The 72089-nt window shown below is 37.1% G+C and overlaps 2 protein-coding genes, 1 long non-coding RNA gene and 1 pseudogene across 3 annotated transcripts; 3 read left to right on the top strand and 1 right to left on the bottom strand.

Annotated features, from left to right (window-relative positions):
* Positions 1-29746: 29746 nt before the first annotated feature.
* LOC147944064 (uncharacterized) lies at positions 29747-33471 on the bottom strand. Its single transcript, XM_087512443.1, has 8 exons — positions 33262-33471; positions 32963-33132; positions 32314-32894; positions 32161-32229; positions 31924-31946; positions 31363-31783; positions 30515-30766; positions 29747-30336 (listed from the first exon to the last, which is right to left on the bottom strand). Exons 1-8 carry the CDS (start codon positions 33469-33471, stop codon positions 29747-29749), a joined length of 2316 nt encoding a protein of 771 aa, XP_087368569.1.
* Positions 33472-39646: 6175 nt separating this feature from the next.
* Positions 39647-41866, top strand: LOC104789299 (uncharacterized). The gene is made up of 3 exons (XR_015558523.1): positions 39647-40208; positions 40296-41167; positions 41835-41866. It is a non-coding gene; the product is annotated as an uncharacterized LOC104789299 (long non-coding RNA).
* Positions 41867-42243: 377 nt separating this feature from the next.
* On the top strand, positions 42244-44266 carry LOC147944063 (uncharacterized). The gene is made up of 4 exons (XM_087512442.1): positions 42244-42922; positions 43034-43086; positions 43245-43256; positions 43370-44266. The coding sequence occupies exons 1-4, from the start codon at positions 42244-42246 to the stop codon at positions 44264-44266; spliced, it is 1641 nt and encodes a 546-aa protein (XP_087368568.1).
* Positions 44267-46418: 2152 nt separating this feature from the next.
* Positions 46419-47066, top strand: LOC147944062 (secreted RxLR effector protein 161 pseudogene; annotated as a pseudogene).
* Positions 47067-72089: the final 25023 nt, after the last annotated feature.

Here is a 72089-nt window from a genome sequence, read left to right as displayed (position 1 = left end):
GAAATCTCAGTCTTTGTGACTGAGACTATGGACAAATCACAAAAAAATCTCAGTCTTTGTGACTGAGATTGGGGACAAATCACAAAGAAGTCGCAGTCTTTGTGACTCAGACTAGGGACAAATCACAAAGAAATCTCAGTCTTTGTGACTGAGATTAGGGACAAATCACAAAGAAGTCTCAGTTTTTGTGACTGAGACTAGGGACAAATCACAAAGAAGTCTCAGTCTTTGTGACTGAGACTAGAGACAAATCAAAAAAAAAATCTCATTTTTTGTGACTGAGACTAGGGACAAATCACAAAGAAGTCTGAATTTTTGTGACTGGGATTAGGAACAAATCACAAAGAAATCTCAGTCTTTGTGACTGAGATTAGGGACAAATCACAAAGAAATCTAAGTCTTTGTGACTGGGATTAGGGACAAATCACAAAGAAATCTCAGTCTTTGTGAATGAGACAAGGGACAAATCACAAAGAAATCTCAGTCTTTGTGACTGAGACTAGGGACAACTCACAAAGAAATCTCAGTCTTTGTGACTGAGACTAGAGACAAATCATAAAGAAATCTCAGTCTTTGTCACTGAGATTAGGGACAAATCACAAAGAAATCTCAGAGTTTGTGACTGAGATTAGGGACAAATCACAAAGAAATCTCAGTTTTTGTGACTGAGATTAGGGACAAATCACAACAAAATCTTAGTCTTTGTGACTGAGATTAAGGACAAATCACAAAGAAATCTCAGTTTTTGTGACTGAGACTAGGGACAAATCATAAAAAAATCTTAGTTTTTGTGACTGAGATTAGGGACAAATCACAAAGAAATCTCAGTCTTTGTGACTGAGATTAGGGACAAATCACAAAGAAATCTCAGTCTTTATGACTAAGATTAGGGACAAATCACAAAAAAATCTCAGTTTTTGTGACTGGGACTAGGGGCAAATCACAAAGAAGTCTCAGTTTTTGTGACTGGGATTAGGAACAAATCACAAAAAAATCTCAGTCTTTATGACTGAGATTAGGGACAAATCACAAAGAAATCTCAGTCTTTGTCACTGGGATTAGGGACAAATCACAAAGAAATCTCAGTCTTTGTGACTGAGACTAGGGATAAATCACAAAGAAATCTCAGTCTTTGTGACTGAGACTAGGGACAAATCACAAAGAAATCTCAGTCTTTGTGACTGAGACTAGAGACAAATCACAAAGAAATCTCAGTCTTTGTGACTAAGATTAGGGACAAATCACAAAGAAATCTCAGTCTTTGTGACTGAGATTAGGGACAAATCACAAAGAAATCTCAGTATTTGTGACTGAGATTAGGGACAAATCACAACAAAATCTTAGTCTTTGTGACTGAGATTAGGGACAAATCACAAAGAAATCTCAGTTTTTGTGACTGAGACTAGGGACAAATCACAAAAAAATCTTAGTTTTTGTGACTGAGATAAGAGACAAATCACAAAGAAATCTCAGTCTTTGTGACTGAGATTAGGGACAAATCACAAAGAAATCTTAGTCTTTATGACTAAGATTAGGGATAAATCACAAAGAAATCTCAGTCTTTGTGACTGAGATTAGTGACAAATCACAAAGAAATCTCAGTCTTTCTGACAGAGATTAGAGACAAATCACAAAGAAATCTTAGTCTTTGTGACTGAGATTAGGGACAAATCACTAAGAAATCTCAGTCTTTTTGACTGAGATTAGGGACAAATCACAAAGAAATCTCAGTTTTTGTGACTGAGACTAGGGACAAATCACAAAGACATCTCAGTCTTTGTGACTGAGATTAGGGATAAATCACCAAGAAATCTCAATCTTTGTGACTGAGATTAGGGATAAATCACAACGAAATCTCAGTCTTTGTGACTGAGATTAGGGACAAATCACAAAGAAATCTCAGTTTTTGTGACTGAGATTAGGTACAAATCACAAGGAAATATCAGTCTTTGTGACTGAGATTAGGGACAAATCACAAAGAAATCTAAGTCTTTGTGACTGGGATTAGGGACAAATCACAAAGAAATCTCAGTCTTTGTGAATGAGACAAGGGACAAATCACAAAGAAATCTCAGTCTTTGTGACTGAGACTAGGGACAACTCACAAAGAAATCTCCGTCTTTGTGACTGAGACTAGAGACAAATCATAAAGAAATCTCAGTCTTTGTCACTGAGATTAGGGACAAATCACAAAGAAATCTCAGAGTTTGTGACTGAGATTAGGGACAAATCACAAAGAAATCTCAGTTTTTGTGACTGAGATTAGGGACAAATCACAACAAAATCTTAGTCTTTGTGACTGAGATTAAGGACAAATCACAAAGAAATCTCAGTTTTTGTGACTGAGACTAGGGACAAATCATAAAAAAATCTTAGTTTTTGTGACTGAGATTAGGGACAAATCACAAAGAAATCTCAGTCTTTGTGACTGAGATTAGGGACAAATCACAAAGAAATCTCAGTCTTTATGACTAAGATTAGGGACAAATCACAAAAAAATCTCAGTTTTTGTGACTGGGACTAGGGGCAAATCACAAAGAAGTCTCAGTTTTTGTGACTGGGATTAGGAACAAATCACAAAAAAATCTCAGTCTTTATGACTGAGATTAGGGACAAATCACAAAGAAATCTCAGTCTTTGTCACTGGGATTAGGGACAAATCACAAAGAAATCTCAGTCTTTGTGACTGAGACTAGGGATAAATCACAAAGAAATCTCAGTCTTTGTGACTGAGACTAGGGACAAATCACAAAGAAATCTCAGTCTTTGTGACTGAGACTAGAGACAAATCACAAAGAAATCTCAGTCTTTGTGACTAAGATTAGGGACAAATCACAAAGAAATCTCAGTCTTTGTGACTGAGATTAGGGACAAATCACAAAGAAATCTCAGTATTTGTGACTGAGATTAGGGACAAATCACAACAAAATCTTAGTCTTTGTGACTGAGATTAGGGACAAATCACAAAGAAATCTCAGTTTTTGTGACTGAGACTAGGGACAAATCACAAAAAAATCTTAGTTTTTGTGACTGAGATAAGAGACAAATCACAAAGAAATCTCAGTCTTTGTGACTGAGATTAGGGACAAATCACAAAGAAATCTTAGTCTTTATGACTAAGATTAGGGATAAATCACAAAGAAATCTCAGTCTTTGTGACTGAGATTAGTGACAAATCACAAAGAAATCTCAGTCTTTCTGACAGAGATTAGAGACAAATCACAAAGAAATCTTAGTCTTTGTGACTGAGATTAGGGACAAATCACTAAGAAATCTCAGTCTTTTTGACTGAGATTAGGGACAAATCACAAAGAAATCTCAGTTTTTGTGACTGAGACTAGGGACAAATCACAAAGACATCTCAGTCTTTGTGACTGAGATTAGGGATAAATCACCAAGAAATCTCAATCTTTGTGACTGAGATTAGGGATAAATCACAACGAAATCTCAGTCTTTGTGACTGAGATTAGGGACAAATCACAAAGAAATCTCAGTTTTTGTGACTGAGATTAGGTACAAATCACAAGGAAATATCAGTCTTTGTGACTGAGATTAGGGACAAATCACAAAGAAATCTAAGTCTTTGTGACTGGGATTAGGGACAAATCACAAAGAAATCTCAGTCTTTGTGAATGAGACAAGGGACAAATCACAAAGAAATCTCAGTCTTTGTGACTGAGACTAGGGACAACTCACAAAGAAATCTCAGTCTTTGTGACTGAGACTAGAGACAAATCATAAAGAAATCTCAGTCTTTGTCACTGAGATTAGGGACAAATCACAAAGAAATCTCAGAGTTTGTGACTGAGATTAGGGACAAATCACAAAGAAATCTCAGTTTTTGTGACTGAGATTAGGGACAAATCACAACAAAATCTTAGTCTTTGTGACTGAGATTAAGGACAAATCACAAAGAAATCTCAGTTTTTGTGACTGAGACTAGGGACAAATCATAAAAAAATCTTAGTTTTTGTGACTGAGATTAGGGACAAATCACAAAGAAATCTCAGTCTTTGTGACTGAGATTAGGGACAAATCACAAAGAAATCTCAGTCTTTATGACTAAGATTAGGGACAAATCACAAAAAAATCTCAGTTTTTGTGACTGGGACTAGGGGCAAATCACAAAGAAGTCTCAGTTTTTGTGACTGGGATTAGGAACAAATCACAAAAAAATCTCAGTCTTTATGACTGAGATTAGGGACAAATCACAAAGAAATCTCAGTCTTTGTCACTGGGATTAGGGACAAATCACAAAGAAATCTCAGTCTTTGTGACTGAGACTAGGGATAAATCACAAAGAAATCTCAGTCTTTGTGACTGAGACTAGGGACAAATCACAAAGAAATCTCAGTCTTTGTGACTGAGACTAGAGACAAATCACAAAGAAATCTCAGTCTTTGTGACTAAGATTAGGGACAAATCACAAAGAAATCTCAGTCTTTGTGACTGAGATTAGGGACAAATCACAAAGAAATCTCAGTATTTGTGACTGAGATTAGGGACAAATCACAACAAAATCTTAGTCTTTGTGACTGAGATTAGGGACAAATCACAAAGAAATCTCAGTTTTTGTGACTGAGACTAGGGACAAATCACAAAAAAATCTTAGTTTTTGTGACTGAGATAAGAGACAAATCACAAAGAAATCTCAGTCTTTGTGACTGAGATTAGGGACAAATCACAAAGAAATCTTAGTCTTTATGACTAAGATTAGGGATAAATCACAAAGAAATCTCAGTCTTTGTGACTGAGATTAGTGACAAATCACAAAGAAATCTCAGTCTTTCTGACAGAGATTAGAGACAAATCACAAAGAAATCTTAGTCTTTGTGACTGAGATTAGGGACAAATCACTAAGAAATCTCAGTCTTTTTGACTGAGATTAGGGACAAATCACAAAGAAATCTCAGTTTTTGTGACTGAGACTAGGGACAAATCACAAAGACATCTCAGTCTTTGTGACTGAGATTAGGGATAAATCACCAAGAAATCTCAATCTTTGTGACTGAGATTAGGGATAAATCACAACTAAATCTCAGTCTTTGTGACTGAGATTAGGGACAAATCACAAAGAAATCTCAGTTTTTGTGACTGAGATTAGGTACAAATCACAAGGAAATATCAGTCTTTGTGACTGAGATTAGGGACAAATCACAAAGAAATCTCAGTCTTTGTGACTGAGATTAGGGACAAATCACAAAGAAATCTCAGTTTTTGTGATTGACATTAGGGACAAATCACAAAGAAATCTCAGTCTTTATGACTGAGATTAGGGACAAATCACAAAGAAATTTCAGTCTTTGTGACTGAGATTAAAGACAAATCACAAAGAAATCTCAGTCTTTGTGACTGTGACTGAGATTAGGGACAAATCACAAAGAAAACTCAGTCTTTGTGACTGAGATTAGGGACAAATCACAAAGAAATCTCAGTTTTTGTGACCGAGGTTGGGGACAAATCACAAAAAAATCTCAGTCTTTGTGACTGAGACTAGGGACAAATCACAAGGAAATCTCAGTCTTAGTGACTGAGATTAGGGACAAATCACAAAGAAATCTCAGTTTTTGTGACCGAGATTAGGGGCAAATCCCAAAGAATTCTCTGTCTTTTTGACTGAGATTAGGGACAAATCACAAAGAAATTTCAGTCTTTGTGACTGAGATTAAAGACAAATCACAAAGAAATCTCAGTCTTTGTGACTGTGACTGAGATTAGGGACAAATCACAAAGAAATCTCAGTTTTTGTAACTGAGACTAGGGACAAATCACAAAAAAATCTTAGTTTTTGTGACTGAGATTAGGGACAAATCACAAAGAAATCACAGTCTTTGTGACTGAGATTAGGGACAAATCACAAAGAAATCTCAGTCTTTGTGACTGAGACTAGGGACAAATCACAAAAAAAATCTCAGTCTTTGTGACTGAGATTAGGGACAAATCACAAAGTAGTCTCTGTCTTTGGGACTGAGACTAGGGACAAATCAAAAAAAAATCTCAGTCTTTGTGACTGAGACTAGGGACAAATCACAAAAAAATCTCAGTTTTTTTGACTGAGATTGGGGACAAATCACAAAGAAATCTCAGTCTTTGTGACTGAGACTAGGGACAAATCACAAAGAAGTCTCAGTCTTTGTGACTGAGACTCGGGACAAATCACAAAGAAATCTCAGTCTTTGTGACTGAGACTAGGGACAAATCACAAAAAAAATCTCAGTCTTTGTGACTGAGATTAGGGACAAATCACAAAGAAGTCTTAGTCTTTGGGACTGAGACTAGGGACAAATCAAAAAAAAATCTCAGTCTTTGTGACTGAGACTAGGGACAAATCACAAAAAAATCTTAGTTTTTTTGACTGAGATTGGGGACAAATCACAAAGAAATCTCAGTCTTTGTGACTGAGACTAGGGACAAATCACAAAGAAGTCTTAGTCTTTGTGACTGAGACTCGGGACAAATTACAAAGAAATCTCAGTCTTTGTGACAGAGACTAGGGACAAATCACAAAAAAAATCTCAGTCTTTGTGACTGAGATTAGGGACAAATCACAAAGAAGTCTTAGTCTTTGTGACTGAGACTAGGGACAAATCAAAAAAAATCTCAGTCTTTGTGACTAAGATTGGAGACAAATCACAAAAAAATCTCAGTCTTTGTGACTGAGATTGGGGACAAATCACAAAGAAATCTCAGTCTTTGTGACTGAGACTAGGGACAAATCACAAGAAGTCTCAGTCTTTGTGACTGAGACTATGGACAAATCACAAAAAAATCTCAGTCTTTGTGACTGAGATTGGGGACAAATCACAAAGAAGTCGCAGTCTTTGTGACTCAGACTAGGGACAAATCACAAAGAAATCTCAGTCTTTGTGACTGAGATTAGGGACAAATCACAAAGAAGTCTCAGTTTTTGTGACTGAGACTAGGGACAAATCACAAAGAAGTCTCAGTCTTTGTGACTGAGACTAGAGACAAATCAAAAAAAAAATCTCATTTTTTGTGAGTGAGACTAGGGACAAATCACAAAGAAGTCTGAATTTTTGTGACTGGGATTAGGAACAAATCACAAAGAAATCTCAGTCTTTGTGACTGAGATTAGGGACAAATCACAAAGAAATCTAAGTCTTTGTGACTGGGATTAGGGACAAATCACAAAGAAATCTCAGTCTTTGTGAATGAGACAAGGGACAAATCACAAAGAAATCTCAGTCTTTGTGACTGAGACTAGGGACAACTCACAAAGAAATCTCAGTCTTTGTGACTGAGACTAGAGACAAATCATAAAGAAATCTCAGTCTTTGTGACTGAGATTAGGGACAAATCACAAAGAAATCTCAGTGTTTGTGACTGAGATTAGGGACAAATCACAAAGAAATCTCAGTTTTTGTGACTGAGATTAGGGACAAATCACAACAAAATCTTAGTCTTTGTGACTGAGATTAAGGACAAATCACAAAGAAATCTCAGTTTTTGTGACTGAGACTAGGGACAAATCATAAAAAAAATCTTAGTTTTTGTGACTGAGATTAGGGACAAATCACAAAGAAATCTCAGTCTTTATGACTGAGATTAGGGACAAATCACAAAGAAATCTCAGTCTTTATGACTAAGATTAGGGACAAATCACAAAAAAATCTCAGTTTTTGTGACTGGGACTAGGGACAAATCACAAAGAAGTCTCAGTTTTTGTGACTGGGATTAGGAACAAATCACAAAGAAATCTCAGTCTTTATGACTGAGATTAGGGACAAATCACAAAGAAATCTCAGTCCTTGTGACTGGGATTAGGGACAAATCACAAAGAAATCTCAGTCTTTGTGACTGAGACTAGGGACAAATCACAAAGAAATCTCAGTCTTTGTGACTGAGACTAGGGACAAATCACAAAGAAATCTCAGTCTTTGTGACTGAGACTAGAGACAAATCACAAAGAAATCTCAGTCTTTGTGACTAAGATTAGGGACAAATCACAAAGAAATCTCAGTCTTTGTGACTGAGATTAGGGACAAATCACAAAGAAATCTCAGTTTTTGTGACTGAGATTAGGGACAAATCACAACAAAATCTTAGTCTTTGTGACTGAGATTAGGGACAAATCAAAAAGAAATCTCAGTTTTTGTGACTGAGACTAGGGACAAATCACAAAAAAATCTTAGTTTTTGTGACTGAGATAAGGGACAAATCACAAAGAAATCTCGGTCTTTGTGACTGAGATTAGGGACAAATCACAAACAAATCTTAGTCTTTATGACTAAGATTAGGGATAAATCACAAAGAAATCTCAGTCTTTGTGACTGAGATTAGTGACAAATCACAAAGAAATCTCATTCTTTCTGACAGAGATTAGGGACAAATCACAAAGAAATCTTAGTCTTTGTGACTGAGATACGGGACAAATCACAAAGAAATCTCAGTCTTTTTGACTGAGATTAGGGACAAATCACAAAGAAATCTCAGTTTTTGTGACTGAGACTAGGGACAAATCACAAAGAAGTCTGAGTTTTTGTGACTGGGATTAGGAACAAATCACAAAGAAATCTCAGTCTTTGTGACTGGGATTAGGGACAAATCACAACGAAATCTCAGTCTTTGTGACTGAGACTAGGGACAAATCACAAAGAAATCTCAGTCTTTGTGACTAAGACTAGGGACAAATCACAAGGAAATATCAGTCTTTGTGACTGAGATTAGGGACAAATCACAAAGAAATCTCAGTCTTTGTGACTGAGATTAGGGACAAATCACAAAGAAATCTCAGTTTTTGTGATTGACATTAGGGACAAATCACAAAGAAATCTCAGTCTTTATGACTGAGATTAGGGACAAATCACAAAGAAATTTCAGTCTTTGTGACTGAGATTAAAGACAAATCACAAAGAAATCTCAGTCTTTGTGACTGTGACTGAGATTAGGGACAAATCACAAAGAAAACTCAGTCTTTGTGACTGAGATTAGGGACAAATCACAATGAAATCTCAGTTTTTGTGACCGAGGTTAGGGACAAATCACAAAAAAATCTCAGTCTTTGTGACTGAGACTAGGGACAAATCACAAGGAAATCTCGGTCTTAGTGACTGAGATTAGGGACAAATCACAAAGAAATCTCAGTCTTTGTGACCGAGATTAGGGGCAAATCCCAAAGAATTCTCTGTCTTTTTGACTGAGATTAAGGACAAATCACAAAGAAATCTCAATCTTTGTGACTGAGATTAGCGACAAATCACAAAGAAATCTCAGTTTTTGTGACTGAGATTAGGGATAAATCACAAAGAAAACTTAGTCTTAGTGATTGAGATTAGAGACAAATCACAAAGAAATTTCAGTTTTTGTGACTGAAATTAAGGACAAATCACAAAGAAATCTAAGTTTTTGTGACTGAGATTAGGGACAAATCACAACAAAATCTTAGTCTTTGTGACTGAGATTAGGGACAAATCACAAAGAAATCTCAGTTTTTGTGACTGAGACTAGGGACAAATCACAAAAAAATCTTAGTTTTTGTGACTGAGATTAGGGACAAATCACAAAGAAATCACAGTCTTTGTGAATGAGACAAGGGACAAATCACAAAGAAATCTCAGTCTTTGTGACTGAGACTAGGGACAACTCACAAAGAAATCTCAGTCTTTGTGACTGAGACTAGAGACAAATCATAAAGAAATCTCAGTCTTTGTGACTGAGATTAGGGACAAATCACAAAGAAATCTCAGTGTTTGTGACTGAGATTAGGGACAAATCACAAAGAAATCTCAGTTTTTGTGACTGAGATTAGGGACAAATCACAACAAAATCTTAGTCTTTGTGACTGAGATTAAGGACAAATCACAAAGAAATCTCAGTTTTTGTGACTGAGACTAGGGACAAATCATAAAAAAAATCTTAGTTTTTGTGACTGAGATTAGGGACAAATCACAAAGAAATCTCAGTCTTTATGACTGAGATTAGGGACAAATCACAAAGAAATCTCAGTCTTTATGACTAAGATTAGGGACAAATCACAAAAAAATCTCAGTTTTTGTGACTGGGACTAGGGACAAATCACAAAGAAGTCTCAGTTTTTGTGACTGGGATTAGGAACAAATCACAAAGAAATCTCAGTCTTTATGACTGAGATTAGGGACAAATCACAAAGAAATCTCAGTCCTTGTGACTGGGATTAGGGACAAATCACAAAGAAATCTCAGTCTTTGTGACTGAGACTAGGGACAAATCACAAAGAAATCTCAGTCTTTGTGACTGAGACTAGGGACAAATCACAAAGAAATCTCAGTCTTTGTGACTGAGACTAGAGACAAATCACAAAGAAATCTCAGTCTTTGTGACTAAGATTAGGGACAAATCACAAAGAAATCTCAATCTTTGTGACTGAGATTAGGGACAAATCACAAAGAAATCTCAGTTTTTGTGACTGAGATTAGGGACAAATCACAACAAAATCTTAGTCTTTGTGACTGAGATTAGGGACAAATCAAAAAGAAATCTCAGTTTTTGTGACTGAGACTAGGGACAAATCACAAAAAAATCTTAGTTTTTGTGACTGAGATAAGGGACAAATCACAAAGAAATCTCGGTCTTTGTGACTGAGATTAGGGACAAATCACAAACAAATCTTAGTCTTTATGACTAAGATTAGGGATAAATCACAAAGAAATCTCAGTCTTTGTGACTGAGATTAGTGACAAATCACAAAGAAATCTCATTCTTTCTGACAGAGATTAGGGACAAATCACAAAGAAATCTTAGTCTTTGTGACTGAGATACGGGACAAATCACAAAGAAATCTCAGTCTTTTTGACTGAGATTAGGGACAAATCACAAAGAAATCTCAGTTTTTGTGACTGAGACTAGGGACAAATCACAAAGAAGTCTGAGTTTTTGTGACTGGGATTAGGAACAAATCACAAAGAAATCTCAGTCTTTGTGACTGGGATTAGGGACAAATCACAACGAAATCTCAGTCTTTGTGACTGAGACTAGGGACAAATCACAAAGAAATCTCAGTCTTTGTGACTAAGACTAGGGATAAATCACAAGGAAATATCAGTCTTTGTGACTGAGATTAGGGACAAATCACAAAGAAATCTCAGTCTTTGTGACTGAGATTAGGGACAAATCACAAAGAAATCTCAGTTTTTGTGATTGACATTAGGGACAAATCACAAAGAAATCTCAGTCTTTATGACTGAGATTAGGGACAAATCACAAAGAAATTTCAGTCTTTGTGACTGAGATTAAAGACAAATCACAAAGAAATCTCAGTCTTTGTGACTGTGACTGAGATTAGGGACAAATCACAAAGAAAACTCAGTCTTTGTGACTGAGATTAGGGACAAATCACAATGAAATCTCAGTTTTTGTGACCGAGGTTAGGGACAAATCACAAAAAAATCTCAGTCTTTGTGACTGAGACTAGGGACAAATCACAAGGAAATCTCGGTCTTAGTGACTGAGATTAGGGACAAATCACAAAGAAATCTCAGTCTTTGTGACCGAGATTAGGGGCAAATCCCAAAGAATTCTCTGTCTTTTTGACTGAGATTAAGGACAAATCACAAAGAAATCTCAATCTTTGTGACTGAGATTAGCGACAAATCACAAAGAAATCTCAGTTTTTGTGACTGAGATTAGGGATAAATCACAAAGAAAACTTAGTCTTAGTGATTGAGATTAGAGACAAATCACAAAGAAATTTCAGTTTTTGTGACTGAAATTAAGGACAAATCACAAAGAAATCTAAGTTTTTGTGACTGAGATTAGGGACAAATCACAACAAAATCTTAGTCTTTGTGACTGAGATTAGGGACAAATCACAAAGAAATCTCAGTTTTTGTGACTGAGACTAGGGACAAATCACAAAAAAATCTTAGTTTTTGTGACTGAGATTAGGGACAAATCACAAAGAAATCACAGTCTTTGTGACTGGGATTAGGGACAAATCACAAAGAAATCACAGTCTTTGTGACTGAGACTAGGGACAAATCACAAAAAAAATCTCAGTCTTTGTGACTGAGATTAGGGACAAATCACAAAGTAGTCTCTTTCTTTGGGACTGAGACTAGGGACAAATCAAAAAAAAATCTCAGTCTTTGTGACTGAGACTAGGGACAAATCACAAAAAAATCTCAGTTTTTTTGACTGAGATTGGGGACAAATCACAAAGAAATCTCAGTCTTTGTGACTGAGACTAGGGACAAATCACAAAGAAGTCTCAGTCTTTGTGACTGAGACTCGGGACAAATCACAAAGAAATCTCAGTCTTTGTGACTGAGACTAGGGACAAATCACAAAAAAAATCTCAGTCTTTGTGACTGAGATTAGGGACAAATCACAAAGAAGTCTTAGTCTTTGTGACTGAGACTAGGGACAAATCAAAAAAAATCTCAGTCTTTGTGACTAAGATTGGAGACAAATCACAAAAAAATCTCAGTCTTTGTGACTGAGATTGGGGACAAATCACAAAGAAATCTCAGTCTTTGTGACTGAGACTAGGGACAAATCACAAGAAGTCTCAGTCTTTGTGACTGAGGCTATGGACAAATCACAAAAAAATCTCAGACTTTGTGACTGAGATAGGGGACAAATCACAAAGAAGTCGCAGTCTTTGTGACTCAGACTAGGGACAAATCACAAAAAATCTCAGTCTTTGTGACTGAGATTGGGGACAAATCACAAAGAAATCTCAGTCTTTGTGACTGAGATTAGGGACAAATCACAAAGAAGTCTCAGTCTTTGTGACTGAGACTAGGGACAAATCACAAAGAAGTCTCAATCTTTGTGACTGAGACTAGAGACAAATCACAAAAAAAATCTCAGTTTTTGTGACTGAGACTAGGGACAAATCACAAAGAAGTCTGAGTTTTTGTGACTGGGATTAGGAACAAATCACAAAGAAATCTCAGTCTTTGTGACTGAGATTAGGGACAAATCACAAAGAAATCTAAGTCTTTGTGACTGGGATTAGGGACAAATCACAAAGAAATCTCAGTCTTTGTGACTGAGACTAGGGACAAATCACAAAGAAATCTGAGTCTTTGTGACTGAGACTAGGGACAAATCACAAAGAAGTCTCAGTCTTTGTGACTGATACTAGGGACAAATCACAAAGAAATCTCAGTCTTTGTGACTGAGACTAGGGACAAATCACAAAAAAAATCTCAGTCTTTGTGACTGAGATTAGGGACAAATCACAAAGTAGTCTCTGTCTTTGGGACTGAGACTAGGGACAAATAAAAAAAAAAATCTCAGTCTTTGTGACTGAGACTAGGGACAAATCACAAAAAAATCTCAGTTTTTTTGACTGAGATTGGGGACAAATCACAAAGAAATCTCAGTCTTTGTGACTGAGACTAGGGACAAATCACAAAGAAGTCTTAGTCTTTGTGACTGAGACTCGGGACAAATCACAAAGAAATCTCAGTCTTTGTGACAGAGACTAGGGACAAATCACAAAAAAAATCTCAGTCTTTGTGACTGAGATTAGGGACAAATCACAAAGAAATCTCAGTTTTTGTGATTGACATTAGGGACAAATCACAAAGAAATCTTAGTCTTTATGACTGAGATTAGGGACAAATCACAAAGAAATTTCAGTCTTTGTGACTGAGATTAAAGACAAATCACAAAGAAATCTCAGTCTTTGTGACTGAGACTAGAGACAAATCACAAAAAAAATCTCAGTTTTTGTGACTGAGACTAGGGACAAATCACAAAGAAGTCTGAGTTTTTGTGACTGGGATTAGGAACAAATCACAAAGAAATCTCAGTCTTTGTGACTGAGATTAGGGACAAATCACAAAGAAATCTAAGTCTTTGTGACTGGGATTAGGGACAAATCACAAAGAAATCTCAGTCTTTGTGACTGAGACTAGGGACAAATCACAAAGAAATCTGAGTCTTTGTGACTGAGACTAGGGACAAATCACAAAGAAGTCTCAGTCTTTGTGACTGAGACTAGGGACAAATCACAAAGAAATCTCAGTCTTTGTGACTGAGACTAGGGACAAATCACAAAAAAAATCTCAGTCTTTGTGACTGAGATTAGGGACAAATCACAAAGTAGTCTCTGTCTTTGGGACTGAGACTAGGGACAAATCAAAAAAAAATCTCAGTCTTTGTGACTGAGACTAGGGACAAATCACAAAGAAATCTCAGTCTTTGTGACTGAGATTAGGGTTAAATCACAAAAAAAATCTCAGTCTTTGTGACTAAGATTAGGGACAAATCACACAAAAAATTATCAGTCTTTGTGACTGGGATTAGGGACAAATCACAAAGAAATTTCAGTCTTTGTGACTGAGACTAGGGACAAATCACAAAGAAATCTCAGTCTTTGTGACTGAGAGTAGGGACAAATCACAAAGAAAATCTCAGTCTTTGTGACTGAGACTAGGGACAATTCACAAAGAAGTCTCAGTCTTTGTGACTGAGACTAGGGACAAATCACAAAGAAGTCTCCTAGGGACAAATCACAAAAAAATCTCAGTCTTTGTGACTGAGATTGGGGACAAATCACAAAGAAATCTCAGTCTTTGTGACTGAAATTAGGGACAAATCACAAAGAAGTCTCAGTCTTTGTGACTGAGACTAGGGACAAATCACAAAGAAGTCTCAGTCTTTGTGACTGAGACTAGGGACAAATCAAAAAAAATCTCAGTCTTTGTGACTAAGATTGGAGACAAATCACAAAAAAATCTCAGTCTTTGTGACTGAGATTGGGGACAAATCACAAAGAAATCTCAGTCTTTGTGACTGAGACTAGGGACAAATCACAAGAAGTCTCAGTCTTTGTGACTAAGGCTATGGACAAATCACAAAAAAATCTCAGACTTTGTGACTGAGATAGGGGACAAATCACAAAGAAGTCGCAGTCTTTGTGACTCAGACTAGGGACAAATCACAAAAAATCTCAGTCTTTGTGACTGAGATTGGGGACAAATCACAAAGAAATCTCAGTCTTTGTGACTGAGATTAGGGACAAATCACAAAGAAGTCTCAGTCTTTGTGACTGAGACTAGGGACAAATCACAAAGAAGTCTCAATCTTTGTGACTGAGACTAGAGACAAATCACAAAAAAAATCTCAGTTTTTGTGACTGAGACTAGGGACAAATCACAAAGAAGTCTGAGTTTTTGTGACTGGGATTAGGAACAAATCACAAAGAAATCTCAGTCTTTGTGACTGAGATTAGGGACAAATCACAAAGAAATCTAAGTCTTTGTGACTGGGATTAGGGACAAATCACAAAGAAATCTCAGTCTTTGTGACTGAGACTAGGGACAAATCACAAAGAAATCTGAGTCTTTGTGACTGAGACTAGGGACAAATCACAAAGAAGTCTCAGTCTTTGTGACTGATACTAGGGACAAATCACAAAGAAATCTCAGTCTTTGTGACTGAGACTAGGGACAAATCACAAAAAAAATCTCAGTCTTTGTGACTGAGATTAGGGACAAATCACAAAGTAGTCTCTGTCTTTGGGACTGAGACTAGGGACAAATAAAAAAAAAAATCTCAGTCTTTGTGACTGAGACTAGGGACAAATCACAAAAAAATCTCAGTTTTTTTGACTGAGATTGGGGACAAATCACAAAGAAATCTCAGTCTTTGTGACTGAGACTAGGGACAAATCACAAAGAAGTCTTAGTCTTTGTGACTGAGACTCGGGACAAATCACAAAGAAATCTCAGTCTTTGTGACAGAGACTAGGGACAAATCACAAAAAAAATCTCAGTCTTTGTGACTGAGATTAGGGACAAATCACAAAGAAATCTCAGTTTTTGTGATTGACATTAGGGACAAATCACAAAGAAATCTTAGTCTTTATGACTGAGATTAGGGACAAATCACAAAGAAATTTCAGTCTTTGTGACTGAGATTAAAGACAAATCACAAAGAAATCTCAGTCTTTGTGACTGAGACTAGAGACAAATCACAAAAAAAATCTCAGTTTTTGTGACTGAGACTAGGGACAAATCACAAAGAAGTCTGAGTTTTTGTGACTGGGATTAGGAACAAATCACAAAGAAATCTCAGTCTTTGTGACTGAGATTAGGGACAAATCACAAAGAAATCTAAGTCTTTGTGACTGGGATTAGGGACAAATCACAAAGAAATCTCAGTCTTTGTGACTGAGACTAGGGACAAATCACAAAGAAATCTGAGTCTTTGTGACTGAGACTAGGGACAAATCACAAAGAAGTCTCAGTCTTTGTGACTGAGACTAGGGACAAATCACAAAGAAATCTCAGTCTTTGTGACTGAGACTAGGGACAAATCACAAAAAAAATCTCAGTCTTTGTGACTGAGATTAGGGACAAATCACAAAGTAGTCTCTGTCTTTGGGACTGAGACTAGGGACAAATCAAAAAAAAATCTCAGTCTTTGTGACTGAGACTAGGGACAAATCACAAAGAAATCTCAGTCTTTGTGACTGAGATTAGGGTTAAATCACAAAAAAAATCTCAGTCTTTGTGACTAAGATTAGGGACAAATCACACAAAAAATTATCAGTCTTTGTGACTGGGATTAGGGACAAATCACAAAGAAATTTCAGTCTTTGTGACTGAGACTAGGGACAAATCACAAAGAAATCTCAGTCTTTGTGACTGAGAGTAGGGACAAATCACAAAGAAAATCTCAGTCTTTGTGACTGAGACTAGGGACAATTCACAAAGAAGTCTCAGTCTTTGTGACTGAGACTAGGGACAAATCACAAAGAAGTCTCCTAGGGACAAATCACAAAAAAATCTCAGTCTTTGTGACTGAGATTGGGGACAAATCACAAAGAAATCTCAGTCTTTGTGACTGAAATTAGGGACAAATCACAAAGAAGTCTCAGTCTTTGTGACTGAGACTAGGGACAAATCACAAAGAAGTCTCAGTCTTTGTGACTGAGACTAGGGACAAATCACAAAGAAATCTCAGTGTTTGTGACTGAGACTAGGGACAAATCACAAAAAAAATCTCAGTCTTTGTGACTGAGATTAGGGACAAATCACAAAGTAGTCTCTGTCTTTGGGACTGAGACTAGGGACAAATCACAAAGAAATCTCAGTTTTTGTGACTGAGACTAGGGACAAATCACAAAAAAATCTTAGTTTTTGTGACTGAGATAAGGGACAAATCACAAAGAAATCTCGGTCTTTGTGACTGAGATTAGGGACAAATCACAAACAAATCTTAGTCTTTATGACTAAGATTAGGGATAAATCACAAAGAAATCTCAGTCTTTGTGACTGAGATTAGTGACAAATCACAAAGAAATCTCAGTCTTTCTGACAGAGATTAGGGACAAATCACAAAGAAATCTTAGTCTTTGTGACTGAGATACGGGACAAATCACAAAGAAATCTCAGTCTTTTTGACTGAGATTAGGGACAAATCACAAAGAAATCTCAGTTTTTGTGACTGAGACTAGGGACAAATCACAAAGAAGTCTGAGTTTTTGTGACTGGGATTAGGAACAAATCACAAAGAAATCTCAGTCTTTGTGACTGGGATTAGGGACAAATCACAAAGAAATCTCAGTCTTTGTGACTGAAACTAGGGACAAATCACAAAAAAATCTCAGTCTTTGTGTCTGTGACTAGGGACAAATCACAAAGAAATCTCAGTCTTTGTGACTGGGATTAGGAACAAATCACAAAGAAATTTCAGTCTTTGTGACTGAGACTAGGGACAAATCACAAAAAAATCTCAGTCTTTGTGACTGGGACTAGGGACAAATCACAAAGAAATCTCAGTCTTTGTGACTGGGATTAGGAACAAATCACAAAGAAATCTCAGTCTTTGTGACTGAGACTAGGGACAAATCACAAAAAAAATCTCAGTCTTTGTGACTGGGATTAGGGACAAATCACAAAGAAATCTCAGTCTTTGTGACTGAGACTAGGGACAAATCACAAAGAAATCTCAGTCTTTGTGACTGAGACTAGGGACAAATCACAAAGAAATCTCAGTCTTTGTGACTGAGACTAGAGACAAATAACAAAGAAATCTCAGTCTTTGTGACTGAGATTAGGGACAAATCACAAAGAAATCTCAGTTTTTGTGATTGAGATTAGGGACAAATCACAAAGAAATCTCAGTCTTTGTGACTGAGATTAGGGACAAATCACAAAGAAATCTCAGTTTTTGTGACTAAGACTAGGGACAAATCACAAAGAAATTTCAGTCTTTTGTGACTGAGATTAAAGACAAATCACAAAGAAATCTCAGTCTTTGTGACTGAGATTAGGGACAAATCACAAAGAAAACTCAGTCTTTGTGACCGAGATTAGGGGCAAATCCCAAAGAATTCTCTGTCTTTTTGACTGAGATTAAGGACAAATCACAAAGAAATCTCAATCTTTGTGACTTAGATTAGCGACAAATGACAAAGAAATCTCAGTTTTTGTGACTGAGATTAGGGACAAATCACAAAGAAATCTCAGTCTTAGTGATTGAGATTAGAGACAAATCACAAAGAAATTTCAGTCTTTGTGACTGAGATTAAGGACAAATCACAAAGAAATCTCAGTCTTTGTGACTGAGATTAGGGACAAATCACAAAGAAATCTAAGTTTTTGTGACTGAGATTAGGGACAAATCACAACAAAATCTTAGTCTTTGTGAATGAGATTAGGGACAAATCACAAAAAAATCTTAGTTTTTGTGAATGAGATTAGGGACAAATCACAAAGAAATCACAGTCTTTGTGACTGAGATTAGGGACAAATCACAAAGAAATCTCAGTCTTTATGACTAAGATTAGGGATAAATCACAAAGAAATCTCAGTCTTTGTGACTGAGATTAGTGACAAATCACAAAGAAATCTCAGTCTTTCTGACTGAGATTAGGGACAAATCACAAAGAAATCTTAGTCTTTGTTACTGAGATTAGGGACAAATCACAAAGAAATTTCAGTCTTTTTGACTGAGATTAGGGACAAATCACAAAGAAATCTCAGTTTTTGTGACTGAGACTAGGGACAAATCACAAAGACATCTTAGTCTTTGTGACTGAGATTAGGGACAAATCACCAAGAAATCTCAATCTTTGTGACTGAGATTAGGGATAAATCACAACGAAATCTCAGTCTTTGTGACTGAGATTAGGGACAAATCACAAAGAAATCTCAGTTTTTGTGACTGAGATTAGGAACAAATCACAAGGAAATCTCAGTCTTTGTGACTGAGATTAGGGACAAATTACAAAGAAATCTCAGTCTTTGTGACTGAGATTAGGGACAAATGACAAAGAATTCGCAGTCTTTGTGACTGAGATTAGGGACAAATCACAAAGAAATCTCAGTCTTTGTGACTGAGATTAGGGACAAATCACAAAGAAATCTCAGTTTTTGGGACTGAGATTAGGGACAAATCACAAAGAAATCTCAGTTTTTGTGACTGAGACTAGGGACAAATCACAAAAAATCTTAGTTTTTGTGACTGAGATTAGGGACAAATAACAAAGAAATCTCAGTCTTTGTGCCTGTGATTAGGGACAAATCACAAAGAAATCTCAGTTTTTGTGATTGAGATTAGGGACAAATCACAAAGAAATCTCAGTCTTTGTGACTGAGATTAGGGACAAATCACAAAGAAATCTCAGTTTTTGTGACTGAGACTAGGGACAAATCACAAAGAAATTTCAGTCTTTTGTGACTGAGATTAAAGACAAATCACAAAGAAATCTCAGTTTTTGTGACTGAGATTAGGAACAAATCACAAGGAAATCTCAGTCTTTGTGACTGAGATTAGGGACAAATTACAAAGAAATCTCAGTCTTTGTGACTGAGATTAGGGACAAATGACAAAGAATTCGCAGTCTTTGTGACTGAGATTAAGGACAAATCACAAAGAAATCTCAGTCTTTGTGACTGAGATTAGGGACAAATCACAAAGAAATCTCAGTTTTTGGGACTGAGATTAGGGACAAATCACAAAGAAATCTCAGTTTTTGTGACTGAGACTAGGGACAAATCACAAAAAAGATCTTAGTTTTTGTGACTGAGATTAGGGACAAATAACAAAGAAATCTCAGTCTTTGTGACTGAGATTAGGGACAAATCACAAAGAAATCTCAGTTTTTGTGATTGAGATTAGGGACAAATCACAAAGAAATCTCAGTCTTTGTGACTGAGATTAGGGACAAATCACAAAGAAATCTCAGTTTTTGTGACTAAGACTAGGGACAAATCACAAAGAAATTTCAGTCTTTTGTGACTGAGATTAAAGACAAATCACAAAGAAATCTCAGTCTTTGTGACTGAGATTAGGGACAAATCACAAAGAAAACTCAGTCTTTGTGACCGAGATTAGGGGCAAATCCCAAAGAATTCTCTGTCTTTTTGACTGAGATTAAGGACAAATCACAAAGAAATCTCAATCTTTGTGACTTAGATTAGCGACAAATGACAAAGAAATCTCAGTTTTTGTGACTGAGATTAGGGACAAATCACAAAGAAATCTCAGTCTTAGTGATTGAGATTAGAGACAAATCACAAAGAAATTTCAGTCTTTGTGACTGAGATTAAGGACAAATCACAAAGAAATCTCAGTCTTTGTGACTGAGATTAGGGACAAATCACAAAGAAATCTAAGTTTTTGTGACTGAGATTAGGGACAAATCACAACAAAATCTTAGTCTTTGTGACTGAGATTAGGGACAAATCACAAAAAAATCTTAGTTTTTGTGAATGAGATTAGGGACAAATCACAAAGAAATCACAGTCTTTGTGACTGAGATTAGGGACAAATCACAAAGAAATCTCAGTCTTTATGACTAAGATTAGGGATAAATCACAAAGAAATCTCAGTCTTTGTGACTGAGATTAGTGACAAATCACAAAGAAATCTCAGTCTTTCTGACTGAGATTAGGGACAAATCACAAAGAAATCTTAGTCTTTGTTACTGAGATTAGGGACAAATCACAAAGAAATTTCAGTCTTTTTGACTGAGATTAGGGACAAATCACAAAGAAATCTCAGTTTTTGTGACTGAGACTAGGGACAAATCACAAAGACATCTTAGTCTTTGTGACTGAGATTAGGGACAAATCACCAAGAAATCTCAATCTTTGTGACTGAGATTAGGGATAAATCACAACGAAATCTCAGTCTTTGTGACTGAGATTAGGGACAAATCACAAAGAAATCTCAGTTTTTGTGACTGAGATTAGGAACAAATCACAAGGAAATCTCAGTCTTTGTGACTGAGATTAGGGACAAATTACAAAGAAATCTCAGTCTTTGTGACTGAGATTAGGGACAAATGACAAAGAATTCGCAGTCTTTGTGACTGAGATTAGGGACAAATCACAAAGAAATCTCAGTCTTTGTGACTGAGATTAGGGACAAATCACAAAGAAATCTCAGTTTTTGGGACTGAGATTAGGGACAAATCACAAAGAAATCTCAGTTTTTGTGACTGAGACTAGGGACAAATCACAAAAAATCTTAGTTTTTGTGACTGAGATTAGGGACAAATAACAAAGAAATCTCAGTCTTTGTGCCTGTGATTAGGGACAAATCACAAAGAAATCTCAGTTTTTGTGATTGAGATTAGGGACAAATCACAAAGAAATCTCAGTCTTTGTGACTGAGATTAGGGACAAATCACAAAGAAATCTCAGTTTTTGTGACTGAGACTAGGGACAAATCACAAAGAAATTTCAGTCTTTTGTGACTGAGATTAAAGACAAATCACAAAGAAATCTCAGTTTTTGTGACTGAGATTAGGAACAAATCACAAGGAAATCTCAGTCTTTGTGACTGAGATTAGGGACAAATTACAAAGAAATCTCAGTCTTTGTGACTGAGATTAGGGACAAATGACAAAGAATTCGCAGTCTTTGTGACTGAGATTAAGGACAAATCACAAAGAAATCTCAGTCTTTGTGACTGAGATTAGGGACAAATCACAAAGAAATCTCAGTTTTTGGGACTGAGATTAGGGACAAATCACAAAGAAATCTCAGTTTTTGTGACTGAGACTAGGGACAAATCACAAAAAATCTTAGTTTTTGTGACTGAGATTAGGGACAAATAACAAAGAAATCTCAGTCTTTGTGACTGAGATTAGGGACAAATCACAAAGAAATCTCAGTTTTTGTGATTGAGATTAGGGACAAATCACAAAGAAATCTCAGTCTTTGTGACTGAGATTAGGGACAAATCACAAAGAAATCTCAGTTTTTGTGACTGAGACTAGGGACAAATCACAAAGAAATTTCAGTCTTTTGTGACTGAGATTAAAGACAAATCACAAAGAAATCTCAGTCTTTGTGACTGAGATTAGGGATAAATCACAAAGAAAACTCAGTCTTTGTGACTGAGATTAGGGACAAATCACAAAGAAATCTCAGTTTTTGTGACCGAGATTAGGGACAAATCACAACAAAATCTCAGTCTTTGTGACTAAGATTAGGGACAAATCACAAAGAAATCTCAGTTTTTGTGACTGAGACGAGGGACAAATCACAAAAAAAATCTTAGTTTTTGTGACTGAGATTAGGGACAAATCACAAAGAAATCTCAGTCTTTGTGACTGAGATTAGGGACAAATCACAAAGAAATCTCAGTTTTTGTGAATGAGACTAGAGACAAATCACAAAGACATCTCAGTCTTTGTGACTGAGATTAGGGATAAATCACAACAAAATCACAGTCTTTGTGACTGAGATTAGGGACAAATCACAAATAAATCTCAGTCTTTTTGACTGAGATTAGGGACAAATCACAAAGAAATCTCAGTTTTTGTGACTGAGACTAGGGACAATTCACAAAGACATCTTAGTCTTTGTGACTGAGATTAGGGACAAATCACCAAGAAATCTCAATCTTTGTGACTGAGATTAGGGATAAATCACAACAAAATCTCAGTCTTTGTGACTGAGATTAGGGACAAATCACAAAGAAATCTCAGTTTTTGTGAATGAGATTACGGACAAATCACAAGGAAATCTCAGTCTTTGTGACTGAGATTAGGGACAAATTACAAAGAAATCTCAGTCTTTGTGACTGAGATTAGGGACAAATGACAAAGAATTCGCAGTCTTTGTGACTGAGATTAAGGACAAATCACAAAGATTTTAAAAAGAAATCCACTGTTATTCAACTGATGATTTTAAAAAGTACTTTAAAATCCACTGTTATTCAAAACAGTCTGGGGATTTGGATTTTAATAAATTTTAGAGATTCTTGAGGATTTGAGAAGATTTGTTTAGTTAAAAATACAGAAATCCAAATCTCATGGTTTTAGGTGGGATTTGAAAGAATTCTACTATAAATCATATGAACTTCCCTAAAATCTATCAAAATTCCAAACTTCTTAAATCCCATCAAATCCTCCAAAATTATTGTTTCAATACACCCCCCTTAGTCTTTTTGATGTCTGAGACTATGGACAAATCACAAAGAAATCTCAGTCTTTGTGACTGAGACTAGGGACAAATCACAAATCATAAAGAAATCTCAGTCTTTGTGACTGAGATTAGGGACAAATAGATAAAACAATGTTTTTAGACTAATTGATTTAATTTAAACTAATCTTAAGTCTAAAAATGAAATGAGAAAACTATATAAAAAGTGGTAAATAATCAAAAAGTGTAATTCTGGTGAAAAATTATAAGGAAAAATGATTGTCTAGGGTTTTCAAAATACCATGTTAAGATTATTGAGTCACATATATTTAAATAGCCATTATAATTTTTAATTAGGAGAAAAAAATTTTGTTTTTAAAAAGTTTAAATTGGTGAATAGATTTAAAATTGTTTGTGAAATGTTATTTATTATAAAGATTATATTGTGGTAATTGATTTTTAATATATTTAAATAGTTATCGGATTGTTTTAAATCGGAGAATAAGCTTTGCGTTTCAACTCTCTGGTTCTCTTAGAAGAGGTTGCAACCTGGCCATATATTGGTTGTTTATGTCAGTATTGTTTGTCAATGTGATAATCATAGATGGTATATTTTTTTAGATACACATTGGTTTCAAATCAACATGTGAGATAGTGCCTAGCTACAAGGCTACAACAAAAAACTACAACTCGATTTTACAACATTAAATTATATTTATTGTTCTGACATACATGAGGAAAGCAGATCCGCTGCAGAGGATAATCCTCCTTATATTTAAAGTCATGAAACAGAGGTTCTAGAAAACAAGTTGGTATGGAGGAGATCTGAGTATGTGTAATTCAAGTTGCTCTCTTAATCTACTTTTGTGAATGTGTAGGTGTATAGGTAATGTGTATAGAACATAATTTGACTTAAATAAATATATTAATTGACATCAAAAGTAACATTAATTGGACTGCACATCAATATTGAAGTATACTAAAATTATCTAAAATAAATAGAAAACATTGTGTTCGATTGTAAAAAAGAAATGATCTCCATCATTATACGTACTCTCGTTTATATTTCTATCATCATTAATATCATACTAGATACTAACTCGCGGTATACCGCGGGCTGAACATTTTCATTTATGTAAATTTGTAATAATTTATTTTATTATTATATTATTTATATTCATTTGTGATTATAAATTCAGTTTGCTTATATTATTTTTGTATTTTAAATTTGTTTATTGAAAATCTTTGTCAATAAAACACTGGAGTTGTAACGATGAATAAAATTATTTAAACATTTGTCAATAAAATAAAACGACATCCTTGTTATAGTTCTAAAATAAGTAAAAAAAATTGTCACATTGACAGATTTGTAATCTAGGATTTATAGCCAACTGCCTAGAGATGTTCGGTAAGTTTCCGTTTAATTCGAATCATATAGTATCTTTATATAATTCTATAAACCCTATTTGTAAAGGATATATATAGTAACATGATGTGTAAATGACTTAATCTCTGGTAGAACACTACATAACTGATGACTTAAATATAAGTTCATTTTTATAGTGTTAATATTGATAATTTTTATTTTGGATATCAATAATAATATGTGTAATTAGCAATAATATGACTTTTCAACCTTTCAAAAAATAAAACACAGATCAACATTTAAATGAAAACAAAAAATAAGAAAAACCAATAATGGAATGAATGAAATGTGAGTGACTAATTTTTATAATAATAATATTAATATTTTTATTTTATCATAGTAATAATAATATGTGTAAATATAAATCTATGATTTTCAACATTTCAACATTACTCTTTATACTATATGGTAAATAGATATGATAATATATGAGATCAGAAATCTAAGCTGTTGCACAAAACTGATATATTTTTTATTTGGTCAATGTATCCAACTTAATTTGATTGAGTATCCATGTAACCCACGATTTTCTGATTAATTAGATAATTAAATAATTATTAATTATTAATTATCTTTAATATCCTCAATGATTTTAACCAGTATTAAATATTTCTAATGGCATTTGAATGTAATTTTTTACACTTTTTAAGGTTAGTTTTTTTTTTGTACTTCTCAATTAATATAGTAGGATTTTACAAATATTTTGTATGATGATTAGTATCACATTAGTTTTAAAGCAAAAAATAGCCTAAAGTTATGTACCCAAGCATCATGAATTCTATGTGTTCAAGAGGGTATGTAAATGAGAAACAAATCAAAGAACTAAGGGTTTGAAATCCCTAAACTTATTTTTTAAGGTAACAAAATTATAAATATATTCACAAATTAAATTTATGAAATCAAAAACTCAAGTATCTTACGATGATATAAATTATAATAACAAAAAAACAAAACTACTATTAAAAATATCAAGAACTTATGAAACTTGATTTCCAACAACATATATTATATTATGAAATCAGAAAAAAACACAAAAATATAATTAAAACAAAATAAAAAAATAATCCCACGCGTAGCGCAGATACTATCATAATTGTTTATTAATAACTAAAGTTGTTTGCGGATAACTTCATAAATTGTGTGTCATCGAAAAAGTATTTTCGTCTCTATACGTATATGTTGTGGCAGACGAAATTATTTCTAGAAAAAAATATTGTTCATGACATTTTCTTTAATAAATTATATATAGAAAGGAGATGTTGGTCAGGTTGTTAAAGCTTCTGCTTGCTATGTAGACGGGTGAGAGTTTGAGTCCAGTCGGTGACATAATTTAAAAGAATATAATTTTGGTTCGACCAAAACCACCTCGTTTTAGAAGATGTGGTGCGATGTCAGCCATTCGAGTAAGCATAGTAAACAGCTGACTAATCTCCTTCAAGGTCAATTTGGATTTTGATATCTTTAGTGAAGTTGATGTATGTTATTTGAATTTTCTGGTTGTTCGGATTGAAATAAATTATGTTTTTTTTAGTGTAGGCATTTTTTCGTGGAAGCTCAATTAGTCCAATGGTTGACCAATTGTTAATTAATGCTTCTATACCAAGTTTGAGATTTGAGTTCCAGATAATAATAGGACTGATTAACAATTATGCAGATTAATGAAGATTTACATAAGATTGCTAGCGATGCATAATTAGAACAGTTTGTCGTGATTCCACGTCTAATTGAAAATGTAATCATGAGAATGGAGAAAGAAATATTATCGATCATGAATCTAATAGACGTGGGAAAAACTGTTCATAGTAGAATCCAACAGTTTTTAGGAAGCAAAAAAAGAAAAAGATCTTTAGTTTTGATCAGTTTAGGTTGGAAAATGGTATTTTTTTTTTGGTAATGATTGGAAAATGGTATAGGATATAGTTGTCCCTGCATTTATTTACATTGTGATTTGGTCAAATTGTGATTCCCATTTTCTACAATTTGGATTTTGGAACCTATCCATGTGAGGAGACAGATAGGAGAGTTTGGAGAGATATTTGAAGAGACTTGCCAGAACAAAACAGAGGAACTGAAAAATGAATGGCAGAAAGCGTTGACTGATGTAGCTAACCTCGAAGGGTTTCCATGTGCGTTCTGGTAAAACCATCTTGACAATTGACCATCCATACTTATTGTTCTTGTTTTTCTTTTTTTCTTCTGTATTGATCTTTCTCTTATTGCTAGGGACAATGAAGCTAACATGATTGAAGTAATTGCTAAGGAACTGGAAACTCTATCTCAGGATTTTGATGATTTTGTCGGGATGGAAGATCATATTGCAAAGATGAGTTCAATGTTGGACCTGGATTCTAAGGAAGTGAGGACGGTTGGGATATGGGGCCTCCCAGGAATGGGCAAGACTACCATTGCAAGACCTCTATTTAGTCGAATCTCTCCCTCCTTCTGACTAAGGTTTTATGTAGACAAGGATTTTGTATCTAAGAGCATGGAAATTTATAGTGGCGCCAATCTGGACGACTACGAGATGAAGTTACATCTACAAGAATATTTCCTATCTGAAATTGTGGGGCAGGACATCAAGATAAAACATTTAGGTGCATTGGGAGAGAGGCTATGTGACATTAGAGTTCTTATCATTATTGATGATGATGATCCTATGGTGCTAGATGCCTTGGTTGGTCAAACTAATTAGTTTGGAAGTGGGAGCAGAATAATTATGGTTTCGACAAGTAAACAGCTTTTAATGAGCCGTGAGATGGATTGTATTTACGAGGTTGGTCTCCCATCTGAGGAACTTTCTCTTAAGATTATATGTCGATATGCTTTCAAGAATGATTCTCCACCTGATGGTTTGATGAATCTTGCTTCTGAAGTTGCATTCCTTGCCGGTAATCTTCCTTTGGGTCTCAAAGTTTTGGGTTCATATTTACGGGGTAGGGAGAAAGAGGACTGTATTGATTTGTTGCCTAGGCTCCGAAATGGTTTGGATGGAAAAATTGGGAAAACATTGAGAGTCAGCTACAATAGGTTAAATAACAAAAGGGATGAAGCAATATTTCGTCACATTGCATGGCTCTTCAATAATAGTGCAGAAATCAATGATATCGAACAGCTGTTAGCCGATAAAATGGGCGACTCAGGCCCGTTTCGGCCCTGCCCGTTTAGACCTTGCCCCTTTAATTGAATGTCCATTTAAACCCATTAAAATTTGATACCCGTTTGTCTAAAACCCATTTAAATTATTTAGACTCGTGTACGTCCGTTAGGCCCGTTTAAGTTATATATTGTTTTTTTTTGACAAAAAAGTATTAAACAAAATAAAGTATCTTTCTCCTCCACCACGGGATTGTATTAAAAACAAAGTATTGCATGACTCTACTTTATTTTCAGCCACACGGGATGTAACCGATGAAGTATGAGACACCACTTAATGAAGAAGAGTCTGGGAGAAAACAGTGATGATGAAGGCTATGAGACTGCACTAAGAAGAGTGTGGAAACAGAAATGATGAAGGCTATGAGTGGTTGTCACAGGAAAGCGCAGTTGAAGTTGGTGGATCTAAGTTTTTCGACTGAGTTGATTGACGGCGTTATATCTCCGAAGGTTGAATCTTGAAGGCTGCACAAATCTGAGTATGCTACCAAGAGTGGTATGAGAAATGGAAACATGAAGAGCCTTGGTTTCTTGAACCTGAGAGGATGTTTCATGCTTTCGTCTTGACCAGCATAACTACATTTAACTCTCTGAAGAATCTTATCCTCAGGGGATACTCGAAATTCGAGAAGTTTGTATTAAATCCGGTTAATCGGAAATTATGTGAACGACGGAGGAGAGAAAAGAGAGAGATATCGGTTTTATTAATTCGAACAAAAGTTTGTTACAAGTTGTTAAACCCATCCTAATTACATTGGTTAGCTTATATACTTGATCAGATATTAACCCAACATAACCAAATTAAATCAATCTACATAACCGAAGTAAACCAGCATATCTAATACACCCCCCTCAAATCTGTATCTCTGAAGAAGGTGGAAGATAAAGATTTGACAAAGACATTTTTTGAAGCAAACCGTGAAAGGGACCTGGATGTAGAGGCTTAGTAAGAATGTCAGCATGTTGTTCTTCGGTAGGAACATGAAGAGCCTTGAAATTACCAGCTTTGATTTGATCCCGTACGGTATGGCAGTCAATCTCGATATGCATCGTCCGTTCATGGAACATAGGGTTCATGGCAATATGCATAGCTGATTTGTTATCAGAGAAGAGCTTAGCCGGGCAAGTCACCTTGATATGTAAGTCCTTCAGAAGCTGCTGCAACCAAATAATCTCACTAGTAGCTTATGCCATTCTCCGATATTCAGATTCAGTACTACTGCGACTAGTCACAGCCTGCTTCTTAGACTTCCAACAAATCAATGATGTGCCTAAGTAAACGCAATAACCTGTCACCGATCGTCGTGTCTCCTTGCAAGTAGCCCAATCTGCATCTGAGAAAGCAAAGTACATAAGTCCTTGACCTGGATTCTGCTTGAGGTAACGTAGGACTTTATGAGCTGCTTGAAGATGAATGTCTGTCGGAGCTGAAATGAACTGACTGAGTTGATGAACAGCAAAGGTGATATCCGGTCGAGTGATGGTCAGATATAAGAGGCGACCAATAAGTTCTCTATAGGAAGTAGGACTCGGTAGCAAGTTTCCCATTTCCTTAGTAAGTTGAAGATTAGGATCCATAGGTATTGAACTCGGTTTACAACCAAGTAGACCTGCATCTTCAAGGAGATTCTGAGCATATTTGCGTTGACAAACAGAGATTCCTTGTGATGATCTCGAAATCTCGAAGCCAAGAAAGAATCGAGCAGGACCAAGATCTTTAATCTTAAAAGCAGCCTTCAATGAGTCTTTTAATGTCTTCACAGCGGCATCATCATTGCTGGCAATCATAATGTCATCGACATAGACAAGTACAGCCACAAGAGAGAAATCACCAGACGAAGTCATAGAGATTTTTGACGAACAGAGTGTTATCAGCCGGTGATTGAACATAGTTAGCACCCAGTAAAACCGACGATACACATTTATACCACTGGCGTGACGCCTGCTTCAACCCATATAAGGACTTGAGTAAACGACACACATGATTAGGAGGAAGAACAGTACCAGGTGGAGGCGTATAACCTTGAGGTAAGCTCATATAAATCTCTTCTTCCAAGTCGCCATGAAGGAAAGCATTAGACACATCCATCTGTGTAAGACTCCAACCTCGGGCTGCAGCAAGACCCAACAACAGCTTAACACTCGTAAGCTTAGCAACAGGGGAGAAGGTCTCTAGGTAATTGATTCCCTCCTGTTGTGTAAATCCCTGTGCCACAAGTCGTGCTTTGTAACGCTCTACAGAGCCATCAGAATTATATTTGATGGTAAGCACCCACTTGCATCCGATCACATGCTTATCTGCAGGTAATGTCTTAACAACAAAAGTCTTGTTAAGCTCAAGAGCATGTAACTCCTCAGTTGCTGCATTAGTCCACTTCACTGATAGCTTGATGGAAAGTTTTGGGTTCAGTTTCGAGACTATAAGAAAAGATATCAGAATGATATAAAGGAGTGTATCGATCTAAGGTGCAAACAGAGGAAAGAGGGTATTGTGTTGTCTTTTTAGGTGATGATGGTGGTAGCGTTTCAAGTGATGAGGAAAGGATAGATGGTGGATTTGTAGGTGGTAATGAGGATATAGAAGGAATAAGAGAACAATGATACTCGGATAGATAACTAGGTGCTTTTAAAGTGCGTTTAGGCCGAGCAATGGGAACAGCAGAAGGATCTGTATCAGTTGTCTCTGTACTAGTACTAATATTACTATCTAAATGTTCTAATGGTGGTATCAATGATGGTATTGATGTAGATGGATCAGTAGGTATCAATGAATCCTCATCTATAATAGGCAAAGTTTCAACAAAATGCAATGGAGCAGGTAAAGGTAAAATACTATTAGGAAACATATCTATCATAGAAGAAAGATTATCATTAGTTTTGAAAGGAAAAACAGTCTCATGAAATACGACATCCCTAGAAATTGTGATAGAATGAGTGTCCAAGTCCAAGACTTTATATCCTTGGTAGCCTAATGGATATCCTAAAAAGACACATGGTTTGGCTCTAGGAGAAAACTTATGACGAGTATGATTATGATTGGAAACATAGCACAAACTACCAAAGCTCTTGAACAAAGTATAATCAGGCAATTTAGCATTCAAAAGCTCATATGGTGAACAATTATGCAATAAGGGAGATGGTAATCAATTTATCAAGAAAGCAGCTGTTAAAATGCAATCACTCCAATACTGTAAGGGAACATTAGATTGAAAGAGCAAGGATCTAGCAACATTTAGTAAGTGTTGATGCTTTCTTTCTACTACAGAATTTTGTTGAGGTGTGTAAGCACAAGAAAAATAATGCATCATGCCTTGTTCTTTAACAATCTCAGTAAAAGCCAATTAAGGTGCATTATCAGATCGGATTGCCTTAACAGTTGTATGATATTGAGTAGAAAAAAACTTAAGAAAGGCTGGAAAACAGTATGAACATCTCTTTTATTACGCATCATATAAACCCAAGTATTGCGAGTACAATCATCAACTAAAGTAAGAAAATAACGAAATCCTTCAACAGACTCAATACTAAAAGGACCCCATACATCCATATGAACTAAATTAAAAGGTTTATCTGCTAAATTTCCCTGAGAAACATAAGACAATCTACGTTGCTTAGCTAGAGGACATATAGAACAATGCGAAGCATCCGAAGACAAATTTTTTAAAGAAGGAATAGTACTATTTTGTAAAGCTAAATGTGATGGATGACCTAGTCTTTGATGCCAAAGTAAACCATCAGCAACCACGGAACCAGTGAAAGAACATGCTGCAGAAGTCGATGTAGAGAGGGATGTATTCTCAGTAGCCAGAATATAGAGATCTTGAAAGACTCTACCCCTCCCAATCATCAATCCCTGAGAAAGTTCCTGAATCAAACAACAAGTTTCAAAGAAGTGAGCAGAACATTTTAAAGTTTTGACAAGTCTACTAACACTAATCAAATTAAATTTAAAATCTGGAACATGTAAGACATCATAAAGGATCAATCGTGAACTAATATGTATACTGCATATATGCGTAATAGAAGCTCTAGAATTATTAGGCAAAGTAACAGTGATATCCGACACAGGTCTTAAAGTTGTAAACATGGCTAAGTTTGAACACACATGACTCGAAGCACCACTATCAATAATCCAAGCATCATTGGGTAAAAGGTGTTGTAAGGAGGATAAAATGTGGTTTTGAAAGGTAAGTTTATTATTTTGAAATTTTAGCCTAGTAGAAGGAAAAGGTAAAGTGGTACCAGATGTGAAATTCTTAGCCATCAAGCCATGTTCAGTGATAGTAGCCATAGCACTAGGAATACTAGAACCTGATGAAGTAGATACAGGCTCTGGAACTTGAACTTGACTGTTGAACTAAGCCACCATCTGCTCAATTTGTTGTGGAGTGTAACCTTGTAGAATCTGATTAGATCCACTACTCGAGCTAGGCATTGCATACTGCGGATATTGTCCATAAGATGTATCTTCCATTGGAAACATGCCAATATCTGAATAAACTTGAGCTACAAATTGGCTTTCTGCATCGGATACATATAAAGGAGCCATCTGCTGCACCAAAGGAGCCCTCGGTTGTGACTGTGAAGTTGGCATCCTTGGTTGAAATGAAGCAGGAGGTCGTGCATTATACCCTGTAGCTACATGAAGTTTATAACACTTCTGTATAGTATGTCCCACTTTTCTACAGTGCGAACATATAGGATTTTGTACGGAACGAGCAGTATTATAAGCTGCTATATATGCTGCCTCGCCATCATTCATAGGAGTTGCAGCCTGAAAAGCAACATTCTCAAGACCAGTAGACGGTAAAACAACCTTATGTCGCTCATCTTGAGTCACCATATTGAAGGCTTCTTCAATCGTGGGAATAGGTTTTAGCATGAGAATATGTCTCTGTGCTTGATTATAACCTTCATTAAACCCCATAAGAAATTTAGTAACTCTGATTCTTTGTTGCAATCTCTCCATTTCAAGGCTGCATCACATTCACAACGCCCACAAGTACAAACCGGGAGCTCAACATAGTTTCAATGTTCTTCCCACAATGTCATCAAACAAGTATAGTAAGCCGAGACATCCATTGAAACTTGGACTAGCTTACTCAACTTCTGTTCAATAGCAAAGATCCTAGGTGCATCATCTTGCTTAAACCTAGATAAAATGTTCTTCCAAATTCCTTCGGCAGTAGGGATGAAAAGTAAACTCTGCCCTATCTTCTTATCCACAGAATTCATCAATCAAGTCGAGACTATGTCATTACATCTAGACCATACACCAAAATCCCTATGATCTTCTTGAGGTTTTGAGATCGTACCATTGATAAAGCCATGATTGTTTCAGACATTAAGAGCCATCCACATCGATCGACGCCAAGAAGGAGAATCCGAAGCAGTGACAAAGCGATCAGAAACGAGAACAAGTCCTGCGTGGTCAGCACCATGCAGATGATACGGATTCTCATACTGATCAGTTTGATACTGCGTTTGAACATTCACCGGATTCGGAGTGGGAGGACGATTCATCGGAGCATTCGTATTACCCGAAGAAGCCATTCTTAAAGCAAGAACAAGAAATTCAAAGAAAGTGAGACGAAAAGAGGAATCAAAAGCAAGAATCGAACTCACTAAGGTCAATCAAAAGAGAATTAAGAGAAGCAGAAAAGTGAAAAAGGCTCTGATGATAAAATCACAAACAACAGCGAAAAATTCTTGAACAAACTGAAAACAAAAGCAAATCAGAAAGCTCATCTCCATCATGAGATGCGGAAGCAATGGAAATTCAATTAAACGAGCCCTGATACCATTTTAAATCCGGTTAATCGGAAAATATGTGAACGACGGAGGAGAGAAGAGAGAGAGACATCGGTTTTATTAATCCTATCAAAAGTTTGTTACAAGTTGTTAAACCCATCCTAATTACATTGGTTAGCTTATATACTTGATCAGATATTAACCCAACATAACCGGATTAAATCAATCTACATAACCAAAGTAAACCGGCATATCTAATAGTTTGAGCTGAATTATAAAAATCTTGAATTTCTACATTTGAATAGCACTGCAATCAAGAATCTTCCTAAAAGCATCAAGAAGAGTGCGAAATCTTGGAGTCTCTACCTTTCTGTCTCGACAAGTTAAAGCCTCTTGAAAAACTAAAACTCTGGTTGTGAAAGTCGTACGAGGTTTCTGATATTAAGATGAAGATGGATGCTTAGATGCGGATGAATGTATCTCACTAAAAACAGTAACCATTTCATTGCCCTTTTTATGCCAACAACGCAGCAGGTCCCCGCCTCATTCATTTTCACTAATTGTGGAAAACTAGAGCAAGCTGCGAAGAAACAAATCGTATGTTATGCTCACAATAAGATCCACCTCCTCTCAGACGCATTGTATCGCCACAGTAAGGTATTTATCCCTGCTAGAGCTCCCTTGTATTCTTTATATAAACAGGAAATTTCAAAACTTTTTGTCCATAGTTTCTCAGTTTCTCTAGTCTAGGGACCACCATCCTTTAGTAATACTTGTAAATGGTGTAACTAAAGAACGCATAAAGTAAACAACACAGAGAGTTTGTTAACGGGGTTCGGATTTTCTACATCCCCGGGACCAAGTGAAAGACCCCGACCCCGGCCATCTATGGCCGTAGAGGTTCTCTCGTTCAATTTTCTACTTAGACAAATTTTAGGGCCCATTCTTTAAACAAGATTCATTCGCACATTCTGAGATTCGATATTTAAAGTCTATATGACATAAACTTAGAGTAAAGTAAACATTCGATATTGCATTAATAATCAAAGGATTCGATACAACTTATGAGTTTGCATAATAAGCTAGTACAAGTTGTATAATCGATCCTAGCTACCCTTATCACCACCACTCATCTTTCTGGCCATGAGTCCCGCGCCTAAGCCTTTCCTTTCCCCCGATCACCCTCCTTTCCTGAAATCCAAGTAGGCATCAATAACTTTTCCCTTAGGCCGTACAATGTCATGCAATGCACGCTAAGTTCTATACATTCGTCCAGTACGGCAGTTGACCGGTAGAGAGTTATCCCGCGCATCAGTTCGGACGGTGTACCGAGGAATCTGTACTGATCCCACGTCCAGCCGCCGAGCCGCGTTTACTTTTCTCCAATCGAACCGTTCGTACTCGGACACCCCGGATGATACACTGATCGATAGGGAGGTAGCATGCGCATCAGTTCGGTCATTTCCCGGTGAACCTTGCGGTTACCGATCCACTTCCGAGCCGCACCCCCTTTCCTCCGACCAACTGGACCATCCGAAGCGTATTCAGGCTTATGCTCGATGATGCAACTACCTAATTCCCAGATCCCTTAGAGATGGTATTTCACCGTACCTCCGTCGATCAAACCTTTCTCGGCCTTAGAAACCTTTTTCTCGATCTTTCTCTCAATTTGCACCGAGAGTTTCTGTGTAATTTTTTCCTGGTTTCCGTGTGTCAAAAATTGTGCGTCTCACCCTCTATATATAGAGTCTGGTCGAAGTCTAGGCCCGAAAAGGTGCCTATCGTCAAGACCCTTCGATCACACCCGTTCGATCGCACGCGTTCCATCGCACCGATTCGGTCACCGAGTCCAATAACCGTCTGCGAGCTCCCAGCTGGCTCACTTATCGTCTACTGTCGAACAGCTGGCCAAGGTTGGTCGAGCTGGTCGGCAGCTGGTCGAGCTTGGTCGAGCTGGTCGACAGCTGATCGAGCTTGGTCGAGCTGGTCGACAGCTCCCGAGAGCTGTCCGCAGCTGACCGATCCTTCTCCGATACTTTGCGCGCTTTTCCTCAATGTCCGAGCTAACGAGTAGCTTTCTCTCGACTTGTCCGAGATCCCCCTTCCTTCTCGGACTAAGTCTCGGCCTACGATCCTATTCGGGATCGCGGGCGTTACACCAAGTCCAGAATAAATCCACTAGAACAAGATTACAATTACAATCATAATTGTATATGATATCAAACACTAGTGGGGCGACGCCACACACCTTGTGTGCATCTCTCTAGAATACCCTAAGGCGCGCACCTCTTCATGAAACGCTCTCTTGGTATTTATAACAATTGTTCAACCCTAGAGTTGACAACTTTCCTATTCTAAACCGGTAAACTAACATATTTAGATAACTCCTAAATATAATTAATCCTAATTCCATAACTCGGTAGGATTAGTATAGCTTACACCTCAAGCTATTTTCAAGCTTATGCCAACATTCTCCCTCTTAAGTTTGAACTCATTTTCTTCCAAATCTCTCATGCCAATGAGATCCCTCATTTTTTTAAACTCTTTTTTTCCAAGTGCTTTAGTCAAGATATCTACCTTTTCCTCACTTCCAAGAACATGCTTGACTTCCACTTACCCATTCTCCACAGTCTCTTATATCTCTACAAAATCTCATTTATTTCATATTTAATTGATCCCCAATTGATGTCGTACACTATCTTCATCGCCTTCATTCTCCCATGCTTATATCAAACAAGATTGAACTTCTAAACCATCTTTAATACCCACAAGTATCATGTTCATTCCACAGAGACATAATCGATAGAGATTTCACCTTAGTCTTTTAGTCTTTGTGACTGCAGTGGACATATCTTATATTGATCCCATTCAGCTTCTCATATAGAGTAAATATTTACTAGGATTTTCTTTTCCAATGAGCTTGATATCTCCTTGCAAATTTCCTTCAAATACTTCAACCTTGATGATGCAGATCATATCTTCTTGTCCCTTTTTTTTTCTCAATCAACTCTACTTTTTCTTCTTGGATCTCTCTTAATCTCTTCAACCACACAATCTTCTTTATGAATTTTGTTAATCACACATACTTGTTTACAAGACCAACGAGCTCATCTTCTCTTCTAAAATTATGCTCTCCAATCTAGCCTTCAAATATTTCTCCACAACTTCTTGTCTTGAGACAACTAAAATTCTGCATTTATCATCAGTTTCGATGCAGAGCACAATGGAGTAGCAAGCCAACCTAGAAAATTATGAAATTTTGTGGGAATGTCAACAACAGTCATATGAAGACACATGAAAAAACAGATCACGATTTGCATTTACGGTTTGAAAGTTACGGCCACTTTCCCAGCACAGATCCGGAATGATGCATCCTGCAAACAGTCCACCTTTAAGAGCAATTTCCCATTAGACTACAAGGAATCAGATGACGATCTTTATATCATTGGAAAGATATAACTCTCAATTTTTCAGAACACCTTTCAGACTTAAAAACCGAGATCTGTAACTGACGGAAATTAAAGACAATGTATCAACCCGTTTCACTTGACTTTATACTCTTTTATGGATTTCTCTCAGCATCGTTTCCATCCAGCACGAAGCATCTCTTTGAGTTACACTCTCCCTCATGAGGTAACATGAACATCATCAAACCAGATATTACAATTAATGATAAGTTGTTCTGTTAGTTAGAAGGTTAAGATCCTTCGGGGTCTTGGATATATGTCAATCTCGAGTATATAGTTAGCAAAGATACGACTCTATCTACATTGTATGTTGTATAAATACCTCATGTGTATCAATGATAATACTCACGGAGTTTTCCCAATTAACATGGTATCAGAAGCCTAGCCTCCAGCTAGATACACGCTCGATCCATCTCCGCTCTCTTTCTTTTCCTCCTTCGCTCACATCTTTTCTCGTTCTTCCTTCCCATCTCTTCTTCATTCTTCTTCATCTTGCTTCTCTATTTCTCTCTACGTCATCGTCATCATGACTGACTCGACCGCCAAATCCGACAAACCGTTTGGTATCTCACAGATCAAGGCGTACATTTCGATCACCATTGATATGACCAAACTGAATTACGATGTTTGGCGCGAACTGTTTGAGACTCACTGTCTCAGTTTCGGAGTTCTTGGCCATCTCGACGGTACGTCCGAACCAACTACTGCAACACAAAAGGAGTGGAAGGAACACGATGGCCTCGTCAAGATGTGGACCTACGGCACCATCTCCGAATCCACCCTTGACACTGTTCTTAAGACCAAGTCCACTGCACGTGAACTCTGGCTTACCATTGAAGAACTCTTTCGCGACAATAAGGAAGCAAGAGCGATGCAATATGACACTGAACTCCGGACCCTCACCATCGGTGATCTCAGCGTTGCTGACTACTGCAAAAGACTCAAAACGCTTGCAGATCTTCTCGCAAACGTGTATTCTCCCGTCACTGATTGATAGCTGGTTATGTACATGCTCAATGGCCTTAATCCATTAAAAATAAAACACATAGACATAATAGATTTAAAATTTTATCGATATGAAATATAATAATTTCAGAAGCTTTGGAAATTATTAATGCTTTGGAATCCGCTTGATACGAATATTTAGGCCATCTGATTCATGAAATTTTAATGCTTTTTGTTTTTTTGTCAGGTTTAATAATAGTTCACGAGTTTAATATAAATCTACCTAATCACACATACGTGCGTGTCCGATTTATAATGCTTTTAGAATGAAATGATATTAAACTAAAAATACTATAATTATTATTATGAAACCATCATTTAAAAAACTGTATTAGAAAATAAATTTAAAAACATAATTAAAAATAAGAATACTCCTAAAAAACATAATAAAAAAACTAATTTCTTGTGGGGATCATAGCCAATGAGCTCAAAGTCATCCGCAACAAAATAATCAATATGTTTCTTCTCCGAATTTATCTTCAAAACCTGTAAAATTCAAAGATAAGAATATAGTTCATAATACTCAAACAAGACTAAGAATCAGTGATCATGTTTATTCACGTGTCCCGTATATATACTCACAGGAAAAGGTTTTGGTGGGTTCTCATGTTGTAGAGGCTTGACATGGTTTCTGTAAACATGAGCATCTCCAATCACATGAATAAAATCACCAGGAACAAGATCTGCATAATGTCAACAAAATATCAATAGATGATGACTGACGTTCGAAATCATAAATTTGCTCTTTTGTAGTGAAAATTTAAACGTTACCACAGACCTGAGCAAACATGTGGTATGGAGGAAGTGCCATCAACTTCAGATCAGGAGGATTCCAAGCTGACATTATGATTCGTCGATCATCAGAATTATTCTTGATCTTGTTAATTAAATCTAAGAGCTGATTAAATCCTTGGCCAGTATAATCAGCATGACAGCATGCATATCTGTGTACATGTAGAAAGAGATTCACGAAATGGCTAAAACATAGAAATATGTTTTGCCAAAACTCAGAAAAGACAGGAGATAACAATAGACTAGCTACTGACTTAGCACCAAAATGTCTCCATTGAAATCCATAAACGGGTCCAAGGTCACCTTCCTCTCTCTCAGTCAGTCCAATACTGATATCAAAAGTGTTCAATATATCAATGTGATGGCTCATATACATATAGCTCATATGTATTGATCAAGGTTGTGTTCAAGCTCGGCCGTACCGTACGGACGTCCATACACTCTTGCAATAAGGCCGAGCCTTTTGGTGACACAAAGAAGGGAGAAGAAAGTTAAGTCCATCAAGCCCATCATGTGATCGAGAAGCTTCTATTCTAACCGTTAGGAAGAAGAAGAGAAACTTAGTCACATGTTTGTGTTATCTCGGAGATGTCACTATCAGCTTGGGAATGCTTTCGTCTCTCTCTTAATGTCCCTTTCGTTTGTTTCTATTTCGAGATAGAGGTTGCCCTAGTTGGTTTACCTATTTAAGTTGTATTCACATGTTGTAGAAGGGATATTCTAGTGGAATCTTATCTTCTTCTCATTCTCTTTGTTCTACCGAAACTCTCTTTCTCTCTCGATTCTACTCTATTCTCTCATTTACTTCCGCTAATTCTAACAATATGCATATGCTCCAAATGTGTTCTAGGCATGAAGATAATGATAAAAGATTTTTTCTCTTACCTTTGCATTCGTTGATCCGCTTATGAACCAGCACTGGGCAATTAAACGATTTGTTCTCTTACCTTTATCTCTGCTTTCTCTTTGTGCAATCGCTTACTTGAATATGTTTTGGAAATATGTAGTGAAATTCAAGAAGGGTAGAATGGTTCTTTATATCAAAGAAGAACAAGATGGGTAAAGGTGGGAAAAAGCAGAAACGTTGCGACAAAGGCGGATATTGGCACGCAACAGTTGCTTCCGAGGAGATTGACGATGGACAAGGTTCCAAAACCGCACTATCATACTACGTGGGGAAACAACCTAATGGCGTAAAAACTAGTTGGTTGATGCATGAATACTAGGTTGATCAGTGTCCGCCTTCTGCTTCTGCTGATGATGACGTAAAGTTATGTATGTGTTTCTTGGTTCCCAAGTTATTAAGTTTTTCTTTTTGGATTTTATTGTGAGTTTTATTTTGGTTGGTGCATATGCGTGTAGGACTATTCTTTGTGCAAGATCTATCGGAGTACACAAGCAATAAAGGAGAAAAATAAAGCAGAGGAAGAAGAGAATGAGCAGCAGCAGCCTCCTACTGTCAAGTATCATCAACAGCAGCCGCTAAATTCTTACCAACCGCAGCCGCAGCCTCATCATGATATTGCGTATCAACAACAACTTCTGTTTCAGCCAGCCCCGCTGGATTCCTATCAACCGCAGTCTAGTGATTTGGCGTATCAACAGCAGCAGCAGTTTTGGCCAGGCCCGCTAGATTCTTACCGACCGCATCGATGGCAGTTTAGTGCAGCCCGGCCAGATTCACACCAACTGCAGCCTTATTATGATTCTACGTATCAGTTGTAAGAAAATAATTATTTTCTTTACCCATGTATGTGGTCTTATAGTTAGTAGGTTATTTTATTAGGTTTGTTATATTTTGTTTTTAATCATTTGGGAACCAAAAGAACAGGTGTTAAGCTACATGTCATGCTTATACTTAAAAGGACAAGTGCTAAGCTACATGTCATGCTAAAGCTTATAAGAGAACAAGTGTGAAGTTGCATTTTGTGTTTGAAGCAATGCTAGACACTTGTTCTCACACTTGTCACCACTATCTTCATCTCTACTATGATTAAATTAGAAGACAAAACCCTTATGAGGAGTAAGGTCCTCTTCCCTCCTATAAATAGATGGTTTGCTCCATCACAAATCATCACAAGAACAAAACAACACATAAAGAAAAGAGTTTATAGGAAAAGGGAGAGAAACCTTATCTTCCACCTAAAGATCATCTAAAAGTTTCTTTTCAAGTCTTCAAGCCATTGAAGAAGAAGAAACCATTCAAGGAAGCATCATTTCTACAATGAGTGGAGGTATTACCTTAACCCTCTTTATGATTCTATTATGTGATTAATGTAGATGTTTAAGATCTTGGGGTTCATGTTAAAATATGTTTAACATGTGGTATCAGAGCTTATGGTTATGAGCATCTAATTAATCCATTAAGAATAATCAGATTTATGGTATAAAGAACTGAAATGTAAAGCTTTGAGTTATGATGTTTGTACACTTGAATTTTTGTTTGATTTAAGTTTCAAGTTACAATCTGTGTTTAAATTAATATATATATATATATATAAGTGATAAAAGATTGGTTTATCTAAATGTGCATAATTAAGAAATTGATATAACCATAATGGTTTTATCTTATAATGATTTGCATATAGAAAACCAAAATATTTAAATTTTGATATGTTTATGTATTAATTAGCTACCCACAGGTAGACTACTGACATAAAACATGATCTATAATTTATTAGAATGTTTGTATATGAGTTAATTAAGTATATCCACAAATAGCTTAATTAATCTGATACATCATTCAAGAAGAATTTTCTGAAAGCTATGACATTAGGATATATTATAATGACTATCCACAGGAGCATTATAATTTGAAGTCATATGCATTCAATAATTTTTGTTAATGTGTAGTTTAAATTTTGAACCTCAATTAAAGCTTGTTATATCTCTAAATCGCAGCATCATTTCCTGCTAATTTGCCATCTATGGTCTCTAATGTTCCGATCTTCACTGGAACCAACTTCTCAGAATGGAAAGAGAAAATTGAGTTTACATTAGGAGTACTAGATATGGATTTGGCACTTCGTGAAGAAGAGCCAGATCCCTTAACTATAAATAGTACTGAGGAAGAAAAGGCCCTCCATAAAGCTTGGGAGAAAGCGAACAGATTAAGCATGATGTTTTTAAAAATGACTATAGCTAGCAATATCAAAACTTCCCTTCTAGATGTAGATAAAGCTATAGATTATCTAGCAGCTATAAAGAACGGTTTAAGACTGCAGACAAATCCCTTGCAGGGAAACTTATGGCAGATCTTACAACCATTAAGTATGATGGGACAAGGTCTATGCATGAACATTGTATTGAAATGACCAACCTTGCGGCTAAACTAAAGAATTTAGGAATGAGTTTGGACGATTCATTTCTTGTCCAATTTATCCTCAATTCACTACCTCCTCAGTATGGACCCTTTCAGATCAATTATAATGCAATTGATGAAAGGTGGACATCTAATGAATTGGCTAATAAACTCGTCCAAGAGGAGGCTAGACTTGGTCGTGAAGGAATTAAAGTTTTCCATCATGTTCAAGGAGCTGGACCTAAAGTTGGGTTTAGGCATAAAAAGAGCCATCAAAGAGAACAACCCACAATGAACGATTTTGTTCAAGTTAATCCGAAGAAAAAGGCAAAGAAAGATTACAGGTGCAACTTTTGTAAAAAGGTTGGACACTTTCAGAAAGATTGCCCTAAACAAAGAGAATGGTTCGAAAAGAAAGGTAATCCTATGGGTTCTGTAAGCTTTTTCGAATCTAATCTTACTTATGTTTCTTCCAAAACTTGGTGGATTGATAGCGGTGCTAATGTACATGTAACAAATTCCGTACAAGGATTCCTTAAGATCCAGACCATAAATTCAAGTGAAACCTACTTACTGATGGGAAATCGAGATAAGGCACCAGTTGAAGCTGTTGGCACCTATCGTCTCATTTTAGATGGTGGATTTTGTCTAGATTTATATCAGACTCTTTATTTACCATCTATTTCCCGTAATTTAGTTTCTGTAAGCAAACTTGATTTGGCTGGTTTTAAATCTACTCAAAGAGATGGTTGTTTTAATATGTTTTTGAACTCTAAACGAAATTGTTCTGGAATATTAGTTGATGGTCTTTATATGTTAAAACTGGCTGATCAACCTTATGAGACACAAGAAGTATAGATTGCATGTACTTAAAAATAAAACATGTACTGATGACTCATATTTCTTGTGGCATAAAAGATTATGACATATTTCTTATGAAAGAATTAAAAGATTGGTAAAAGATGGAGTCATTCCGAATCTTGATTTTACCAATAAGAAAATGTGTATAGATTGCATTAAAGGTAAGCAAACTAAACACACTAAGAAATGAGCCACAAGAAGTACACAACTTCTTGAAATCATACATAAAGATATTTGTGGACCATTTGACGTTCCAACTTTTGGAGGTGAAAAGTACTTCATCACTTTTATTGATGATTATTCACGTTATTGTTATCTCTATTCATTGCATGAAAAATCTCAATTTGTGGATGCTGTACAAGCATTCATTAATGAAGTTGAGAGGCAATTAGATAGAAAGGTGAAAATCATAAGGTCAGATAGAGGTGGTGAAATGTATGGCAGATATAATGAAACAGGAAAACATCTTGGACCATTTGCCATACTCCTCCAGAAATTAGGAATTGTTACGCAGTACACAATGCCTGGTTCTCCATGGCAGAATGGTGTAGCTGAAAAGCGTAATCGTACTTATATGGAAATGGTTAGATCTATGATGAGTCATGCTAACCTACCTATATCCTTGTGGATGGACGCATTACGTACTGTGGTCTATATTTTGAATACGGTACCTATTAAAGCAGTTTCAAAGACCCCTTTTGAACTGTGGAAAGGCTGGAAACCTAGTCTGTCACACCTCCAAGTTTGGGGGTTTCAAGCTGAAGTAAGAATATACAATCCACATGAAAAGAAATTAGACTTCAGAACGATCAGTGGTTTCTTTATAGGTTATCCTGAGAAATCTAAAGGATATAGATTTTACTGTCCATCCCATAGTACGAGAATAGTAGAAACCAATAATGCCATATTTTTTGAGAATGGTGAGATTAGTTGGAGTGATAAAGTTCGTGATATAACCATTCATGAAACTAGGGTTGGTATTCCTTTACCCTTAATTCTGAATGTTGGGGTGCCTAGCATTGTTGAACCGTTAAACAATGAAGAAACCCCATTGAATGATCACACACTCCATGATGAAAATCTTGCCAATAATGATCATGAAGCACAAGAGGAACCATCATTAAGAAGATCAACTCCTACGAGGAGATCTGCTATTTCCGATGACTTGTGATTTATCAAATAGAATCTGGAGAAGAATGATATGCTCAAATTGTAATACCCTAATGGTACTAACAGCCTTGCAGTTGTAATACTCTAGGGGTCAAAACCACAGAGACTCTAGTTCACACAATAGATTTATTACTCTTTTAATTATGCTAAATCGAAATATTAAATTAAAGACAATGCAAAACAGAATTTAAAAGTGTTGTAAATTCAAAGGATCAAAGAGCTAGGCCTAGGGAAATTCTCAGGAATTTATGGAATATTAAATCAATCAAATAATTAGGATTCAAGCAATTAAAAATCAGATCTAGAACTCTAAACACACTTGTAAAATAAATAAGTTCTCACTGCAAATATTATCTAAATTTAAAACCAGAAAATCCAAATCTCTTTGCAAAATTCAAGGTTAAAAATCAGCATTAGAAACAAGTTTTAGATAAGTTCACAAAATTATTAAATCAAATCTTTTTGCAAGAAATAATTTTGTTCATCAAAAGGTTTATCATGAAAATCAATTATATTCTCATATCAATTTATTTTCCTAAAGTTTTAATTCTAGGTGATCAATCAAGAATCAATATGAAGAACAACCTAAGATGAAGATCATAGAAGATAATGAATCCTAAAATTAACAGATCTAATAAACCATAAAAACCCTATGAAAAACCCTAAACCTAACAAGCAAACTACTCATACATGTTTAATGAAGAACAAGACATCTTTTCTGAATAATAAGCAATAGATATTAAGAAGTAAGAAGGGAGTTCAAGAATCTTCTCTCTACAGATGAAATCAGATCTATCTCTCCAAAGCTCTCAATATCTCTTCCCTCAAAAGGTTGCAGAATAAAACTTAGGTCTAAACAATGACCATAAAATCCTATAAATACTCTAAAACACGTCTTGGGCCTTAATTGCAAATAAGGAAAACTTGGGCAAATTTTGTAAATCTTCTGAAGCTTGTGGAGACAACTTTCGTTTGGCTTTGTGGCATCTGCATCGATCGATGCAGAGGTTGCATCGGTCGATGCATTCTCTTGAACTCGTCTCCCAGCTTCTTTGACCAGCCTTCATGCTTTGATTATGCTCCAAATCATCCTCTTTTAGCTCCTTTGTGTTCCATCCATGCAAATGAGTACCTAAACTATAAAGACTCAAAAACAACCTAGAAAACAAATCAAAAGACTCAAAAAGCACACTTATACCATGGTTAAAAACCACAGAAACCATGATATATCAAAGAAAACATTAAAGATCTGGTTTCTTATTCACAAGCCATGAAGGATGTTAATTCTGATAAATGGATTGATGCCAGTAGAGATGAAATAGACTCGATGGTTAAGAATGAAGTTTGGGACATCGTTCCATTGCCTGATGGACACAAAGCAGTCAGGTGTAAGTGGATCTTTAAGACCAAAATCGACTGTAATGGCAATGTAGAACGATATAAAGCCAGACTGGTAGCCAAAGGGTTTAGTCAAAAAGAAGGCATCAATTATAGTGAGACTTTTTCACCTGTGTTTAGAAAAGACTCTCTCAGAATTATCATGGCGTTAGTAGCTCAATATGATCTCGAGTTACATCAAATGGATGTGAAAACTGCCTTTCTTAATGGAGACTTGCAAGAAGAAGTCTATATGCGCCAACCTGAAGGCTTCATAATTGAAGGTCAGAAAGATATGGTTTGCAAATTGAAGAAATCTATATATGGATGAAACAAGCTTCGAGGCAATGGTATCTAAAGTTTGATGAAACCATCACGAAATTCGGTTTCAAAGAAAACGTTGTGGATCCATGTATATACCTCAAGATCAGTGGGAGTAAGTTCATATTTTTGGTTTTGTATGTTGATGACATCTTATTAGCCAGTAATGATCTTGGTCTAGTACATGAGACTAAGAGTTATCTCTCTAAGAACTTTGATATGAAAGATATGGGTGAGGCATCCTATGTGATAGGAATTGAAATATTCCGTGATAGATCACTAGGAATTTTAGGATTGTCTCAGAAAGCATATATTGGTAAAGTTCTTGAGAGATTTGGCATGATGATGTGTTCTTCTAATAATGTTCCTATGCAAAAGGGTGACAATGTCCGCAGAACGAAATGGAACATAATGAAATGCAAAAGTACCCTTATGCATCTCTTGTGGGAGGTTTGATGTACGAACAAGTCTGCACTCAACCTGATATTAGTCATGCAGTCGGAATGTTGGGTAGTTTTCAGAGTAACCCTAGACTTGCTCATTGGAAAGCTGCGAAGAAAGTTTTGAGATACCTAAAGGGAACAAGAAACTACATGTTGACATATCAAAAATCAACACATCCACGGATGGTTGAATTTTCAGACTCAGATTTTTGTGGATGTGAAGATTCTAGGCACTGTACTCTCGGCTATGTGTATCTCCATGGTGGAGGTGCCATTTCATGGAAAAGCCAGAAGTCAGAATTGATTTATACATCGACCATGGAGGCTGAGTATGTAGCATGTTATGAGGCTTCTATTAAAGGAACATGGTTGCGGAATTTCGTGTCAGAGTTTGGGGTTTTGAATTTTGTTGACAAACCTCTAACTCTTCACTGTGACAATCAAGCCGCAATCTTCTTCTCTAAGCATGATAGGATATCTAAAGGAGCCAAGCATATGGAACTCAAATATCTATCATTAAAGCAAGATGTTAAAAGAGAAAAGTTTGTCATTGAACACATAGGCACTGAGCTAATGGTTGCAGACATATTTACGAAAGCATTACCTCCAAAGACATTTATGAAGCATACAGAAAGTATGGGTATGGAGGATAGCACTTAATTATGTTGTCTGATAATGTTTTAGTCTATGTTTGACATTTATAAGAGCTCTCTTATGACTTTTACATCTTCTATTTTGTTTCTAACGTGCGCACACATTATTTTTTGTTGGAATTATTGATAACAGAATACGTCTTAAAAGACATCAAAGAGACCATTAAAGATAACTCCTACTTATGGAATAATGTTTATGGTCTAGCTATGAAAAGTAGTCAATGTAGTAGTACATGGAAGGAATCATGTTGCAAAATGATATGTGATCGCCATGAGTCTCATTGGTTACAAGATTAGCTAAGACACTTATGAAAGACCAAATGAAAAATATAACATATTATGCCGGCCTTATGATTCCCGAATAAAACCATTATACTAACGACCAAGTGGGAGAATGTAAGAAAATAATTACTTTCTTTACCCATGTATGTAGTCTTATAGTTAGTAGGTTATTTAATTGGGTTTGTGATATTTTGTTTTTAATCATTTGGGAACCAAAAGGACAGGTGTTATGCTACATGTCATGCTTATACTTATAAGGACAATTACTAAGCTACATGTCATGCTAAAGCTTATAAGAGAACAAGTGTGAAGTTGCATTTTGTGTTTGAAACAATGCTAGACACTTGTTCTCACACTTGTCACTACTGTCTTCATCTCTACTATGATGGATGGTTGAGATTAAATTAGAAGACAAAACCCTTATGAGGAGTAAGGTCCTCTTCCCTCCTATAAATAGATGGTTTGCTCCATCACAAATCATCACAAGAACAAAACAACACATAAAGAAAAGAGTTTATAGGAAAGGGGAGAGAAACCTTATCTTCCACCTAAAGATCATCTAAGAGTTTCTTTTCAAGTCTTCAAGCCATTGAAGAAGAAGAAACCATTCAAGGAAGCATCATTTCTACAATGAGTGGAGGTATTACTTTAACCTGTTGGGTAAGCTTCTAGAAGATTCAGCCTAAGTTTTCCTTAACCAAGTTGAGTTAAGAGAAAAGGAAAAGTTCTATTTAGGATTAGGAAAAGAGTAGTTTTCCATTATCAAAATAGGAATAGGAGCTAAGTCGAGTTCCCTATAAATACGTTTGATGGGTTGTATCAAACGATATCGAAACACAAAGAGAGTTTGTGAGTTGTTTAGTTTTGAGAGATTTTCTAAACATTCAATAAAGAGAGTTATTCTTTATACAAGCTTAGTGTGTTTAAGAAACTTTATTTGGTATCAAAGCGTTAGGTTATTGGAGAACCTGAAACCTGTGACCTGTGAAAAACAGAGACGAAGATCTTGCAAACGTACAGTCGTCATCCCCGAGCTATGGCAGACGAAAGCTCAGCACGTCCAAAGGAGTTTACTCCACCATCGATTCAATGTCCCATGCTAACTCCCTCTAACTACACGGTGTGGTCAATGAGAATGAAGATCTTGTTGAAGATCTACCATGTATGGGATACAATCGAACCAGGATCAGCGGATCCTGATCTAAACAATATCGCGATAGGATTATTGTTTCAAGCTATCCCGGAGGCTCTTATCTTGCAAGTCGGTGAACAAGACTCTCCTAAAGGGATATGGGATACCATTCAATCTCGTCATCATGGTGCAGATCGAGTCAAGGAAGCAAGGCTTCAGACTCTTATGTCTGAATTTGAGAGAATCAAGATGAAGGATTCAGACACAATAGATAGTTTTTCAAGCAAGCTATCGGAGATTGCATCAAAAGCGGCTTCTCTTGGACAGACAATTGATGAAGCAAAACTTGTGAAGAAGTTTCTCAATAGTCTACCAAGGAACAAATTCATTCAGATCATAGCATCTCTTGAACAAGTTTTGGATTTACAGAAAACAAGCTTCGCAGAGATCATAGGGAGACTCAAGACCTATGAAGAACGGATTCTTAATGAGGAGGATCACGAAGATACTCAGGGTAAGCTGTTATTTGCAAATTCGCAAAACACTTGGGGTTCTAGAGGCAGAGGACGAGGCAGAGGTGGCAGAGGAAACAGAGGACGAGGAAGAGGCAGAGGCAGAGGCTACTCACAAGAACAAAAAACAAATCAAGGAGACCAGAACGAATCAAAGGAAAAGAAGGATCGGTCGAAGGTGGTTTGTTATCGGTGTGATAAGCTAGGACACTATGCTTCTACATGTCCTGATTGACAACAACAACAAGGAGAAGCAAATAAAATCGAGACAGAGAATGCGGATGCAGCTCTTTATTTGCATGAGGTTGTGTTTTTGAATGAAGAAAAGGTGATTCCGAAAAACTATGAGGCTAGCAACCAAGTAGATGACTTGTGGTATCTTGACAATGGGGCAAGTAACCACATGACTAGCCATAGAGAATATTTTTCGGAGCTCAATGAGAACATCAAGGGAAAAGTGAAGTTCGGTGATGGTTCTTGTGTTGAAATTGCAGGAAAAGGAGCGATTCTTTTTCAAAGTAAGACAAGTGAACAGATTCTGGTTTCAGACATCTACTACATTCCCTCTCTTAGAAGCAACATTCTGAGTCTAGGACAGGCTACAGAGGTTGGTTGTGATGTCAGGATGAGACAAGACTACCTTACAGTCCATGATCCTATGGGAAGATTGTTGGTGAAAGTTACAAGATCACCAAATAGGCTCTACAAGATTAAGCTGCAGATAGGGAGACCAATATGTCTACATTCGAGTATTGCAGATGAAGCTTGGAAGTGGCATGCTCGGTTGGGACATATTAGTTTTAAAACAATGAAGACAATGTCCCAGCAACAGTTAGTACAAGGATTGCCGGAGATAAGAGAAGAGAAAAGATTGTGTGAGTCTTGCTTAGTTGGAAAACAAACTCATCGATCTTTCCCCAAAGCCTCATTGTTTCGAGCTTCAAAGCCATTGGAGCTTCTACATGCTGACTTATGTGGTCCCATCACACCTTCAACCTTGGCTAATAACAAATATGTGTTTGTCATCATAGATGATTTTTCAAGATATATGTGGACTATCTTGTTAAAAGAGAAAGGTGAAGCCTTTGAGAGGTTCAAGGTGTTTAAGAGCTTGGTAGAGAAGGAGATTGGGAGTTCTATCTTAATTCTAAGAACTGATAGAGGAGGAGAGTTCACTTCAAGAGAATTCAATGAGTTTTGTGATACAAGTGGTATCAAGAGACAACTCACAGCCCCTTACACACCACAACAAAATGGTGTTGTGGAAAGAAGAAATAGAACTCTAATGGAGATGACAAGAAGCACTCTTAAGGCAATGAAGGTACCAAATTATCTTTGGGGAGAAGCAGTTCGTCATGCTACTCATCTGATCAACCGGATACCAACGAGAGTGCTTGAGGGTATGACTCCATATGAGTGTTTACGAGGAGTGAAGCCAAACATTGAACATTTAAAAGTATTTGGCTGTTTGGCATATTCGAAAATTCAGGCTACAAACCAAAAGAAGCTCGACGACAGATCAAAACCGTTAATACACCTTGGAATTGAGCCAGGATCCAAGGCATATCGGCTTTATGATCCAACAACACGGAAGGTTGTTGTCAGCCGCGATGTTGTGTTTGATGAAAGTACGGGCTGGAGCTGGAACAAGACAGAACAAGGATCAATGAGGGATCCCGGTATGTTTCAACTACGATGGGGTGAAACTATTGATGTTGGAGAAGGACCTGCAGTTATTGGTAATGTCGAACAGGAACAAGAACAGAACCAAGAACAGAGTGAAACCGAAATTGATACATTGAGTGATTCTGAGCAAGAAGAAGTCGAGAATGACTTGGGCGAGGAGAACAATGTACAAGTCCAGGAAGATGAGATCGGCTATCCGCAGCTTCGACGATCGGGTCGTCAAGTAAATCGACCAAGCTACCTTAATGATTATCTTCTTCTTGCTAATACAGAGTGTGAGAAGCTCCTTCTCTCACTCAATGACGAACCTGTTAACTATCAAGAGGCGAAGGAGTTAACAGTGTGGACAAACGCTTGTGTGGAAGAAATAAAATCAATTAACAAGAACAAGACCTGGTTCTTAGTTGAAAAACCACAAGGTGTCAAGATCATTGGTCTTAAATGGATTTTTAAGATTAAAAGGAACGCAGATGGCTCCATCAACAAATACAAGGCGAGGTTAGTTGCAAAAGGTTTTGTGCAACAATCAGGGATCGACTTTGACGAAGTATTTGCACCGGTAGCTCGAGTCGAGACAATAAGACTACTTGTGGGGATTGCTGCTTCTCGCGAATGGGAAATCCACCACCTCGATGTCAAGACGGCGTTTTTGCACGAAGAGCTGAACGAAGACGTCTATGTGTCTCAACCAGAAGGCTTTGAAAAGAAGGGAGAAGAACATAAGGTTTTTAAACTTTCCAAAGCCTTATATGGGTTAAGACAAGCTCCACGAGCGTGGAACACAAAGCTTGATCAAATCTTGAGAGGTTTGAACTTCAAAAGGTGCTATAAGGAGAGTGCAGTGTATCGGAAGGCAGACAGGGAGAAGTTTCTTCTTGTAGCTGTATACGTTGACGATCTTTTTGTCACTGGGAACTCACTGGGAGTGATTCAAGAGTTCAAAGCTAGTATGGAGTCCAAGTTCGAGATGTCAGAATTTGGACTACTCACCTACTACCTTGGCATTGAAGTGCATCAAGGAAAAGATGGCATCAAGTTGAAGCAAGAAGCATATGCACGAAGGATTCTCAAAGAAGCAGGTTTAGATCAATGTAATCTGACCCATATTCCGATGGAGTTTGGGTTGAAATTGTCTAGAAACAAAGGAGAACTGGTAGAAGATGCTACTATGTATCGACAGAGGATCGGTTGCTTAAGGTATCTCCTACACACAAGACCAGATCTCACTTTCTCAGTTGGAGTAGTGAGTAGATACATGCAAAATCCAAGAGAGTCACATATGGCAGCATTGAAGCAAATTTTGAGATACTTGCAAGGAACACTATCGTACGGTCTAGTATTCAAGCATGGAGGATCACAAACGATAGTTGGCTACAGTGACAGCAGCCATAACACAGATCCTGATGATGGGAAGAGCACTGCAGGCCATATGTTCTATCTTGGAGAAACACCAATTACATGGTGTTCACAGAAACTGAGAACAGTCGCTCTGTCTAGCTGCGAAGCCGAGTTCATGGCCGCAACAGAAGCAGCGAAGCAAGCTATATGGTTACAAGACTTGATGAGTGAGCTTATGGGACAGAATTGTGAGAAGACAACCATATACATTGACAACAAGTCAGCCATAGAGCTCTCTAAGAATCCCGTTTTCCACGGAAGAAGTAAACACATCAGCAAGCGTTATCACTTCATCCGAGAGTGTGTTGAAAATGAGCAAATTGAAGTGGAGTTTGTACCAGGAGAAGATCAGTGTGCAGACATACTAACAAAGGCCCTAGCAAGGATTCAGTTCAAGACGATGAGGAGCTTGATCGACGTTCAAGACCTCTCAAAGAAGAACTCGAAGCTTAAGGGGGTGATTGTTGGGTAAGCTTCTAGAAGATTCAGCCTAAGTTTTCCTTAACCAAGTTGAGTTAAGAGAAAAGGAAAAGTTTTATTTAGGATTAGGAAAAGAGTAGTTTTCCATTATCAAAATAGGAATAGGAGCTAAGTAGAGTTCCCTATAAATACGTTTGATGGGTTGTATCAAACGATATCGAAACACAAAGAGAGTTTGTGAGTTGTTTAGTTTTGAGAGATTTTCTAAACATTCAATAAAGAGAGTTATTCTTTATACAAGCTTAGTGTGTTTAAGAAACTTTATAACCCTCTTTATGATTCTATTATGTGATTAATGTAGATGTTTAAGATCTTGGGGTTATGTGATTAATGTAGATGTTTAAGAGCAAAGTGCACCGATTCTCCCTCCTCCTCCTCAAGGTCACCAACTGCATCCTTATTTTGATTTTGCGTATCTGCAACAACAGTTTCTCATGAAGAGGACGACGCTAGAGGAAGAAAATGTTGGCGTTACTCAACATCAAGAAGAAGAGCTGAGTCTGCCTCCTCCTCCTCCTCCGCAAGGTTCAAGATCCAAGATGGCCATGACTCGCTTGAGAAACGACATCAGCACCGAGGAAGACTTGTTTGATATGTCTGACGAGGACAGGTTCTTTGACGTTGATGCATTATTCAGTAATGAAGAAGAAGAAGAAGATGGTGTCGATACTCAGCAGCAACAACAAGAGCAAAGTACACCGATTCCTCCTCCTACTCCTACTCCTCAAGGTCATGACGATTCAACATCCGCAGCCTCAGCAACAACAGTACTGTGAACTTCCAACACAAGATCAGAAGCCGCTACCGCAGCAGTTGCCTTTTCTTTGTAACTTGGATGGCTTTTCTGAGTTCATAAGCTTTGAGCAGAAACAAGTGATCGCAGACGATTTTGAAGGTTTCTGGACTGAATTCATTAAGTCATCATATACACTGCTGGATGGAGATGAAGAATCCAACAATATTGGTTTGTTTTTGAATGCTTCATCACAGAAGGAATGATGGAACATTACACTAACTGGTCTCATCCTGTATTCCTGTTCATACTTTTTCTTCCTTTTGGTTTCACTCAATGTAGCTTTTATGCCTTTTATGGCTTATCACAGATATATAAGATTTCCTTGTGTTTCAGTTGCTAATTGCTCTGTTTCTTTTATCGGCAATGTTCTCCAAAACCAGAGAGATAATTCTTGTCGTCTTTGTTGCTTTTAATGCCTTGATATAAGTATTCTATACACAATTTATTCAACATTCTCTTATTGTCTCAGACATCAAAACATACACTTATCACATATAAAGATGTAGATAAAACAGTACTGGTGTCTTCTTCTTCTCATAAGCATTTGCTTTCCTCTGAATCAAGATTTCGATTAGAAAATATATGTGTGTAGGTTTTGCTATGGACAGAAATTACAGACCCGTAGTTACCAGGTTCTTAAACTTAGCCTAGTTTTACAAATATCGTTTACAAAAAAAATCATCAAACAAACAAAGTTCAGGTCTTTTTTTCAGGTATATATAAGATTTTTGTTACAAGTATAAAATTGTAAACTACATTGTATGCTAGCTCGCTCAAATCATGTGAGAGAGGCCACCACTGGGAGTTTATTCAGATAGCCTCAAGTGATACGTCTGTGCCAATGGCAACCTAGCTACTTCGGTTTGTAAGGCTACATAAATCATGAAAAACAGAGAAAAAAACAGAGAATAGCTATTCCGTTATTCGTCAGTCATGGTTTTGTTTCTTCTTCGGCACGTCTGGCCAAAGCCAAAGGTCTTCTTTCTATCTAATTGCAATCACCGGCTCCATATACACTTTGTATAACATTTTACACATTGTATCGAATATTTTCACCAGTACTCGTTGCAAGAACAAACAGCACCTGCTGTAAATGTAGTGTATTCGATATATTCACAAGAGTGATTACATGATCGTTTATATACAGAGAGCAGAGGAAGGTTCTAGGCTAAGCTACTTATGGAAGAATATACATAGAAGGAAGGTAGATATTAGACATTGAAGAGATGATACTCGTATCATAATCGTATCCTTAACATCCCCCCTCAAGATGGAGGGGCTTTAGTTACTCCAATCTTGTTTCTTAGGTGAAGAAACCGTTGACGTCCTAACGGTTTGGTGAGGGCATCAGCAAGTTGGTCTGTGGTATGAACATGAGCAACTCGAAGAAGACCATTCTGGACTTGACCTCTGATGAAATGATAATCGATGGCAATGTGTTTCATTCGAGAATGAAACACCGGATTGGCACACAAAAATGTGGCACCGACATTGTCACAATAGATCACCGGAGGTGCTGTTTGTCGTATCCCAAGCTCAGAGAGGAGATTGCATATCCATCGGATCTCAGAGGCGGTGTTTGCTACTGATCGATACTCAGCCTCTGTTGAAGAGCGGGCAACACCACTCTGTTTCTTTGCAGACCAAGAGATAGGATTGCTACCTAAGTAAACAATGTATGCATTGGTAGAGACATAATCGTGTGAATCGCCTGCCCAATCCGCATCGGAGAATGCATGAAGAGTTAACGGCGTCCATGAAGAAAGGAAGAGACCATGTGTCAGAGTGCCGGCCAAATAGCGGAGAATTCGCTTGGCAGCTAGCCAGTGTGCATCGGTAGGACGGTGCATGAACTGAGAGAGACGGTTAACCGCATATGCAATGTCAAGCCGGGTAAATGCGAGGTACTGAAGACTGCCAACAAGTTTTCTGTAAGTCGATGGATCGGAGAGAGTGTTACCAGTGGTGAGAGTGAGCTTTGGTGAAGAAGCCATTGGTGTGAGGACAGCATTAGCTTCGGTCATATTGTATTGGTGAAGGAGATCAACTATATACTTCCTCTGAGAGAGATGAAGTCCTTGTGGGGTGCGGTGTGCTTCGATGCCCAGAAAATAGTTGAGATCTTCAGGATCCTTAACAGAGAAACGTTCAGCAAGCAAGTTAAGGATCTGTTGAATATTGGCTGCATTGCTCTCGGTGATTAGTATATCGTCTACATAAACAAGGAGGTAAAGAAAGTCCTTCCCATTTTGTAGTACGAACAGAGAGGTATCTGCGAGGGAGTTCACAAAACCAAGTCCCACCAAGTAGTTCCTGAGCTCCGTGTACCATGTCCTGGGTGCCTGTTTTAGTCCGTAGATCGCTTTGTAAAGACGACAGACATAGTCGGGATGGTCTGAGTTAATGAAACCCGGTGGCTGCTCCATATATACCTCTTCATCCAGTGTGCCTTGCAGAAATGCGTTATTGACGTCAAGCTGTTTTATAGGCCAAGCTTTGGAGACAGCAACATCGAGGACGAGACGTATCGTGGTAGACTTGATCACCAGGCTGAAGGTCTCGGTGTAATCTCGTCCATGTTGCTGAGTGAATCCTTTGGCGACGAGCCTTGCTTTGCACCTGCCAAGAGAACCACTAGGAAGAAATTTATTTTTAAATAACCATTTGCAACCAACGACGTTACGGTTCGGTGGACGTGGAACCAAGTCAAGCGTGCGATTGCGTGCAAACGCATCAATTTCAGTGGACATGGCACCACGCCAGTTGGGGTCTTTCAAAGCCTGGTTCACTGTTGTTGGTTCAGGTGGGATGTAGTTGGATAGGGATGCGGTGAGGTTGAACTTAGGTTTTGATTTAGATATGTTGTTTTTCCGGCGAGTAGTCATCGGATGGTGATTGTCAGCGACTAGAGGTTGTGGAGCTGGTTGTATTTGAGGTTGAGGTTGCGGGGCTAGTAAGGGTGGATTCGGGTTTGTTGGTTGTGTGTTTGGGTTTGGTAAAGGTGGATTTGGGTTTGGTAAAAGGGGATTTGGATGGGCCTGGTCTGATGGGCCTGTGGGTTTGGATCGACGAGTGTACTGTTGTAGAAGAGGGGGTTGACGTGTTTGAGTGGCCGGAGTGTTGCGAGGATGATGATGAGATTCAGTAACATCGGTTGTAACCCTATCGGCGTCTTGAGTGTTGTCTGTTTCCACGACCACTGGGTTGTGAGGATCGGAGGTCGGAGGTTCCGGCAGTGGCGACGTTACGAGTGGTGACGGTGGCGGAGGTAGAGATGGTGACTGATTAACGATAGAGGTTGGAGTTGGTATGAGGATTGCAGGCAGATGAAGAGAAGGTGAGGGAGACGGTGGTGTGTTTGCGGGTTGAGACTGAGTGGAATTGAGGAAGGGGAAGCTTCTCTCATCAAATTTGACATGACGCGATACGTAGATCCGGCCAGAACTTTGTTGTAGGCATAAGTACGCACTCTGGGAGAGAGAATAACCCAAAAAGATGCAGGGAGTGGAGCGATTTTCGAGCTTGTGGTTGGTGTATGGACGCAGCCAAGGGAAGCATAAGCAGCCAAAGACTCGGAGTTTAGTGTAGTTCGGTTCGGTACCAAACAGCTTTTGATGGGGATTCTCCATGTTTAGCACCGGCGTAGGGAGACGGTTGATGAGATAGACAGCGGCGGCGAAAGCATAAGTCCAGTATTTGTGTGGCATTCCGGCATGTGTTAGGAGAGACAGTCCGGTCTCGACAATGTGTCGATGCTTCCGTTCAGAGATCCCATTGTGTTCGGGAGTGTGTGGTGGTGACGTGAGATGAGAGATCCCAGCGGTAGACAGAAAGGAGCGGAGAGCAATGAATTCTCCACCATTGTCAGAGTATAGAGCTCCGATCTGGGTCTTGAAGCGATTCTCGACGAGTGACTTGAACGTGATGAATGTGTCACGAACTTGAGATTTGGTCTTGAGAGGATAAATCCAAGTGTATCGTGTGTAATGGTCAACAAATATGAGGTAATACTTGAAGTTATCAACAGATATGATTGGGGATGTCCATACATCGGAGAAAATGATTTCAAGTGGTTGAGTGGAGGTGAGAGTAGTTTGTGAAAATGGAAGTTTATGGCTTTTATTGATAGCACAATCAGTACACAACATGATCTGTGAATCTGATTGGGAATGAGGAAGCAAAAAACGAGAAACAATTGTTTTGAGTATAGAATGGGAAGGGTGTCCTAGGCGAGAGTGCCAGTCTCTTAGAGATGGTTTGGAGGATGAAGAGGCGAAGAAAGATTGGATTGTGGATAGAGAAACCGGCCACTCGTAAAGTTCGCCTTTAGTTCTGCCTTGGAGCAATGGGACCCCCGAGATCAGATCGGTCACCTGAAAGTGAGTAGGGAAAAATGCAACAGAAACGTTGTTAGAGTTACATAGGCGATATACTGAAATAAGGTTTTTGTGTATGTGAGGGACGCATAAAACATTTGTGAGGGATAAAGGTTTAGAGTTAGAGGGTAGGGATAGGGAACCAGTGTGAGATATGGGAAGACCCGAACCATCACCAATGAGGACTGCATCATCTCCTTGATATGGTTGGTGCAACGCCAAATTGCCTAGGTCGTTGGTCATATGATGAGTAGCCCCACTATCAAGGAGCCAAGGGTTGGACTGTGTGTATGACCAACAGAAAGGTTCGCGCGAGGTTGCCACGGAGACGGGAGGAGACCTTGTTGGGAGCCGTAGGAGGACTGCTGAAAATGGGAACACCGTTTGGCACTATGACCAAACACACCGCAGAGTTGGCACTTGCCTTGATAGCCTTTGGTCTGGCGATTTTCTGGACGAGGATGTTGATATTGTTGCTTGTTGTTGTTGTTGTTGTTCCAGGTCTGATGTTGGCGTTGCTTCCCTGAGTTGAACTTCGGACGGTAGGTGGTAACATTCGCAGAGATGGGACCAGTGGAAGAGGAAGACATGGAGAGGGACAAAAGTTTAGCTTCTTTGCTGATGAGTTTTTCATGAACCTCGATAATGGATGGAGGAGTTTCACGACCTTCGACCTGATCAATCACAGATCTGTAGTCTTCTGGTAAGCCACCAAGGATGAGGTCGAGCTGTTCTTCATGAGCAAGAGGCTTGCCAAGAAGAGCGAGTTGGTCAAATCTCGTTGTGAGAGACTGCATATACTCATCAACGGTCTTCTCACCTTTGGAGGCATGTTTGAGTTGCAGGCGGAGCTGTTGGATGTGGCCCCAGCTTGGATTTGCGTAGGTAGAGGTGATATGTTTCCACATCTCAGCAGAGGATTTGGTTTTGGAGACCAAAGATTGTAGAGCAGGGGAGAGAGTGCCAAGAAGCCCACTGTAGATCAACTTGTCTTGGCGTCTCCACATAGCGTATGCAGGATTTGGTGTTGGTGGATTGGTGGAGTTGAGTGTTTGATCTGGCGGAAGGGAAGAGCCATCGATGTAGCCGGCAAGATTGTAGCCGTCAAGGAGGGAGTGGACTTGGAGACTCCATGTGATGTAGTTGGTAGAGGTGAGCTTGGTGATATTCATCATATTGATGTTGAGAAGACCTTGAGTTAAGTCAACAGCTTCAGCAGCGGCCATGGTAGAACAGAAGGAGAAATAGATCTGGGAAGGGAGAAAAGAGGAAGAGAGAAATGGATCTGAACGAGAGAAGGGAATGAGCAGAGACTGCTGAAAGGAAGGAAAATATCTAAGGGTATCGGCTAAGCTCTGATACCATGTAAATGTAGTGTATTCGATATATTCACAAGAGTGATTACAGGATCGTTTATATACAGAGAGCAGAGGAAGGTTCTAGGCTAAGCTACTTATGGAAGAATATACATAGAAGGAAGGTAGATATTAGACATTGAAGAGATGATACGATCGTATCATAATCGTATCCTTAACACCTGCATGCAGCAAAGTGATGTGAAAACGTGTTGGTTAATGCATGAATACTGGTTTGAGTCTTCTGACGATAACCAGATGGTATGTGTTTGTTTCTTGGGTTCCAAGCTATTAAGATTGTGATGTTTGGATTTTTATATGAGTTTCGTTTTCGTTGGTGTCTGTAGGTCGATCATGCTTCGTTGCTTTTAATGTCTTGATATAACACACTTATACACAATTTGTCTTCTTCTTCTCCTATAAGCTTTTGCTTTCCTCGAAAGCTAAATATGTGCAGCTTTTGCTATGGACAGATATAAGAGTTCCGTGTAGACCAGGTTCTTTTAAGTCTGATGTTGCAGAAGATTCATTTAGTTCATCCGCATCCTCAGTAAACAAATCATTGCGGAAACAAAACACCGATCATAGAGTAAAACATGTCCATTAGCGTAAGGCACACGAATCTAACACCGATAGAGAGTATCCAAGCTAATGAAAAAAACCTATTTTTTTAGGCTGACTGAGAATATAGTTGTCACCAGTACTCGTTGCATGAGAAGTGATGAAATCAAATTCTTTCATCCCTTACAATAATTTTCCGACTGAAAGCTTTTGATACACATTTTGGTAAACGAATGTCAATCTCTGCAAAATAACTCTCAGATTCTTTATGATTCGGATCTGTAGATTTTTTCCTGCAGGAGTTCTCACCCCAATCCATATGAATAGCCACTTTTTTACTATTAAATGTATCTGCAGATCGTAAACACAGGTCTGCAGAGAGAGTAGGAGCAGTTCTGTTTGAGTGCTCTGGATTGTAACCAGCAAGAATGGCAAGGTGGATTACTTCCATGAGTTCTGAGTAAATAAATGCAGACTCCGGATGCTTTTTTGTCATCAACAACAAATTTATGAACTTGATACCAATCTCTCCTAAGGCATTAGACTTAACACAGCTTGCAGAGGTTTTTGTTTGGTCTTTCAAACTGACATTTGGTATGTTTACTAAAAATAGTAACCCTCGTTGATAAAGAAAGGATTAAATTTAACACAGCTTGCAGAGGCTTTTGTTTGGTCTTTCAAACTGACCAGAAACATATTTACTAGAGAGAGTACTCTAAGAATAAATTTAGTGTATATAGGATTAAATATTAAATACTGAAAATTGTAACCTTAATAATCGATGGTTAAATCATTAAATTGTGGAAAATATTAAAATAAAATGCATAATAGGCTTTCGTTCGTATTGTTGAGAAAAATAGCAGCCAGAAATTGGTCTATTTAATTTTGGATTTTTATTGATTTTGTTTTATTTCAAATAAATATCTAAAGAAAAACTAATCGAGAATCATCTAAGCTAATTTATAAGAAAGGAGACATGTGGCTCTCTAATATTGGTAAATCTTTTGCATAGATGATCACGCGCGAATTTTTTTTTTTATCAACTCATAGTATATTATTTACTAGAAATAGGTTCACGCGATGTGCGAGATATATTTAATTTTATTTTTATTAATTATGATATATTTTAATTTTAGAAATTTATTTTTGAAATTTATTTTTTAATATGATTTTTTTAAAACAAATGTTTAATACTTTTATATATATATGTTTTTTAATGTTTGGACGCAAAATAAAATAAACAAAACATATCAAAATTTTTTTATTGAAGTAATTAATTCCCTCAAAGTTTTGTTCTTTTGGATTTTATTGTTTTGTGATAAATTGTTAGGTTCTTAGAGCATCTCCAATCCCATTCTATTTTAAAATTAATACTTTGTTATAGAGTAACATTTGCTCTACGTCTATAAAATATATTATTCTAAAATAGAGTAAATGGTAGAATTACTCTATATACAACTTTAATTTTTTATACTAATTCTATTTTAGAGTATAAAATAGTTTGATCATTGAAAAAACTATACTCTATTTTAGAATAAAAAATAGAATATATATTGGAGATAGTCTTAGCACACATAAGGTTTGTGTAGAGACCATATATCAGACGTTCGAAACGAAAATTGAGTATTGAAAGTAGTCTACAAATATTACCAGATAAATCTCATCTTTCCCTACATCTTTTTCAAAGCTGTAATATATGGATGTGATCAATAATTATATGATGATTCAGCAGGTCTCTATAATTAGAAAAGTATTATCGAAACTCAATAACATTAAAGTAAATAAATAAAAATTATGTTTTAGTCTCAATCATCAAGAAAAATAATTGATAAATATTTATCTTTTTGCGAGTGGTTTTACAACTTTATATATTCTTTAACTCAATTTTAATATTTGATTTTCTTTTTGACTCCACAATATGTTGCTACGGTTTGATTTTCTCTAATTAGCCTCCTAACAATTTTTTTGTGAATTAGAAACTCTATATGAATGCTTAAAATGTGTTATACTTCTATGATGATGGGTTATTTCTTGGTCTTTGTCTCTATTCTTATTTATTATGTTCTTTTAGTTATCAAAAAATGAACTCTCCAACATGTCAATTGGTGTAGATGGAAGGGAAGGCAAAATCAGAAAAATTGATATCAACAATAGATACATTCCAATTATTTTTCTGACATAACTACATTTCTAATTTATTTTAACTTACATCTAAATATTTTTTTATAATTAACTATATTTAAACTTATTATATCTATATGTTGAATTTTCCATCAGATTTTGATGATTTTAAAATAATATACGTGAGAAAAAAAAATAGCCGACTCAAATTCATCCAATCAATTAATTAAACTTCTAAAACCTGAATTTTGTACTATACGAATGAGATTATGAATCTAGACAATATGTTTTAGAAGGTAACAGAAGAATCACCAATGATTATTTTGAATATTTGATAAGTGTACTCACGATTTATCATATGCTCGAGTGTTTACTCTCTAATCTTATAATCACCCTTAATATAAAAAAATTGGAATAATGCAAACTAAAATATGGCTCATGTCATAAATTTTTTTGAAATATCTTATACTATATCTCACATTAAATTTTGAATAAAATTCATGAAAAAAAAGTGTGTCAAATTTAATGTTTTTAGATTCAATATATTATCTCTATTTTCTAATCATTTTAAAATAAATAGTATAATTACCATAAAATTATTTTGTGAAACTATTGTTTTATATTATTTTATGGGGAGATTAAGCAATTATGCTATTTTTATTTTCATTTAGTACATACGTTTTAAAGACAGTCAAACTGTAACTTATAGAATATTAAATAGAATTTAATTTTGTCTGCGTTTTGTCTTTAATACAATATATATGATTATTGGATACACTGTGATTTTTTAAATATATTAGAACATATTTAATATTTTTAAATTAGCCTGTCATAAATTAATTTGGCTTCAGTTTTAATTTTAAAAGTATTAAAACTTTTTTTATTTTAATTGGTTTGATCAGTAGTTTTAATTATTTGTAGGTTATTGTAACACCCGCGAACCGGAATCTCGGTTTAGGGTGTGCATTGATCGATGCAGTGGTAGCATCGGTCGATGCTGGTTCAATTCTCTGCGTTTTGACTTAAGTCAAACGCTGTGTTTTGGTCAGAAGAGAAAAGAAAAACCCTTAGGGTCGTGTCTTTTGTCTCATTAGACATCTGTGGCCGTTTTTGAGATAAAAGAGAAGACAGAAAGAGTTCTTGAAAGTTCTTGGTGATTTCTGGAGATTTGAGGCGTTTCTTGGTGAGATCTGTAGCTGGGATCGTTGTAGGAGCTTCCTAGAGGCTTGTTCTTGTTTGTTTGAGGCTTAGTTCTTCTGTGGCAAAGGTAAGTGCATGACCATGGCTTATCTAAGCTAGAGGATTCTTTAATCTGCTTGTTGTGTGTTGTTAGGCTTGTTAGATCGTTGCTATGGACGTTAGGAAGCTTTCTTGTGGCTTAGGATCGAGTTTTGTGGTTGTAGGCACGAAGATCTGGCGAGAAGCTTCGGGGAAATCATGGTGCTCGATGTTGCGTCGATCGATGCATATCTTGCATCGGTCGATGCAAGTGCGAGGACGGCGCGTAAAACTCTAGGGTTTTCGTGTTACGTTGAGCATGCGTCGGTCAATGCAGACTGGGTATCGGTCGATACAAGTTACACTTGCATCGGTCGATGCAACTTCTGTGTCGATCAATGCTTCCCCATTTGGCATCGGTCGATGCATGTGTGGCGTCGGTCGATGCTAAGTCCTGGTTTGTTATTCGTTGTTGTTGATTGTTGTGTGATGGTTATTGATACTCTATTGCTTGTGTGTATAGCCCAGTAGATGGGACGATTGCCTTACTGAGTGTTTATAAAATACTCATGCATTGCAATATGTGTTTGTGGTGCAGGTAAAGGCAAAGTGTGATCGTGGAATCCAAGCAATGAAGAGGAGGATGTTCTAGGGACTCGGTTTGATGTTGTCTGGCATTGCTAGGTTGCTAGAGTTGGGTCATTAGAACATTGTTAGGTTGCTGGTTCTTTGATTCTTGATGTTTGGATATTGATTATGTTGGAATATGGTTATATTTGATCATTGGATTATTATTGATTATTGGTTGGTTATTTCCGATGTTGAATGTGTTTGTGGTTAGGTGGCTAGTGGGTATGGGACCACTAGTTGTAGTTTTATTTATTATATTTATTATTTATTATTTAAAAAAAAAGGTCGGTCGTTTCATTTTGGTATCAGAGCCCTTACGGTTCTAGGTTTGGGTTCACTAGGTTTCTGTTGTAGATGTTTGGGATTGCATGTCTTGATTGATTATGTGAGTTAGTCAATTGTGTGGGGCATGGAGTCCTAGAACATCCTCTTCGAGCCGATTGTATGATTCCACGGTGAGTTTATGTTTCTGTGATATAATAGAAATTGTTTGCTTAGCCTTCTGTTCATGGTATTGCAGATGGTTAGAGAGGATGCTGTGGCTGGTCGCGGTCGTGGAAGCGGACGTGGTCGTGGACGCGGACGTGGTCGTGGTAGGGGCAGAGTCCCAGTGGTTAGTGAGACCGAGGACCAGAGTGTGACAGCTGAGGGTGTTGGCGAGTCGCAGGGTGTTCCGGGGGATTCCATGAGTGTGGCAGGAGGGGGCGGTGTTGATGCTCCAGTGGCCGGTGATGCTAGGGTTCCGGGTGTGGGAGTCCCAGCGGGTGGAGTCCCTGGTACTGACTTTGCGGCTATGCTAGCACAGGTGTTAGAGCGGTTACCACGAGTGGTACCGGCTCGGGCTCAGGTAGTGCCACCAGTGGTGGCGGAGGAGCAGCAGCCAGTGGTTGTAGATGTGGGAGAGCATGGACGTTATTTGGCTATGCTCAAGGAGATGAAGGGTCTGTTCACTGAGAGGTTTTTTGGTGGTACAGATCCTACTGCTGCGGATGCTTAGAGGACGAGTGTGGAACGTAACTTTCATACTCTGAGATGTCCTGTGGAGTTTTGGGTGGACATAGGGGTCTACTTTCTGGGTGGTGATGCTGAGTTGTGGTGGAGATCCGTAGTTGCTAGGAGGGTGCAGAGGGAGATGACTTGGTCTGACTTCGTCTTGGAGTTCAACCGCAGGTATTTTCCTAGAGAGGCATTGGACCGGTTGGAGGTGCAGTTCCTTCAGATATCTCAGGGGACGCGGTCAGTACGGGAGCTGGACTTGGAGTTAAGTCGACTTCTATGTTATGGGGGTCGGGCTATGGAGTCTGAGGAGGCTGGTGAATGCCTCTAAGGATGTGGATTCAGAGTATCAGGTCTCAGATAATGGTACTATCTTGGTGCACGGTCGGGTTTGTGTGCCCAAGGATGAGGAGTTGAGATAGGAGATTCTGAGAGAGGCTCATGCGAGCAAGTTGTCTATTCATCCAGGAGCGACTAAGATGTACCGTGATCTCAAGAGGTACTATCATTGGGTCGAAATGAAGAAGGATGTAGCTAGTTGGGTTTCGAGATGTGATGTGTGTCAGCTAGTGAAGGCTGAGCATCAGGTTCCTGGCGGGTTACTGAAGAGTCTACCCATTCCTGAGTGGAAGTGGGATATGATCACCATGGATTTTGTGGTAGGATTGTCAGTGTCACGGACCTTTGATGCTATTTGGGTCATTGTGGACCGGTTGACTAAGTCAGCACATTTTCTGGCCATTAAGAAGACTGATGGAGCAGCGGTCTTGGCTAAGAAGTATGTGAGAGAGATAGTCAGATTGCATGGGGTGCCAGCGAGCATTGTGTCTGATAGGGATTCTAAGTTCACTTCGGTGTTCTGGAAGGCATTTCAGGCAGAGATGGGCACTAAGGTGCATATGAGTACAGCTTATCATCCCCAGACAGATGGACAGTCTGAGAGGACTATCCAGACGCTGGAGGATTTGCTGAGGATGTGTGTGTTGGATTGAGGTGGCCACTGGGCAGATCACCTGAACCTGATAGAGTTTGCTTACAACAACAGTTATCAGGGGAGTATTAAGATGGCTCCTTTTGAGGCTTTGTATGGGAGGCCATGTCGTACACCATTATGCTGGACTCAGGTGGGGGAGAGGAGCATGTTTGGTGCTAGTTTTGTTCAGAAGACCTCAGAGAAGATTCGGGTTCTCAAGCTGAACATGAAGGAGGCTTAGGATAGACAGAGGAGTTATGCTGATAGGAGGAGGAGAGATCTTGAGTTTCAGGTAGGAGACAGAGTGTACCTCAAGATGGCCATGTTGCGGGGTCCGAACAGGTCATTGTCAGAGACTAAGTTGAGTCCGAGGTATATGGGTCCTTTCAGAGTGATTGAGCGGGTTGGACCAGTGGCGTATAGATTGGAGTTACCTGAGGTTATGCGTGCATTCCATAAGGTTTTCCATGTGTCTATGTTGCGGAAGTGTCTCCGTGAGGGTGAGCAGGTGTTGGCTAAGATTCCTGAGGATCTTCAGCCTAACATGACTATGGAGGCGAGACCAGTGAGGGTTCTCGAGAGGAGGATCAAGGAAATTCGGAAGAAGAAGATTCCTTTGATGAGAGTCCTGTGGGACTGTGATGGTGTCGAGGAGAAGACTTGGGAGCCTGAGGCAAAGATGAAGGCAAGGTTCAAGAAGTGGTATGAGAAGCAAGCCGCGACTTGAGCTTGTTTAGCCTGGTCCCATCTGTAATCCGTGGCTGGAGCGGGAATGGAGTATTCCAGCCCATCTCTCTTGTTACTCGGTCGTTTGGGGTGGTTGGTTGTGCGACTCAGTAACAAGATGAGGTGGTTCCGTGAGGCGGGATTTTTTTTGGAGGTTCCTTAAAGTGGAAAGTTTCCAAAAGTGGAAAGTGCTAAATATGGAAAGTTTTATGGGAGTTAGAATTTGTCCATTTTAGCGGTGGGAAGCCTTGGAGGGGCTTTTGTGGCCTTTGTGGCGGGCTTTGAGCCAATTGTTGGCCTTTGTGGCGGGCTGTTTAGCCAGAGTGTCTTTGTGACGGTCCTTCAGGACGAATGGTCTTTGTGACGGTCCTTCAGGACAGATGGTCTTTGTGACGGTCCTTCGGGACGGATGGTCTTTGTGACGGTCCTTTGGGACAGATGGTCATTGTGACGGTCCTTTGGGACAGATGGTCTTTGTGACGGTCCTTCGGGACGAGTGGCCTTGGTGGCGGTCCTCTTTAGGACATTTGTTTGGCCTTGGTGGCGGTCCTCGTGAGGACATTTTGTTGGCCTTTGTGGCGGCCCTTGTGGCGTGTATTTGATCCTTGTGTTGTCATGGGGTATCCCGGTGGGGGGATATGTGGTTGGTAGGACATTGAGATGTTTTTACGCGAGCCACGGGAAGGAAACCTGGATAGGGATAGGGCTCAGACGTGTTCAGAATTGTTTGCTCGCGACTCTTGGGGGACTTAGGTTCTCCTAGTACTGCCATATTCAGAGACTTTGTGGCTTGGGAGTATGGTTGGTATATTTACTTCGGATGACGATCGGGGGCCGCGTTGTAGGGTGGTAACCCGAGAGACAAGTTGGATTTTTCCTTATATATTATGGCATGCGGGCTTAGGCCCGATGAGGAGCCAACATTTGGCATGCAGACTTAGGTCTGATGAGGAGCCAATAAAAACTCAAGGTTTAGGCCTATGAGTAAAGGAAAGTCCAAAAGTCGAGAGCAAATGACGCTTGGAGTGTGAGTCTATCGCCTAGAGGTGACCTTCTGTAGATCAGTCGGAGGAGTGCGGGCCGTGGAGATGGTTGCACGTGAGTCCTTGGCTGATGGTTGTTCGAGATTCGAGGACGAATCTAGATTGGTGGGGGAGAATTGTAACACCCGCGAACCAGAATCCCGGTTTGTGTATCGATCGATGCAGTGGTAGCATCGGTCGATGCTGGTTCAATTCTCTGCGTTTTGACTTAAGTCAAACGCTGCGTTTTGGTCAGAAGAGAAAAGAAAAACCCTTAGGGTCGTGTCTTTTGTCTCATTAGACGTGTGTGGCCGTTTTTGACATAAAAGAGAAGAGAGAAAGAGTTCTTGAAAGTTCTTGGTGATTTCTGGAGATTTGAGGCATTTCTTGGTGAGATCTGTAGCTGGGATCGTTGTAGAAGCTTCCTAGAGGCTTGTTCTTGTTTGAGGCTTAGTTCTTCTGTGGCAAAGGTAAGTGCATGACCATGGCTTATCTAAGCTAGAGGATTCTTTAATCTGCTTGTTGTGTGTTGTTAGGCTTTTTAGATCGTTGCTATGGACGTTAGGAAGCTTTCTTGTGGCTTGGGATCGAGTTTTGTGGTTATAGGCACGAAGATCCGGCGAGAAGCTTCGGGGAAATCACGGTGCTCGACGTTACGTCGATCGATGCATATCTTGCATCGGTCGATGCAAGTGCGAGGATGGCGCGTAAAACTCTAGGGTTTTCGTGTTACGTCGAGCATGCGTCGGTCGATGCAGACTGGGTATCGGTCGATGCAAGTTACTCTTGCATCGGTCGATGCAGCGTCTGTGTCGATCGATGCTTCCCCATTTGGCATCGGTCGATGCATGTGTGGCGTCGGTCGATGCTAAGTCCTGGTTTGTTATTCGTTGTTGTTGATTGTTGTGTGATGGTTATTGATACTCTATTGCTTGTGTGTATAGCCCAGTAGATGGGAGGATTGCCTTACTGAGTGTTTATAAAATACGCATGCATTGCAATATGTGTTTGTGGTGCAGGTAAAGGCAAAGTGTGATCGTGGAATCCAGACAATGAAGAGGAGGATGTTCTAGGGACTCGGTTTGATGTTGTCTGGCATTGCTAGGTTGCTAGAGTTGGGTCATTAGAACATTGTTAGGTTGCTGGTTCTTTGATTCTTGATGTTTGGATATTGATTATGTTGGAATATGGTTATATTTGATCATTGGATTATTATTGATTATTGGTTGGTTAATTCCGCTGTTGAATGTGTTTGTGGTTAGGTGGCTAGTGGGTATGGAGCCACTAGTTGTAGTTTTATTTATTATATTTATTATTTATTATTTTTTTTAAAAAAGGTCGGTCGTTTCAGTTATATGGTATATGCTTTCATTAGGAAATATATTATCTGTTAAAACTGTTATGATACCATTATGCTATTTTATTTTCTTTTAGTACATATATGGAGTATTAAATATCAGTAGTCAAACAGTAACTTATATAATATTAAATACAATTTAATTCTATATGAGTTTTGTCTTTAATACAATATATATGATTATTGAATACAATGTGAGTTTTTTTAAATATATTAGTACATATTATATATTTTTAAATTAGTCTATCATAAATTAACTTGGTTTCAATTTTTTAAAAGTATGAAAACTTTTTTTTTTTGTTTTAATTGGTTTTATCAATAGTTTTATTTTTATCTGAGTTTTGTCTTTAATACAATATATATGATTATTGAACTAGATTATGATCCGCGGTAAACCGCGGGGTAAGTTTTTAAAAATTTTTTTTGTTAATGTACTATTTTAATACTAATTTTGCTAATATACTTTTTTTGTTAATTTTAGTGATTTAATATATAAACCGTGGTATACCGCATAATAATTTTTGTTTACTACAATCTTAATTAAATTAGTTTGATTTGACATATTTTATATTGGTTTTGTTAAAACATTAAAATGAGGATTTAATCCGTATTAAAATATCATATTACTGATAGTTTATTTTTTACTATTATTAATTCAATAATGTAATATCATATAACCCGTCATGTAATATAACTCGTTTGTGTAATTTTCAAAATTTAATATGTTTAAATATTTATAATTTTAAACTTTTTTAGGGGCATTCTCAAAAATGCCCCTTTTTCCATATCTCTTTTTAAAAATACCCCTTCATGTTGACCATTTTTAAAACTACCCATTTTATATACAAAATGACCAAATTACCCTTTTTGAGTGACAGCAAGAATGTACAGTCATCAAAATCGAAAATATTTTCCCGCCAAAAAAATTTTCCGCCAAAATCGAAAATTTTTCCCGAAAAAATTATTTTTTCCCGCCAAAAAAAAAAAAATTTCCCGCCAAAAATATTGAAATTTATACCTTTTAAAAACCTTGTAAATGCTTTTTAAAAACTTTTAAAAGCGTTTACAAGGTTTTTAAAAGGTTTTTAAACACATTGTAAACGCTTTTAAAAACCTTGTAAATGCTTTTAAAAAGCTTGTAAATGCTTTAAAAGGTTTTTAAACACCTTGTAAACGCTTTTAAAAATTTAAAAGCGTTTACAAGGTGTTTAAAAACCTTTTAAAAATTTTATAAAAACTTTTACAAGGTTTTTAAAAACATTGTAAAAGGGTTTATAAGGTGTTTAAAAACCTTTTAAAAATCCTTTTAAAAACCATTTGAAAACCTTTTAAAAACCTTTTAAAAACCTTTTAAAACCTTTTAAAAACCTTTTTAAAAATCTTGTAAAAGCGTTTACAAGTCGTTTAAAAAATCTTTTAAAACTCTTTAAAAATCTTGTAAAAGCCTTTACAAGGTGTTTATAAGGCTTTTATAAGGTAGAAACCTTATAAAACCTTTTAAAAACCTTGTAAATTTTTTTTGGCGGGAAAATTTTTTTTTTCGAAATTTTTTATCAAAAGTTTTTTGACAAAAAAATTTTTAGCGGGAAAATTTTTTTGAAAATTTTTTGGCGGGAAAATATGTCGGAAATTTTTTTTGGGAAAATTTTGTTTTTCTTTTTATTGAATAAAATAATTTTCATCTAAGGGTAAAATGGTCATTAAAAATTAAAAGAGGGCATAAATAAAAATGGCCAGAAAAGAGGGTATTTTTGAAAAGGGGTATATCAAAAAGGGCATTTTTAACAAATTCTCAACTTTTTATTAAGTATAGAAATATCAGTTATAAATTATAAATTTTTTAAAATTTTACAATTTACTATATATGTGTGTTGAACACACACCTTTTATATTAATTGAGTAATATATGTTTGTTTTAATAATTTCAAATCACAATATATGCAGGAAAAATACACTTTTTTATTAACTTTATGTATTATATGATGATTCACTACATTTAAATTTTAAAATAAATAAAAGATGACATGAAAATAATTTTTTTTAATCTGGAAGAAATCTTTTAAATATCTATATTAATTATAGAACATTATATATCTGGATATTTAAAATATTTTAATTGTGTTTGGTTATAAGGATAGTAGAGAAAGTTAACTAAACTTGTTTGGATATGAATATAAGCATTAAATAGCATTCAATGGAAAATCTTTCCAAAAAATATTTTTGAGCAAAATCTGCTCCAGTAATACTAGTATAGATACAATGTGATTTTTTAAATATATTAGTACATATTCTACATTTTTAAGTTAGTCTTCCATAAATTAACTTGGTTTCTATTTTTACTTTAAAAGTATGAAAACTTTTTTTTTTAATTTGTTTGATCAGTAGTTTATTTTTAGGTTATATGGTATATGCTTTCATTCGGAAATATATTATATGTTAAAACTAAAAGTTGGAAGAAATATATTTTTGTAACAATATAATTTTTCTTAAAAGCAAACTATACACTATATAAGATAAAAAAATGAAGTATATAAAAAGTGTTTTAATTTAAGATTAATAAGAAAGACATGTGTCACAAATATAGAGCGCCAAGTGTCGCATTAGCAGGCAAAATTAGAAAAAAAACCTTCAATCAATCTCCAACATTTACTTTTTATTCTATCCTCGATTCAATCTCCAACAAACAACAAAACACCATAACAATAGTATTGTTGTTCGGATCATCCGTTTTTGGGAAGTTCCTAACTTCAAAAGAAATATTATCTTACTAATATTTTTTCCAAAAATGTAAATGATTTTTATTATTGTTCATCTTTTGATGATTTATGCAATCATTTTAAAATATTTATAAAAGAAAATAAATAATTGTATGTGTATTTGATTGTAAAAGAATTTTAATATATAATGATGATGGACGTCACATTCTTAGAGTAAGAGTTGAAAGAAACTTTACTATATTATATCATCTAATAATAAAGTAAAGTTTTCTTTTGACAAGCTCCAAAAGATTGTCACTTGATGCTCTCTTCTTTCACAAGTGTCATTTGTTTCTTTAAATTTTTAGTATAACAAATTTATTCAATTGAATTTACATAATAAAATTTTCTCTTAACAAATAATTTGATGATTAAATAGTTTAAGGATATAAGATTATAATATATATATTTGGTTGTATCGGATAATCTCGAGTAATAATTTGCTGTTTTATTTCCACACTTTAATCAAAATAATTCACATGATCTTGATATTTTACATGATCTTGCTATTTTGTTTGTAAACAATTTACCCTCAAATTGGCTCAACTGAGCTGATTTCTTTTGTTGACTAAAAAAAAAAAATAATAAAAAAATAAATAAGAATTGAATATATTTTTGTGATAAAGAGATAACTGTATATATTTCTGTTTAAA

The sequence above is a fragment of the Camelina sativa genome, chromosome 5 (assembly GCF_030686135.1).
Source record: "Camelina sativa cultivar CO46 ecotype springtype chromosome 5, ASM3068613v1".
Lineage (NCBI taxonomy): Eukaryota > Viridiplantae > Streptophyta > Magnoliopsida > Brassicales > Brassicaceae > Camelina > Camelina sativa.
Note: the sequence above shows the minus strand (reverse complement) of the source record. Positions and strands in the feature narration are given on the sequence as shown.

Bases quoted from the DNA above. Each gene is read 5' to 3' on its own strand.
- LOC147944063 (XM_087512442.1), top strand. From the start codon at position 42,244: ATGACCAACCTTGCGGCTAAACTAAAGAATTTAGGAATGAGTTTGGAC. The intron at 42,923-43,033 runs GTAATTTAGTTT...CTGGAATATTAG, and splicing joins TTATTTACCATCTATTTCCC to TTGATGGTCTTTATATGTTA.
- LOC147944064 (XM_087512443.1), bottom strand. From the start codon at position 33,471: ATGGCTTCTTCGGGTAATACGAATGCTCCGATGAATCGTCCTCCCACT. The intron at 32,230-32,313 runs GTTACACTCCAC...CTACTTCATCAG, and splicing joins ATCTAATCAGATTCTACAAG to GTTCTAGTATTCCTAGTGCT. The intron at 31,784-31,923 runs GTATACATATTA...TGTTTGATTCAG, and splicing joins TTCTATTACGCATATATGCA to GAACTTTCTCAGGGATTGAT.